Source organism: Heterodontus francisci, chromosome 38 (assembly GCF_036365525.1).
Source record: "Heterodontus francisci isolate sHetFra1 chromosome 38, sHetFra1.hap1, whole genome shotgun sequence".
NCBI classification, from domain to species: Eukaryota; Metazoa; Chordata; class Chondrichthyes; order Heterodontiformes; family Heterodontidae; genus Heterodontus; species Heterodontus francisci.
In genome coordinates, this window is record NC_090408.1 from 18,892,060 (window position 1) to 18,964,148 (window position 72,089).

Below are 72,089 nucleotides of genomic sequence, written 5' to 3' on the forward strand. Positions count from 1 at the left end.
GCCCAATGGAGGGCCACCCCTGAAGCCCCAACCACCCCAGTGCACAACACTCCCCCTGCCCCCCCAATCGAACTCCCTTGCCTCACTGGGGCCCGACCAATTGTCCCCGGTGAGGCCCCAAAAACTTAACTTCCTTCCTGTGGCTGGGTGTAGTCCCAGCAGTGGCTACCGCTCCCGGTGGTGCTGCTGGGACTAGGAGCTGTCGGCCCGCTGATTGGAGGTGGATGTCCCGCCCAAGACCAATTAAAGTTCTGGGGAGCATAAAATCCCAGTCTGGCTCCCTAGGCTGGGCGGAGGCGGGCTCGCCACCGACTTTTCAGCCGGTGGACAAGGCCCCCTGACCAATGAAAAATTCTGGCCTTAGTTGCCAAAACAAGCTCTGTGGCAGAAAGAGAACCACTGGCAGCCAGTCAACTGATGAATTTTGCACATCATGTGATGCAAGAGGGGAGCCAGTGAGTTCTGTAACATGCCTTTTTCTGGCCCCTGTTCACCCAGTTCATAGCACCAACTAGAATTTCTATATTATAAAGTTTGCTTATTTAACGAGGCAAGGAGTAATAAGTTATTAATTATCTTAATTTGTGGACATTTATAATCTCTTGCTTATTTGTTTCTAAAGATTCCTTTTTCAGACTATTAATTTGAATGACTTTTGTATTTTAATTGCATAATTTGAATGTAACATTATGTAATTATGTGTGATCTTTATATGAGTAATCATATATCTGAACATATAGTTTGATCTGAGAACAGAAAGTGCCTGAAATATTCAGCAGGCCTGGCAGCATCTGTGTAGAGAACATCTCATTTCAGAGTTTCAGCATCCGCAGTATTTTGCTCTTATGCTGTTTGATTTGTTGAGGATTATTTGATATGGTTGGTCTTCTGGAAGGTAAATGTTATTAAAGTATCACATTGATATTATGAAGGCATAACATCAGCATAAACAATACAACGGGGCCATGCTGATAACTGACAGTGGGTATTTGGAAGAGGCTTCCATTTAGTATTTGCACAGTTTAGACATTTCCATTGCCATCTGATACCACCAGCATTGGCATTTAATAATTGATTATAGTTAATGCTTCATTATACCAGACAGATCATTGTTTGAAGTGCCACAATTGGGTGATCAATTAAAAATCAATTGATGAAGCCGTTCTGTTACTTTTTTTTGCCAATTGCTCTTTAGTCTTCCTTTGTTTCTGAAAGAAGAATTTAGTGGTTGTTAACCAGTTCACCAGATTTGGAAGTACAATAAAAAATGATAGTGGAAATTGGGTTGGAGCCATCCTGGGTGCATTAATTAAAAGTGCAGGACAGTAAGTGTGAAGAGCTATTTTTGCATGCCTTAATTTGCTATTCACAGCAAGGTAAGGCAACCACCGGAACATCAAGTGTGATCATGCAAACTAAACTGCAGAGCACTAAATGAGGCATTTAATCTTCGGTAATGAGTAAAGTGTTAGGTACGCAGCAGTAACAGAAAACAAAACTTTAAAAATCTAAGATGTGAGCTGTGTTTCAGACAGCTTAATGCTTTCTGCAAACCACTACAGAGGTTAAATAGACAATTCTGGCATTAAAAAGTCATACTCCTTTACCAAATGTGCAATTGTCTAAACAATGCCTAAATAAAATAGGATTGAAATAGACTGCAGCAAGCATCTTGAAGAAAGAAAATAAATATTTGCATCTACATTTATATAGTGCCTTTCATGTCTTGAGGATGTTCCATGATTCTTCGCAGACAATGAAATACTTTTTTGAAGTGCAATCACTACTATTATGTAGGCAAATTTGTGGAATGCAAGATCTGTGGGCAGCACAGTGGTGCAATGGTTAGCACTACAGCCTCACAGCTCCAGCGTCCCGGATTTGATTCTGGGTACTGCCTGTGTGGAGTTTGCAAGTTCTCCCTGTGACCGCATGGGTTTCTGTTGGGTGCTCTGGTTTCCTCCCACAGCCAAAGACTTGCAGGTTGATAGGTAAATTGGCCATTGTAAATTGCCCCTAGTATAGGTGGTAGGAGAATTGTGGGGATGTGGTAGGGAATATGGGGTTAATATAGGATTAGTATAAATGGGTTGTTGTTGGTCAGCACAGACTTGGTGGGCCGAAGGGCCTGTTTCAGTGCTGTATCACTCTATGACCCCAACGATCACTGGCTTAATTCCAGTGGTGGTGGGAAGAGGCCCTTAAGTGGCTACTGATTGGCCACCTATGGGTCTCAGTTGGCCTTGGGGGGGTGGGGGGTGTTGGTGGGAAGGCTGTTCGACCTTTCCTGCCCCTGACTTAATTGGAGTGTGACAGGAAGGTGATGGGCCGTCCCTCCCAGCCTGTCTTCCAGGGGCCCATTAAATTCTGCCCTAAGTGTCAGCTTAGATCATGTGTTCACATCTATAGTGAAGCTTGAGCCCACAATCTTCTGACCTAGAGGTGCTACACTGAGCTATGTGGATGCCAGTGGGAAAATGGTCCTTACAAAAAGGATTACAGAAACATAGAAAACTTATGGAACTGAAGAATGCCATTTGGCCCATCATTTCTGGGTTGATCATGAAGCAAGGGGAAAGATGACAGTTTAACATTAGAACATTTTGTCAGCAGAAAGAGAAGGAACCATATCAATTTACCTGGCTTGTGAGGAGAAGAGGACATCCCCTGTTCATTAGCCTGGTAGATAACATTAATTGATATTATATCACAGCATTCATGATTTACCACAGGTATGCTATGCAAATATGATATGGATTCAGAAAATACAAAATGGAGCATAGGAAAACATAAAATTCTGCTTTATTTCTAACTTTTCTTCAGTTAACATAGATGTCAACATGTTACATTAATGCTTTTTTGTAAAAGAAACCCTCCTACGAAGATGTTGAGTCATAATCATTAATCACACTTCTGTATCTGCACCGCATTTTGCCCAGGTTCAGTGTCCTGTTAATTGCATTCTCTGTTCAAACTCAAACTCTCTGTGAACTTTTAAGTTGCAACTTAAATTTATGCTCCACGTGTGGTCTGAAATGCTTGTCTAGGCAATTTTAAAACCAGAAATGATGTTGGTGGTGTTGCATGATCTTGAGACCTGTTTGTCACCTTAATTTCTAAGTGTAAAAGTGACTCGTGTTTTCTTTGTGGATTGTGAAAGTGAGTAGTATAATCACATTAAAAACTTAGTATTATTATCTGTATAAAAATGTAAGTGATTGTGGAAAGTATAAAACGTGCATTGCAACTAAGTAATGGGTTTGCTGCATCAATTGATTATTTTTCATATCCCACTATGCACCTTAATAATCAGTGTAACCCTTTTTGCTGCTGACAACATGCTTCACTCAATGGCACAGAAAAACACAATATTTAAACATACGAATTATTTGAAACACAGAAGAAAGCCATTCAGCCCAATGTGCTCGTGCCAATACTAGCTCTTCAATTGGAGATGTCAACTCTAATTCTATTTCCTTTCTGTTTCTTTCATAGGAACATAGGAGCAATAGACATTTGTAATAAAGCATTATTGGATGAGCAGTCAGGCTTTGGATTGTTTAAGGGATCGGTTCTTTTCCCAGGAACAGAGGTAGTTGTGAACGGTAGATATTCTGCATGAGGGCTTGTTACTAGTGGAGTACCATAAGAATCAGTATTCGGGCTGTTGTTCTTTATTATCTATTTCAACAATATGAATGAAGGCATCAGGAGAATCATGCTCATGTTCATGGATGACATGAAAATACAACTGGGTGTAGAACCTTCAATGAAAACAAAGATTGTGGGTGGATCTAGATGTGATGGGAAAATTGGCCCATGTCTTTTAGTTTGCTTTTAATATGGGCAAAGGTAGCATGGCACACTGGGATAAAGACAATTCCAAGCATGTGCAGGGTTGCATGTTCAAGGCTGCTGAATGTCAGATGGATCTGGTGGTTATAATGTAGGACTATGGGGAAATAGCAGGGGAGTGGGACTACTAAGGAGCTCTTTCAAAGAATTGGCACAAGCACAATAGGTTGAATGACCTCCTTCTGTGTTGCATGATTCTATGATCTTATGAAAACAAGAAATATTATCCTTTCTTTGTATAATGGTTGGTCAGGCCACATCTCAAATATTGTGTCCAGCTTTGGTCCCCTCACATGGTAGGATGTACAGAGGTCCTGAAATGGGTTCAAAGGAGAGACATTAGATTGATACCTTGTTTAAGGACCTTTAGTTACCAGGATAGTCTAAGAGAACTGAAGCTTTTTATTTTGGAAAGGTGTAAATTTCAATGAGACATGACTGAGCATTTCAAAAGAAATTGACTTGGTCCAAGTGGATTGAGTATTTGAGCTTGATGGGTAAGGCAGGACCCGTGGACATAAGTGTAAGTTACAAAAACATAGAACTAGGAGGTGCTTCTTCTCACAGAGAGTCTTTGATATCTGGAATAAGTTTCCACTGTGTGCAGTCAGTTTGTATTCTTCACGAGAATTCAAAAGGGAACTGGCCAAGTTCCTGAGAATGACTAACATATCTACATGTAGGCGGTTATTGGGGATTCTATCATCCAGTCACCATGTTCTTCTGGAGTTGCTTCATCACCTTCAGAAGTCAGAGATGAATTTTGCAGTTCTTACCTAAATTGGCCTAAGTTTTTTTTAATAGTTTTTTTTCCTTTCCCAAGACATTGCATGGTTTTGTGTGTGTGAGTGTGTGTGTTTGTTTATGGCAGGCAGTGGTGGGAAGAATGAGTGTGATAATGGGCTGAATTTTGTTGTCCTGCCCCTGGGAGTGGCGATGGGCACTGATCCTCGTGGGACCCACTTGGCCGCGCCACCGCGATTACGCGACAGGTGGCCACTTAACATGTTGACGGCGGCCGCCCCCCCCCACAGTCAGGTGGAGGGGGTGGCACCTGATGCAGGTACAGGTGCTGGCACCATTTTTAAAAGGCTGCCAGCCTGCAAACAGTTCAACATAATGCAGAGTTTATCATTCCACCCCCCCCCCCAACCCATACACTAAATCATGCAGAGTTGACCCCTTCCCCACCTTGGTGGCGCCAGCTTCTCATGGACGGGAAAGTGAAGGCACGTGAGTGCTGCATGACGAGCTCAAGATTGGGAACTGAAGGTAAGATTGCAGCGAATTACATTTAAATTTATGCAGAGAGGTAGTTTAAATATTTAAACCCGGGTCCCGTCACAGAGCAATGGGGGTGCCGCCATGGATCTTCCCTTGGGGAAGATCGGGCCCAGCAATCCTGGCGTTGGGCTCCCTGGCGGCCGTTGCCACTCCGATTCTCCAGCACCCGCCCCCGACCCGCCATGAAACCCAATGCTGGGTTGAGAACAAAATCCATCCCAATATGTAACATTCACACCATATCAGAATGAAACAGACTCAATGGACAGCTGGTTTTTTTAATCTTCTTAATTGTTTGCTCATATCTCTATGTTTTAATAATGCTGTGTATAAGACAATCTCCTAAGAACAAAGAACAAAGAACAGTACAGCACAGGAACAGGCCATTCGGCCCTCCAAGCCTGCGCCGATCTTGATGCCTGCCGAAACTAACACCTTCTGCACTTCTGGGGCCCATATCCCTCTATTCCCTTCCTATTCAAATATTTGTCAAGATGTCTCTTAAACGTCGCTATCGTATCTGCTTCCTCCACCTCCCCTGGCAGCAAGTTCCAGGCACTCACCACCCTCTGTGTAAAAAAACTTGCCTCGCACATCCCCTCTCAACTTTGCCCCTCTCACCTTAAACCTATGTCCCTTGGTAACTGACTCTTCCACCCTGGGAAAAAGCTTCTGACTATCCACTCTGTCCATGCCGCTCATAACTTTGTTAACCTCTATCATGTCGCCCCTCCACCTCCGTCGTTCCAGTGAAAACAATCCGAGTTTTTCCAACCTCTCCTCATAGCTAATGCCCTCCAGACCAGGCAACATCCTGGTAAACCTCCTCTGTACCCTCTCCACAGCCTCCACGTCCTTCTGGTAGTGTGGCGACCAGAATTGCACGCAATATTCTAAGTGTGGCCTAACTAAGGTTCTGTACAGCTGCAACATGACTTGCCAATTTTTATACTCTATGCCCCGACCGATGAAGGCAAGCATGCCGAATGCCTTCTTGACTACCTTATCCACCTGCGTTGCCACTTTCAGTGACCTGTGGACCTGTACACCCAGATCTCTTTGCCTGTCAATACTCCTAAGGGTTCTGCCATTTACTATATACCTCCCACCTGCATTAGACCTTCCAAAATGCATTACCTCACATTTGTCCTAACTGTGCCCTTTTGTAAGTTTACCCTCATGGCCTTTATTGTTCTATGACAGTCTCCTTGTTCCCTATTTGCAAACCAGCAGGAACACTCTTTTGTGGTTTTCCCTCTAAAAACATGTTTGCAAACTTCTATTAGATCAATCTTTAATCTTCCAGTGAAAAAGCCCATTATTTGAAACTTTCTTTATAACTATAATCTTTCATTCCTCGTATCATTCTAGTGAACCTTTGCTTTATGTTATCCATGGCTCCAGAATCCTTCATATAATCGTATACCTATAGTTGTGTGGAATACTCTGTGGTCTAAGTAATATCTTGAACAAATTTAAATCACATTGTCTCTAATCGCCAGGTATTATCACAGACAACAGTAAGAATGTCCATCTCTGATCATATTCCTCATTGGCATGTGATCTTGTCTGGCTTTCTATGGTACATTACATTACTTCACGGCATATTATTGCCAAGGTATCCTAGACTGACTTTCTGAGGTAAAAGATGATTATGTATCTTCTGATCTTCTGGAGTATAATATAACAATTGCGAATACAAACCAATAAAACCAACCTGTGAAATAAAACACATTCAAAGAAAGAATGTCACAATAACCATCTATAATAACCTGAAAGCTGGAGTTGGTTTAACCTCAACAACTATTATAATGTTTAATATAGAGCCAACATTTCTGACCATCTAACATATCTGTTTTCTACAGCTTCTTTCTCTTTCCAAGGACTAAGCATTCTCTGGTGCAAGATAGATTATTAATTTAAACAGAACCCAATTCATCGGCGACCTCATAAGAGGTTTGAACAAACTCCAAGAGGGAGGGAGGACAGATTGGAAGATTCCAATCTGTGTCGGGGAAACAGTGCCCTGTTTCTTGTCAGTGTTTCAAATTACCTGCAGAAAAGTCAGGAACATGTGACTCTAGTCCTGAAAAGAAAACACAAGAGGACTGAACCTAACCTATCAAAGCAGTGAAGAAATCCGAACAGATGCCAATGCTAGATCAAAGAGACTCCACAAATAAACTGGAGGATAAGTGGGAGCGTTGGGAGTTTCTCTGTACTCCCTCAAGCTGCATTAGTTTGCTGAGTTCTTGGAATTTCCAAATCAGGAGGGCTCCACTCACCATTTTATTTCATTGTTTTAAACCTGTGTTTTTTTTCAACTCTGTGTTTGAAGACATTCTGCCATTTTAAAAGCAACAGCTTTAATAGCACCTACGAATATTTTACAGCAGCTTCCACATTTTGATCAGATTTTTGAGGATAATTTTAATTAATAGACAAATCCAGGCAGCACAGATTTAGCTTCAGATACGTTCATCCTCTGGGAGCTTCAGATAAAAATGATCTATTCATACAATATATAATTTCAAAATGTTATTAGTCTAATTAGGTATTAACACACATTTAGAGACAAGCAATACTTTTATTTACTTCAGTTTTTTTGTGGGACATTTAATATGTATTTAATTAGTGCCTGTGTTTTTGGATCCATTAAAAATATATCATAAAACTAAATCTTCCAGGGAAAATACGGCTGACATCAACTGTCAGATACAACAATACAAAGAGAAAGTGCAGAGATCCCTGTTGCTCTTTCAGATATTTGATTTTAACCAGTTTAACCTATTGCTAACTAGTTTATTTAACTAGCTGTAAGGATTCCATGCACTGACCAAGTAGTATGTCTGGACCCAGGTGAAAAAGTTAGCCAGTATAGACCACTGATCAACTCCCCCTGATCTACCGATCTTACCAATTAGGCATGGGTTGATTTTGTGCCGAATAGGCAATACCTAGCCCGGAAGGCATCAATGATGCACAAAGTAAGAGCACAAACCAGGTTGGTTTACTTTATAAGGTTCTCCAAACTTGTCAGTATCACTCTGAAACTAAGTTAATTTGCTGAATTGCACTGAGAATTTTTGGATGGAAATTCTATATATTGATAGCAGATAAGAGACAGGGAATGTGTGATTAAAGTTATAAGCCTGGAAATTGCTGTTATATTGGAGAGTTACTGTGACATCATTTCGAAAAGCTGCATTGCATCAAAGCAAAATAGCCTTTCTCAAACCATAATATAAAAGCAAAATACTGCAGATGCTGGAAATCTGAAATAAAAACAAGAAATGCTGGAAATACTCAGCAGGTCTGGCAGCATCTGTGGAGAGAGAAGCAGAGTTAATGTTTCAGGTCTGTGACCCTTCATCAGAACTTTCTCAAACCAAGCTGTCCTGTACAGTTCCTCAAATACCATCTCCCACATTTCACTGGACTCTTTTGTTATAAATAATTACTAATAAATAATTACTAGTGATTAATGAGTGCAATCGTCAAATCAAGTGTGGTGCACTTATTTTACCCATTGTGTATGAGTGCTGTGATGTGATTTCCCTGTTGTTTTTGATGTGTAACACTATGCCTAATGCTCATCCTAAGTGATTCTCTTAGTGGCTGCTGGGTTTCACTGACAGCCTATTGGAAAGCTGGCAGCCTTCATCGTCCCTGAGGTGTGATTGTGGTAGCCCTGCATTTGAATAAACTGTCTCCAGTTATCATGTGGATGCTCCGTCCTGTTAGCTTTCTGCCACATCTACCGATATGTAGAATGATAGAATCATGGCAGGGTTACAGCACAGTAGGAGCTCCTTCAGCCCATTGAGTCCAAGCCAGCAATCTGCAAGAGCAATTCAGTTGGTCCCACTCCCCTGCCCTTTCCCCATAACCCTGCACATTTTTTTCTGTTCAGATGCTTATCCAGTTCCCTTCTGAAAGCCACAATTGAATCTGCTTCCACCACACTCTCAGGCAGTGCATTCTGGGTCCTAACCATGCACTGCGTAAAGAAATATTTTCTCATGTCTCCATTGGTTCTTTTGCCAATCATCTTAAGTTTGTGTTCACTGGTTTTCAACCCTTCCACCAAAGGGAACAGTTTCTCTCTATCTACTCTGTCTATACCCATCATGATTCTGAACACCTCTATCAAATCTCCTTTCAACCTTCTCTTCTGTCAGGAGAACAACCCCAGCTTCTCCAATCTATCCACGTAACTGAAGTCCTTCATCCCTGAAACCATTCGTAAATCTTTTCTGTACCTTCTGTAAAGCCTTCACATCCTTCCTGAAGTGCAGTGCCCAGAATTGGACACAATACACCCATTGAGACCAAACTACAGTTTTATAAAGATTCATCATAATTTCCTTACTTTTGTACTCTATATCCTGATTTATAAAGCCCAGGATCCCATATGTCTTTTTAACCACTTTCTCAACCTGCTCTGCCACAATGATTTGTGCCAGGTCTCTCTGTTCCTGCACCTCCTTTAGAATTGTACCCTTTAGTTTATATTGCCTCTCCGTTTTCTTCCTACCAAGGTGTAACACTTCACATTTCTCTGCATTAACTTTCATCTGCCACATGTCTGCCCATTCCACCAGCCTGTCTATGTCCTCTTGAAGTCTATCACTATCCTCCTCACAGTTCGCAATATTTCCAAGTTTTGTGTCATCTGTAAATTTTGAAATTGTGCCCTATAGACCCAAGTCTTAGTCATGAATCTGTAACAAGAAAAGCAGTGGTCCTAGTATCAACCCCTGGGGAACACCACTGGATACCTTCCTCCAGTCCGAAAAGCAAATTTTTACCACAATCCTGTCACTCAGCCAACTTTGTATCCATGCTGCCACTGTCCCTATTATTCCATGGCTCTCAACTTTGCTGACAGGTCTATTATGTGACACTTTATCAACACCTTTTGGAAGTCCACATACTGCATTACCTCATCAACCCTCTCTGTTATCTCAACAAAAAAAACTCAATCAAGTTAGATAAACACAATTTCTGTTTCACAAATGCGTGCTGGCTTTCCTTTAATAATCCACTCTTGTCCAAGTGACTGTTAATTTCCCCCCGGATTGTTGTTTCAAAAAGTTTTCCCTCCACCGAGGCTAAACTGGCCTGTAGTTGCTGGATTTATCCTTGCAACCTTTTTTGAACACCTCTGGCACCACCCCTGTATCTAAGGAGGATTCTAAGATTATGGCCAGTGCCTCTGCATCCTTGGACACATCCCATCTGATCCTGGTGCCGGATCAACTTTAAGTATAGCTAGCCTTTCTAATACCTCCTTTTTATCAAATTTTATCCCATTCACTATCTCAATTGCCTCCTCCTTCACTATGACTTTGGCAGCATCTTTTTGTCGGTAAAGACAGTTGCAAAGTACTTATTTAGTACCTAGTAGCTCAGCCATGCCCTCTGCCTCCATACATAAAGATCCCCTTTTGGGTCGCTAATCAGCCCTACCCCTCCTCTTACTACCCTTTTACTATTTATATGCCTATTTTAATCAGAAATTGTTGATGAGTTGCATGTTGCCTTAAAAGGCAGTCACCCAATCTGTGTCACCTCCAGGTCTGCCCATGTTGCTGGGCACTCTCTTTACATGTTCACTGATCTATGTAAGGTCTGTGAATCCATGCCTCAGTGTTGGCTTTGTGGGATCTGCAAGAATCTAACCAAGACTGCATGTTCAAGGTGCCTCCACAGATGCATTTGTGAACCATGCCCACACTCTATGCCCTGTGTTACTGCGGGCTCCACTGTAGATGCCACAGGAGCTGTCATGCAGTCAATGGCAGATTGAAGTGTAAGTAAACTTTCATCCATGACTAGCTAGATCCAGGTAGAGGATTCCCAGTATTCTTCTCTCGCTATGTGGAGGTACACATTTTATGCAACAACTGAAAACAGTAAAGTCATGAGTTATACAACATCAACCGCAAAAACCCAAAATAAAGCCCAGCTAAACTCTATTAATAGCTCTGCAACTACCTGGAGATTTGTCTTGTTTCAAACCATAAAAGACCATAGCTCTGAATGACTGGTTTTGGAAGCATCTGAGGTGGGTGTAAAGTTTTGGCTCTTAAACTGAGGACAGGATTTTGGCCCCAATATGGGGTCAGGAATGGAGATAGGCAGGTGTGGAATTTCCTGATGCCAGCTGTCCTGCCAGTTCCTCGCCACAGTCCTGACTCCCGCCCATTTTCCTGGAGGCCAGATCAGGCGAGGAACATTTACCCGCCTGCAAGTGGCATGTGTTTGTTAAGTCAATTAAAAGGCCAAATGAGGCCATTGATCAGAGGCTGACTGGAATTTTCCAGTTGGCCTGCGGGCCCCTATGGCGTCAAGAGCATGGCACCTGCCTGGAGGCGGCAGGCCGGGGGATTGGGGGGGGGTGGGGACAGTGCTCCTGGATCACTTTGAGGCACCCCCCCCCCCCAACCCCCCATAATACTACCTGGTCACAGCTGCGGCCACAGATGACTATGTAGAGGAGTTTGGCAGCTGTGGTCATTTTTAATTTCAAATATGCTAAAAGTGCTGAGAGGACACCTCAAGATGGAGGCAGACTGCAGCTCCTTCAGTGCTGGAGGGCCTCCTATTGGCCCTCCAGTTTTGAGAGCCCGCACGCCGTCATTAATTGGATGGAGAGCATGCCCTCTGGCCACTAATTGGCAAATCCAGCAAAAATCCATGTCGAGTTAATGCTTCCAACACAGTACAGGTTCGGAACTCGCACTTGATCCCGACTAAGGAGTCCTGACCCAAAACTGAAAATCCTGCTGAGGGTCTCCATCCCATTGGATCTTACATTATAAATAGACATGGGACTGGTGTGGTGGTGTCACCTGCCAGAATGCCTTCTAGTCCTGCCTCTTGTGTCAAGATGCACGCGTACAATACTTTTCTGGAGTGAAAGTGGAATTTACCAGATTGCTTTTCAGGCAGGTCTCATGGCCTAGAACAGACAAAGAAAGCAGAGTTGGCCCTGTGAACTGTGCCATCCTATAAAGGAGTCAATTCAAAGTCTCTGCTCAAGTCCTCAGTCAAAGCTGCTGCCATTGTCTCAAAGTGGTTGTTCACTGGCACATGTTCTGGAGCCCTTTATGTCCATGAGTGAACCAGCTGTGCCAATTCTGATGTGGGCGACAATATGAAAATTGCCTAACCTGAAAAATCCAGTGGGGTTAGACATGTTTCTCTCGGGTGGATCCTAACTCCTGCTCCACCATTATTGTTGCGATGGAGCAGCATTGTGAGATCTTGGGATCTGTAATGTTTCTCGATGGGGCTTTGGGAGCTAGCTAGCCTGTGACTACTTTTAACATGTGATTACTACTTACTACGTTTGCTTACTATTGATTATGCATAACCATCTATATGCATATATATATATATATATATATATATATATATGGAATTTACATTGTTTGTCTCGGGTGTCAATGCTACTTCAAACATGTATGAGGCACTTTATCCAGGTGGATTTCTTAACAGGATGCAAAGTTCACCCAGGTGCTAAAAACAGTTAATATTGATTAAATTCTAAAAAAAGATCAATTTAATCATTTCAGCTTGTTGGCTCACCAGGAGGTAAATCACTTGTTGTCGACATTTCAGCCACGGTGATTGAAAATGGTGTTTATTGACACCTCCATTCTCATCGTCCACCTGACAGAGGGGCAAATATTGCAGCCTTTGACTAGTTCACCTGTTCCTTTTTTTGCTGTATTGCTGCACTAGCAGAGTCAGACAGAGGAACTCATGAATCTCTCTTTTTCTTCAAAGATGCAAGTTATCTAGAACCTTATAGAGAATGGAAAAGTGTTCTTGACTTTTATCATTTTGCAATATATTTTCTAAGGTAAGTGAATGATTGTGATGAAGCTATCGTTTTTTTAACTTTTGCTTCTGTTTAATTTTACTGCTTAATAAACCTCACTTCTAGTTTGTAGCCTAAGATATACACAGTCTGTTGGAGTGACAAGAGTAATGAGGTGGTAGCCAAAGACCCCTCTAAATTTTGTTTGTACTGGGCAGGCTAGAAACTCCTTGAAGCACTACTTTTTGTCCATGGATAATTTACATTTTAAAAGTCATTTCTTACATTATGCTGGAAATTTCTTCCGAGCAATTGACAACGTTGTGAGTGGCCAATTTGTTTCAATGTACGGTACATTCCAGATTGCTGTACTGCCATATATGCGTGCATCTTAAAGGGAAAATTGGTGGTAGCTGAGGTGTCAGTGGCAGCCTCTTGGAATTGAAGTGGTACCGTGCCTCTTTGTGCTTGGTCATGAGATAACCCTAAAACCAGCTGTGCCATGCCTGCGCTGCAGTGGGTGCCTGGTTCTTCCCACATACTGTTATAATTTATATAATTTAAGATGAGGGGTTGGAAGTAAGGATATAGTATCATACTCAGAAACCTTGCTACTGCAGAGCGTATGAACATAGGAACATAGGAAATAGGAGCAGGAATAGGCCATTCAGCCCATCAGGCCTGCTCTGCCATTCAAGCAGATCATCACTGATCATTTACCTCTGCGCCATTTTCCCCCCTATCCCTTGATGTCATCAGTATCCAGAAATCTTTCGATTTCTGTCTTGAACTTGCTCAATGATTGAGCTTCCACAGCCCTCTGGGGTAGAGAATTCCACAGATTCACCACCCTCTGAGTGAAGAAATTCCTCCTCATCTCAGTCTTAAATGGCCTACCCCTTATTCTGAGAATCTGTCCCCTATCTCAGCCAGAGGAATCATCCTATCTGTGCAGTGATCTATATGGAAAAACATGTCAACTTATATAATTAGCCCAAGCTGAAGAGCAGCTGACAACTCAGAAAGGCCTTTAATGTAAAGAGATGACATATGAGAACAAGTAATTACACTGAAAGTGCAGTGGGATATGGGCTCGTAACTTAAGTTATAGGTCTGCCCTGCATTTCTTCATTCATATTGGTGGAAGTAAACCATAAATACATGAAGGCCTGAGGGGATCCAATTTCTAAAGTCCTAAGATTTATTTTCTAGGAGATCCTGCCTACTCAGAAAAAAAAAATAGCTTTTTGATACATTATTTGGTGTATGCCAATATCTTGGAGTTGAACATGGAAATTATACTCTATTTTATCTAAACAAGAAAGGGTACTTCCTCAGTTTTGTTGAAAACTACTCTCTAATTGCCATTTGGGAATTAATTATTTCACTTTATATTTCAAATCTTCTTTATCCCAGCAGTAGCAGATAATATATTACTAGGAAAAAAAAGAATCAATTAAATTTCTTTTCTAAAAAAAAAAGCCCCACAGGAAAGAGGGAATTTAAACTTAGTGTTACCGACTATTGGATGATTCCTGTCACATTTGTAGGTAGCAAGTTAAAAGTTGTATACACTTCTTCTTCCAAATGCTGTCCCATTCCAAACATGAACTGGTGGTGCAAATTTAAGTGGCTTGGAGAGATGCTCCCATAAAGATAACTGAATTTTTACAGCAAAATGTTGCACTCGTATATGCTTAGACTTTGCAAATTATAGATTACTAAGCTAAACAAATAGGAAATAGTGACATCTGGGTTCGCAACAGACCAACCAATCATTTTCCAAAAAACAACCTGAAAAGTCATTCTAATCACACCCCTTCCTCAAGCTTATCACCCTCTCCAATCTTCTCCCAATTTACAGATTTACTTGACTCCTTCTGAACACTGTATTCTCACCCAATGCCGCAAAAGCACTTTCTCTCATTGTGCAGTCCCCCACTTCCAGTTTGTGGTGAGGCTTATCTCCCTCTCCATCCCCAATGCAAGTGGAAATGCTTCTCTGTCTCCCATCAATTCAAGTTGCTACTCTTTACCCCCCCATTCCCCAGTTCAAGTTGGCAACCTTTTCTCCATTCAACACACACAACCAATTAAAATGGCCTTCTTCTCCCTCCTCCCTACTTCAGGATGACACTCCATCCCCAACCCCCTGCTCATGTTGACCGCCTCCCTTCCCTCTCCCCTCTCATTCATGTTGGCGTGCTCCTTCCTCCTCCCTATTCATGTTGACAGTCTCCTTTTGTAAAAACACTTACCTTTTTGGGCTTCTTCTTGCTCGGTTGGCATGGCAGGAAAATCACAATGGCTTCTCCTGCCCAAGCCACTGGCTAAAATAGCAGTCGGGACCCAACGACGTCATCGGCACCCGATCTGCACATTTATAGAAGGACCTTGTGGCTCCTCACAGGCGTTCTTCCTGCCTGCGCAAAAAACAGGTTAAAATCCTTGCCTGCAGGAATGATATGGGATGTCAGTGGGTGAGTCGAAGGGGGGATTTTAACTGCCCTCCCATCCAGGTTATGCTGGACATGCAGGGTTAAAAGCACTCCCCTAACAGTTAGTTTTGGGTTGCGGGGTGTTGGGGGGGGAGGTGGGGATAGAGTGGGGGGTGGTAGAGTGGGTGGGGGGTTGATTTGTGCAGTACTTCATATTTTTACATATGTGTTATGACCATATTATTTTCACTGGTGCCAAATATTAATATGGGGGGACTATGACCATTAAAGGATGGAAATTGCAGTTGTCAATTCTTTCAAATAATATGAGCATAAGAAAAAATAAGGCTAGCAGATAACAATACAAGCTTTTTAAGCTTTGTCTCTTAATTTTTCACCTCAATTTCCATAGAATGTAGCCCAGCAAATTGCTGTTAGTTATATGCATTCTAAGTGCACAAGTAATATACAACTGATTGATTGTTATCCATTCGTTATTTACTTTATGGGCAAGAAAAAAGAAGGGCTTAATTGGCTGAACAACGTTTTAAAACTCCAATTAACAGAGCTGAATTGAGCCTCCAACTTTCTTCCTTGTTTTTTGATTATTTTGTTCGAAGACTACTACCGTGCAGTCAAGAGAATCAGAGACAGCAATTAAAAATAAAAGCATCTACACACCAGCAGTAATGGTTAACTGGAACATGAGAATTTATCAGGTTCTTAATGTCACAGGGTCACTTCATATGAAAACATTCTGCTTCATGTGCTCAAGTCCATAATACATATACATTCTCTCAATCTATTATTGTTAAAAAATGACAAAATTGCCCCTCTTAACTTTTAATTTAGTTTAATTTCTGTTATTACAGCTGCACGTTAATGCCATAACATTTTGATAATTTGGCCTAATAACTAACTTCACCTTTCAGATTATGTAATCATGCAGCATTCCATTAATGATGTTTCTGAAAAAAAATGCACGTAAACATGTACAAAAATGCATAATTAAGTTGAAAAATTACCGTGTGTGTTACAGCTAATGAACCATTCTAAAATTCCTCTCAGAACTGAACTCGTTTAATATGCATTAATATATAGTCCGGTATTCATGTTTTTTTGGTTTGTGAAGGAATTCTTAAGAATCAATTAAAAAGACAAACATGCAAATTTTCACATGCCTGTCTTCCAGCTCACATCACATAATGAAACCTGCACTGAGGTAATACTATGAGGAAGTTGGTAAGGTCCAGCAAGAGACATTGTAAAGAGCAACTGAACTGTTTCAGCCCACACAACAGTTTCAGGAAGCCTTGTTATGGTGCACATGTTTAAGGAGGAATGGGGCGAGAAGTACAGGACAGCAAGGACATCAGAGAAGTCCAGAGCAGAATGAGCAGTATGTTCAAATGATGCCTTCACAGTTTGTTTGGCCAGCACTGAGCATAGAAACATAGAAATATAATAGGCCATTCAACCTCTGGAGCCTGCTCCACCATTCAATTTGATCATGCTGATCTGTACCTCAACTCCATTTACCCATCTTAGTTCCGTACCTAATAAAAATCTAGTGATTTCAGTCTTGAAATATCCAATTGTCTCCAGCATCCTCTGGAGTAGAGAGTTCCAGATGTCTACTATCCTTGGATCAACCCTCAATCTTTTATACTCTAGGGATTACAAGCCAAGAGCATGGCCTACACTTGATCCTGGAGTATGTTAGTGGCACTCTGCATACTATGCAACATAGCCCTTGAAAAAGGCATACACCGCTTTGTGGAAGCAAAACGCTTTGGCACTGGAGGAGCTGCCAGCTTTTTTTGGGCACTGGGCAAAAGATTACTCTGACAGGCAAGCCCTTACTCCAGCCAAACTTGTATTGTAGGATGCCTTGGTTGAACAATAAACCTCATACTGCTGATAAGCAGCTTGATAAGATGCCTTGCACTCTCCTGATCTGTCTGACCGATGGGTCAATACCACTTTCAGACATCGCATATCTCATCTACAAATAATAAATCAGGTTTGTTTCGAAAAAAATTAGCAGAAGTAAAAGTCAAATAACAGCAGATAGATAAATTACAGTGGCTCAATTGACTTCTAAAATCTGTTTCAAGACAAGAAAAGTCTAGAAACTTCAATTATTCTCGTACCTTGAAAGACTTGCCAGTGAGGTAAAAGTTACATATAAAATCAGATATTCACTAAGTGTCTCCATGCACCCAGCACATCAACTGCCTGGTAACTAGATATGCACAAACTAAAAAACTGCGAAATCGAGTCCCAATTTTAGATCTACATTGCTTAAAAAGCCAAATGGGAACAAAGGAAGATCAAAAAGCATACCTTCCCAATGGAGAAAGCTGTCAAAAACAGTCAACATGACAGGATTTCCTGGCACAATGTTTTCACCTGTGAGGCAATGCAATTCTCGTTATAGACTGCCATTAGATTTCTCTTAATGGTGGGCTGGCAATCCCATACAGTTAGATCTGTCTCCTTGCAGCCAGCTCATAAATATTAAGTGATTCTGTCATGTGTGTATACTTGGCAACTAAAACTTGTTAGGCAGTACATAGAGACAGAGACGATTCCTCTGCCCTTTGAAGTGACATTAACACGTAAAGTATCTTTCAAATACACACAAACACAGCTGGCCAACTACCAAAACGCCATAAATATAAAATGTCTAGAGTCAAATTTTTATGATTAGAAACAAGACTGATTTCCAATCCCTCACAAGAAGTCTTGGCACAGGAGAAGGAGGCAGAGAATGATGGTGATGAGCTAGCTGAAGCTCAGCATTCAGTGCAAGAGAAGGCATGAGTAAAGCAGGCTCTAAATGTATCCTCGAAGCCTTTTATATTTCACTAGAATTTTTGTAATAAATAATCACTCATTGTGTGATTAACTTCCAAACCATACATTTTCACAGTAAATAATAACTGACAAGGATACTTCATAGAGAATAAACAGTGAGGTTGTAGCATTTGTTCAACCTAAGTGCAGCTGTCATGCGCTAGACAGTTGCACAATGTTCAGTACCATTCGCGACTCCTGAGATACTGAAGCAGTCCGTGTCCATATGCAGCAAGACCTGGAAAACGTTCAGGCTTGGGCTGATAAGTGGCAAGTTACATCCGTGCCACACAAGTGCCAGGCAATGACCATCTCCAACAAGAGAGAATCCCCCTTGCCATTTAATGGTATTACCATCGCTGAAACCCCCACTATCAACATCTTGGGGGTTACCATTGACCAGAAACTGAACTGGACCAGCCATATAAATACTGTGGCTACAAGAGCAGGTCAGAGGCTAGGAATTCGGTGGCGAGTGACTCACTGCCTGACTCCCCAAAGCCTGTCCACCATCTACAAGGCACAAGTCAGGAATGTGATGGAATACTCTCCACTTTCCTGGATGGGTGCAGCTCCAGCAACACTCAAGAAGCTGGACACCATCCAGGACAAAGCAGCCTGCTTGATTGGCACCCTATCCACCATCTTCAACATTCACTCCCTCCATAGTGGCAGCAGTGTGTACCATCCACAAGATGCACTGCAGCAATGCACCAAGACTCCTTCGACAGCATCTTCCAAACCCACGACCTCTACCACCTAGAAGAACAAGGGCAGCAGATGCATGGGAACACCACCACCTGCAAGTTCCCCTCCAAGCCACACACCATCCTTCACTGTTGCTGGGTCAGAATCCTGGAACTCATCCTAACAGCACTGTGTTTGTAACTACACCACATGGACTGCAGCGGTTCAAGAAGGCAGCTCACCACCACGTTCTCAAGGGCAATTAGAGATGGGCAATAAATGCTGGCCTAGCCAGTGATGCCCACAGCCTGTGAAAGAATTTTAAAAAACCTACTTGGTGTCTTATGTAAACAAGTGCATGGACATTCCACTGTATCACCCCAATGTGATGCAGTAATGGTTAGAAGTAGGTACAGAAATTTGCTGAGGGGTATGTTGCTTGTAGTTCAGCTGGAAGTTTACTCTGAGACTTGACAGATAACTCTGCCTGTCTGCTATTCTGCAGAGACTAGCTTTCATTTAGATACTTCTCTCATCACTTTGCATTGAGCTATAGCTGAGCACAGGGCTGGCAGATACTTAAAAGCTTATTTCTAATCTATACCCTCCTCCTGGTGTCCTTTGTTCTGCTTGTGCACAGACTGATCTAGTGCCAGTGAGAGTGGGGAGGGGTACAGGTGCAGTGGTTGGGCTGGGTAGTCTCAGAATTCCTCACTTGTGCTTTCCTGGAACTTTACACCTTCTTCCTATTATCCGCCCACTATATTCCAGAATGTGACCCCATGCTGACCTCCCTCATGATGGCATCCACCATGTGCTTCATTTTCTGGGCATTGGAGGATATCCTCTTTCCTCAACGTACAGTACTTCACCATACCCTCACAGAGTCCACTGTAAGCTACAGAGTTTGATCTGTAATGCCCACTGTACTCTCATTTCTCACAGAGGTTGCACATTCAAAGCTGGATTGGATACCAATGCACTATTTCTATCAGCTGAGTGGCTGTTTATTCAGTTGAGCAGTCTTTCTGTATTCGGCACTCGGTTTAGTGGTCTGTAACACACTGAAACTTCTAAAAACCACAGAGCAAAACTGTGCTCCTTACAAGTGCATTAATTTTTAACTCACTGCCAGGGCGGAATTTAGTGAGGTCATTTGGAGCGGGAATAGAGGCATGTAGGGTTGGAAAATAGCGACAGACATGTCCACCCAGAAACCTGACGCTGTGACATTGGTTATGGATTTAGTCTGCTCCCCGGCACAATGGGACTGCAGTTTAAATTGTTGAACAGGTGGTTTAAATACATTAGCACACAACTGATCATGATTCAATGGGGGTGGAGGGGGGGTGGGGTGCGCGCGAGGGTTGGAATTAAGTAACCGGCTGACATGGGAAGGCAGCCATAGGGAGCAGTGGATAGGGGAAGAGGGGGGTGTGGAGGCCATTGACGGGCTACAGTGCTGTGCACTCTGCACGGGTGGGTGAGGTCTCTGGTGAGAGGGTCTGGTGACCATTGTACTGGGTGCTGGTCTGCCTCTCTGCAAGGGCTGGCACGGAGGGTCATTCGCACATATCATGAGGGGAGGCAAGGACAGTGCTCTGGAGGGCTACTGATTAGCTGGCATGGGTCTCATATGCCCTGTCTTTGTCGACCCCATGGCATGATGCAGCTGTCCCTGCCCGTGAAGCTCCAACAGAAGAGCGGCAGCAGCCAGTCATGCCAAGAAGAACCCACCTGCGCCACAGAGTGTGCTGGACTCAACACAGCTCCCTCCAAATGTCCAAGCGGCAGGGTCAGTGACGACTGCGGCTGTCCAAGGTGACTGTCACTGACTTATGCACCATGCTGCAGGACGAGTTGTGACTTATGGGCTCTGGTGGTCACCCTATGCCAGTGGCCCTGAATATCACCGTGGCACTCAACCTTTGCATGTCTGACTCTTTCTAGGGATCCACTGGGGACATGTGTGGGGTCTCCCAGGCAGCAGCACACCGCTGCATCAAGAAGTTGACCAATGCCTTGTTCAAAAGGGCCAGCAACTGTGTGATACCAGACTGACCATAACAGTCAGGCAGAGAGCGCGATCAGCTACAGGGCCATTGCTGGATTCCCCCAGGTGCAAGTTGTGATAGACTGCATGCAGGCGGCCATCAAGGCTCCTACAGACCAGCCAGCTGCCTTCATCAACAGGAAGGGCTTCCATTCCATCAATGTTCAATTAGTTTGTGAACACCGAAAGCATTTCCTGCTTCCCAGGAAGCAGCCACGACGCCTACATACTTTGGCAGTCCCAGGTGCCACAGCTTTTCAGGCCCCCGATTGCCTTCGGGGATGGATTCTCGGGGAAAAGGGTTACCCATTGAAGACATGGCTGATGACATCTATAAGGAACAATCGCACTGCTTTGAAACAGTTGTGCAGAGGAGAGGCACAACACTTGCCACGGCTCCACCCAAGTGACCATCGAGCAGGCCATTACGCTGCTGAAGGTGAGATTCCGGTGCCCGGATCGATCCGGTGGAGCCCTGCAGTATGCCCCAGTAAGGGTCTTGCGTATCATGGTGGTCTGCTGTGCTCTGCACCATCTAGCACAGCAGTGGGGGGAGGCCTTGCATCAAGAGGACATGTTTGATCGCCAGTCCTCCACCGACGACGGGGACATGGAGGAGGCTAATGAGCAGGCAGCACTGGATCTTGCACTAATTGCACTAGAGGCCAGGCATACTGACAAGGGAGGCAGCCACCATGATGGGTCTCAAACTGAAATCAATAAAGATTCACCTCACTGTGTTCAGTCTGATGCTTCCTTTCTATCTTGATTCCGTGCCTAGTGCCCAGCTTCACCACATGCTCTGGCACATCTAAGATGCCTACTAAAGGCAGCCTTTGTATACAATGACAGCAAGGGTGAGGCGGCAGCTCACAATTCAGGCATGAAAGAATAAGCATTTCACAACAATTAACGTGAATTGTATTCATGACAAAGTTTATCAAACAAAATAAATAGCAAATGGAAAAGACCAATGGATTCCCAAGTGGGTCTTGGTGCTTTTCTTAATCAAAGTGATTCCTGACAACGCAGCCGGCCACTGACGTCATCAGGCTGCGTCAAGGTGCGCACATGCGCAGACGGTCTCCTGTTCCCTGCGCATGTGCTGCGTCCCGACTTGCCAGGACTGATTAGTGCATGCGCCGATGACGTCATTGCGTGACGTGTGTAAATTCGGGCAACGCGCCTGGTCGGTCTCTGCGCATGCGCTTTACGTGTACAACAATGCAACGCTAACCCATTCTTCAAGCTCCACTGCTCTCTCCAGCCGCTCCGCTTCCCCCCTCGCTGCTCTCTCCAGCCGCTCCGCTCCCCCCTTCGCTGCTCTCTCTTGCTGCCCCGCTTCTCTGGCCGCTCCGCTCCCCCGCCCTCCTGCTCTCTCCGGTCACTCCGCTCTTTCTGGCCGCTCTGCTCCCCACCCCCCAGTCCCCGGCCCACTCGCTTGCTCGCCCCCGGCCCGTTCCCCCGGCCTCCACGTCCCGGGATAGCTCCTCACCACCCCCCCCCGTCTCCGGCCCGCTGGCTCGCTCGCTCTCTCCCTCCCGCCATTGTGTGCTGCCAAGTGTTTAGGTTAGTTTAGTTTAGTTTAATTTAGAGATACAGCACTGAAACAGGCCCTTCGGCCCACCGAGTCTGTGCCGACCATCAACCACCCATTTATACTAATCCTACACTAATCCCATATTCCTACCACATCCCCACCTGACCTTATATTTCCCTACCACCTACCTAAACTAGGGACAATTTGGAATGGCCAATTTACCTACCAACCTGCAAGTCTTTTGGCTTGTGGGAGGAAACCGGAGCACCCGGAGAAAACCCACGTGGTCACAGGGAGAACTTGCAAACTCCACACAGGCAGTACCCAGAATTGAACCCGGGTCGCTGGAGCTGTGAGGCTGCGGTGCTAACCACTGCGCCACTGTGCCGCCCCTTTTTAAGTCCGGTTGCCTTCGTGCGATTATTTGAGCAGTGCCATCTTTAGACCTGGCAGCTGCCTGAAGTTTTAGTGGCACATGCTGCATTTGCGCATGTGCCACTTCAGCGCCACCTAGTGGTAGTGTTGTCAGCAAACGCAGCCTTTCTTAATATGTTTACGAGTGCTTCCATGTAGTGTGACCTCTGTGCTAGTAGCTGAGCTGGAGGCAGGCAGCTGACCAGGCTGCCCCTTGGCCTGGGATAACTTAGGTGGCCGTTCTCCGGCTGCCTGAGGCTTGGAGGGCCCTGTCTGGCTGAGGGTTTGCTGCGCAGGTGGAGGAGTCTACTCAGTCTTCGCAGCTACTCGGGTGGGCTGACTATCAAAGGGGCTGAGGAGCCGCTGTCCACACTCAGAGCAGCCTGAGGGGAGCCCCCAGATGTGGAGGCCAGCCTCTCCTCCTCCCTTTCGAGGCTGAAGTGAACCTCCCTGCTCACCAGAGAAGGATCAGGACCTGGAGAAGACTCCAGGTGCCTCGTCCTTCTCTTGCCTTGCCACTGCTGTGTTGAGCTCATGGCCAAGGTGATGGTGTGCAGCCTGCGCACATCTGTGGAATCTGTCTCTCCATGAGGGTTGCGAACCTCTCGATGGAGGAAGCCATGCGCTCACACACTTGGCATGGATGGACCCCTCCATCCTCTGTGCACGACTGCACGTTGCCTCTGGCAGCTCCGCCGGATGTTGCCTTACCTCTTTCTTCAACTCCAGCATGCCATGTGCTGTTGACACCAGAGATTCGTCAACAGCCTAGAGCTCAGCATGGGCCTGGCCACCCACAGTCCTCCGAATGTCAGTGGCCTCAGCTGTCACAGCCTCCGTCAGCTGCTCGGGCACGTGCCTGGTGCTTTCACCAGCTTGTGACCCTGATTCTAAGGCAGAGCACATATCCACCAATGTGAAAGTCTCTCCGCTGGTGGAAGGTGATGGAGAAACATGTGATGGTGCAGCTTCTGACTGCTCCACCTCCTGAGAGGTTGACAGCTGTCCCCCTTCAGCTGGAGCCTCCTGCAGACAATGACCTGTATGAGAGAACAAAAACAGCTGTGGGTTAGACTGTACTGATCTTGTCATGTCAACCATGCTTGATGTGGATCTCCATAAGTGTGGTGGAGGTCAAATGAAGACAACCTTCACTTTCTTGTGTGGTGACTCCTGTCTCACCATCTGCTATTGAGCGGCCACCCTGGGCCTCCACTAGCTCCAGTGCTTCCTCCTCAGCTGTAAAAAGAGGCCAGAGATCCGGTATTCCTCCATCAGTCTGTGAGATCTCCCTGGTGTTATGGGCCCTTTTGTCCCGCAAGTGGAAAGAGGGACATAGTAAGACTTTGCAAGAAGAGCAAAAGCACAGTTATGCTAGTGGAAGCCCCTTGTCCCCTTCTGGGGTTTCCTACATGTCTTCTTCCCACATCCGCTGTCAGGAAACGTAATGCGGGTGAGCTGTGAAAGACGGTGGCCTGTCACTGAGATGCAGCCATGCATCTGCTAGCATGTGGTGATGCCTAACCTTCTTGCCAATGCCTTTGTGGCCACTCCCTCCCCATGTCACACTACCTCCCACATAGCCACATGCAAGCCCCAAAGAGGTGAGAGATATGGAGCACTCACCTTGGCAGAACGAAGGAGGTCGTTCACTCTCTTCCTTCATTGGACGTAATTGCCTGGGGTAACCCCCACGGCTTCTGACCTCCTCTGCGATCTCCATACAGGCTTGCTTGGTCAGGCAGGAGGATCTCTTCTTGCCATCCCTTGGGAAGAGGACCTCCTGCTTTTTCCTTGCAGCTTGGAGGAGAATCTCCAGGGAAGCATCGCTAAACCATAGGGTCCCCAGGTGTGTTCCCTCAGACATAATGCCCAGTTATTCCTGCTCCGTCCCAAGGGTGGTATGTCCTTCTCCGAGACGGGGGAGATCTCGGAGTTCCAACAGTGGCTCCAGCAACAATCCGGAATTAGCACTGTAAATATGGCGGCAGCACTTGCGTTGGAGTCATCTGATATCGCAATCACTGCCTTGGAACCTGTCCCCGTCATGTGATTGAATAGGCCCTGCCCCTCCATTATGCAAAGTGGCCAGGTGATTACAGTCAGCCGGCCAAGCACATCACAGGTGGTGACAGCACCCACTTCTCCGTCTGATGCCAGGACCCATGACGGAAACACTAAATTCAGCCCCCAGCATGCGCAAAACAAGTTCTTCTGAAGTGTTTTATCCACTTTCAGTCAAAACGACTTCTCCAGAACTTTATCTATTCCTTTATTGGCATACAGGAAGTACGGGACTGGGATTGGGGGGTAGTTTGGGGGTGGGGGCTGTCAATATCCTCACCCAGGTAATAACATGACGGATTAGGTTGGTTGCCCGATTCTTCTTCCATTGATTTCAATTGCACTATTGCTAAACAACAATAAAGAACGTTTGGTATAGCTAAGTGTGTTTAAGATGATTCCTATTTCATTTGTGGAGGTGCTATACTTTTTATTATTTATTCTTGGGATGTGGGCATTGCTAGCATTTATTGCCCATCCATAAATGCCCTTGAGAAGGTGGTGGTGAGCTGCCTTCTTGAGTAACACGGAGTGGCTTGCTAAATAATTTCAGAGGGCAGTTAGGAGTCAACCACATTGCTGTGAGTTTGGAGTCACATGTAGGCCAGTTCAAGTAAAGATGGCAGATTTCCTTCCCCAAAGGGCATTAGTGACATTATGACAATCCAGTAGTTTCATTACTGATACCAGCTTTTTAATTCCAGATTTATTTAATTAACTGAATCTAAGTTCTACAGTTGCTGTGGTGGGATTTAAACTCATGTCTTCTGATCATTATGCCTGGCCTGTGGATTACTACCCAACTAACATAACCACTATGCTACCATATCCCTGGCTCTACCCATGATTTATGGACTTTTGCACTGCAACAAAGGTCTGTTGTATGTAATCCAAATCATGGACGTTTCAGTGTCAGAAATGGCTCAGTGGGTCACAAGATTGTGAGTTCAAGTCCAACTCCAGATACCTGAGCACAAAGTCTAGCCTGACACTGCAATGCAGTATTGGGGGAATGCTGTGCTATTATGCTGTCTTTCAGATGAGACATTAAACCAAGGATCCATCTCTCCTCTTGGGTAGACATAAGAGATCCCTTGAAGAAGTTCACCAGACTCTAAACATATCGAAGAAGAGTGGTGTCCAGGCCAATATGTCTCCCTCAACCACCATCACTACGTTAAACAGAGTATCTGCTCATTATCTCATGGTTGGTTGTGTGACCTTGCTGTGTGAAAACTGTCTGCCACTTTTCCTCCATTACAACAGTGACTACACTTCAAAAGTATTTTGTTGACCGTAAAATGCTTTGGGACATCATGAGGTCATGAAAGATTCAACATTAAATGCAAGTTTTTTCAAACAAACTTCTCCATGTGACACAAATATGTTTTTCTCCAGCTATAAATTCGACTGTGATTAAAGTTGACCAATTTTATTGAAACCTCAGACCAGTGAGTCTATGGGTAAACTTTCCTTTTGGAAGAAATACTAAATGTTTTACATTTCTGTGGTGTTCAGGCTAGACTAATATTTGATTGTACTAAAATGGAGTGGTCACCATTCTCAATCTCTCGGTACTGTGCAGTCAGTATCATTGCATGAACATGTACTATACTGTACCCTGGGTCAGACAAGACAAAAGATAACCACAACATATATGCTGAGGATCATGCAAGGGAGGTGCATACTGCTGCATATTTCTTATCCTGAAATTCTTTGGTTTCTGGCAGAATGTCTTATACATGACTCTTTAAATAGTTGAGCCGCCGAACACTTCAATGTTGTCCCCTTTATCCTCCCCTATATTTCACTTTATTCAATCTTGCAAAATACAGTGGATGTTTCCAAGTTTGTATAACATTTTTGAGGTAGTCTGTGAAAGGGAACTGACCACTTCCTCAATTTCAAGGTACTTTTCTTTCTTTAGTCTTGCTTTGTCAGATTATGAATTTATCTACCCCCTCCCCCACCCCCTCCACTAAAATGGTTCAGAGCTGGTACAAGCAATGCTTTCTGGCACAATGTACTTTGCCAGTGGAACCAACTATCTGGAACCAGCTAACATGAACATTGACCGTGTTGGCTGCTGAAATGTCATAAAAGCCCAACTGGTTCACTAATGTCCTCCAGGGAAGGAAACCTGTCACTCCTGCCCGGTCTGGTTTACAAGTGATTTCAGTCCTACATAATGTGGTTGACTCTTAATGTGTTCGGATCAACTGGTGAGGGGTAATAAATGCTGCCATGCCCACAAGCCAACTACAACTAAAAATATTAATTGCCTGGATGGAGTTTGAGGCATTAGCTAACTGTCCTGTTCTTTAAAAATAGCTTGGGCCGTTGTTATTATATTCATTTCTTTCATAGATTCCTTGCATCAGTCACCATTGCCTAATCAAAAAAGTGGCAGGCAATGAACTCCATACTTCTACAAATCCTGCTCTTGAGCTGCCCAGAAGGAAACAAGAGCAAATCAAAGTACTGCTAGAAGTCTGTGACAGAGATTACTGGATATTAGTAATCTCATTACACACTATCCTCCTACTACCCTTCTGTACTCTAATCATCTGAGGTTGCTCATGCACTGAAAAATAATAAAATATCATAAAAATTCAACTGCCCACCCCATCCCTACAGTGGATATTCAATTAATTCAATTTGAACCCAGTTGCCAGGTAACAGAATGTTCTGTCCCTTCAACAAAGGGCTGCTCATTCTGTTTTTCTTTAAACTTTCATTTGCACACCAATCTCAGCAATTTACAAGTCTTGCTCCAGCAACTGCTGGTATTGTTTGATCAGAAGTGACCCAAGGCTTCCTCTATGTTTGTAGATTGGCAAGAGCAATAGATTTATGCCATTTAAATCGTTTCTTATAATGTATCGGTTGGGGGCAAAGCAACGCAGTGCAGTGATGCAGGTAATTTCACATCAGCAGTGACCATGCCAATGAAACATGAAACCTTTGGAAAACTGGTTTAGGAAATGAAATATATACTATAATTTTATAATATAACCACTCGTTATAATCGTGTACTGTAGTGAGGCCTAGTAACTTTAGTTACCTATTAGCAACTGGTGAAACAAAGTACAGTGGTGTGAAAAATATATCAAATTATTTCTAAATTTGAGGTTATTAGATCAGAAGATATCATGCACGGAGTTCCTTTCACGTACTGTTTTCTGTTAGTTAATGAGCATTTGAAAAGGATAATTTATCCTGGAGAATGATAGTAAGCAAAGAATATTGGGGTTTCAAAAGAATACGAGTCTAGGCTTTCGTCTTTTGTATATTTGTAAATGAACCATAATTAAAGCTGGCATGTCTGAATTCTGGTTGTGTAAGCCACATTAAACAATAATTCTCGCAATTTGTGAAGCTATCTCCTCATGTTGACCTCAGCTACTTAAATGCTTCAGCAAAAGTAGAGCACATTGATGCTGCTGGAGGTTAAATCACAAAATAGTGCTTTGGTGTCCTAGCAACTGGATATTAAAGAAAGAGAGATTATTGCCGAAGGTTAAAAAAGTACTTGTATATTGTTTTGTACCTTCACACATTTCCCATTAAAATCTAATCAACTGTAGAGTCCAAAAGAATCTGTTTGCAGCCTTTATTCCATGTTAAAATAAATATTGCAACACCATACAGAAATTCACAAGTTAATGTAGATAAATGTAGATTATTTCACAGTCAAATATCTAAACCTCCTCAGCAGCACAAACCAATATGTTATTTTGAACAAAATAAACTGAAAAGCCATGTGTATTACTAATACGACCATACCAATCATCAAATCAGTGAGATAACTAATTCAATATTGCCATCATTTTCTGTAATACCTTAAAAATACAGGCAGTTTTATTGAAGTCCATCCGTTGTGTTCTTCTCTTGGGCACGTCCTAACTCAAGACTCACACATGGGTTCTTGAGCTGGTTACTAGGGTAGAGTAGCTGAGGTGGCTTTCTGTTGCCTTCCTTCCAGTTTTTAATCTTTGAAGTACCTCTCCGATATGGTTTGCAACCGAGGCTGAAAACCTCAACCTATTGTCATGCTAGACCCCCACCTGCCAAGAATGAGGCACATCAATTTTGTCATGAACATTGATTTTTAAATGTTGTTGGAGCGAGGAAATGCCTTGTTAAATAGATCAGCTGTGGCTGGAAAAAAACGTTTATGCACGAACAGACATAGAAGGTGAGGAAGCACATTCCAGGGCCTGCTAAGGAGGATACAATCCACAAGGGCCAGGACTGGTTCAACCAGCTGGTCACATGACTAACTTTTCTTTTGAACTGGACACAGAGAGTTTGAACTCAGAAAGACTGTTTGCTCATGGACTGAGAAGATCTCTCCTGCCTACACCCATCTCTTTCTCACAAGTCTCTGAATCCACTGAAGATGCATGAATCCCAAGAGAGTAAAGTCTCCTACAGCAAACAAGGTTTAAGAAGAATACTGGGCCCCAATGAAAAGCAAGAACTACCTACAATCAAGGACTCTACAGTGAGCTCGAGGAACCGTAACAAAACTCTTCAGATATTGCCTCAAACTTTTCCACTTTATTTTTCTTCTGCTCTTTACTGTCTCTATTTGCATGTGTGTATTTCGTATGCATACTTGTGTGTATCCATAGGCGTCAACCGAATTAGAGTTTAAGTTCAAGTTTAATAAATTTCAACATTTCTTCCTTAAACCTAAGGAAGCCTGTTCGTGCAGGTTTCTTTGCCTTATAATTGGAAAGCGGTGAACAAGGATTCACCAAGGGGGAGCTAAAAACATAGTGTGTTTAAAATTAAACTCTGTTACGGTAAGACCAGGTGAAGGCTGAGAGGGACCCCTAGACACCTTTCTCACCTGGTCGTAACACTATACATTATGGTGAGCACTCCCAGGGCTGTCTGGAGTGGGTTCAAACCCAACCCTTCTGACTCACAGGTGGGAATACTACCAATGAGCCAGTGCTCACACTGTCCGGACACCTATCCCCTGTTGGCTATCATGGTATTTGGAAACCATATTGTAGTCTCCACTCTCTGGGATTCCTGGAGTGAGGCTTGAACTCGCCACCTTCTGACTAGTGGAATGCTACCATTAAGCCAAAGACTTGCTCCTGTTATTGTAGTACGGTGCCACTTGTAGGGGCACCAAAGCTAGGGTCATTAGTAAGACAGTGACTCATAAATCCAAGAGGGAATTCAGGAGAGGTTTTTTACCCTGAGAGTGGCGAGAACGTGGAACTTGCTACGAAAAGGAGTCATTGAGGTGGACAGTATAGGTGCATTTCAAAAGAAGGTAGAGAAGAAAGGAATAGAAAGATATGCTGATAGGGTTAAATAAAGAGAAGTGGGAGGAGATACGTGCACAGCACAAAAATGGACCAGTTGGGCCGAATGGCCTGTTTCTATGCTGTGCATTCTATGTTCTTTGAAACTTGTTCATATTACCTATAGAGGAATAATCTGCATACAAGAGATGGAGGGCAGTGGATAATTGATAGTGGGCATGGTTGTCATCTAAATGTAATGTGTAAAGTTATCTTATTGCAAAGATCGGAGCTGTGTTATCCTGCTTTAGATTTTTTAAAAGATGCCATTTTGGGTCTTGCTATTTTGGCACAGGTAGGAAAGTCTGTGAGGAGAGGGCTGATTATGAGGGTTTAAGTGATGTAATGTGTGGTGCAAGGTTTCCTAGTGGAGCCCAAAGGAGAGGGTATGTGCTGTGCTCCATGCTAGCTGTCCCCACCACTCAGCCTGGTTCCTTCAGGCCAGAGCAGGAGGTGGTGTTAAAATTGATCCATTGATCCCAATAGGTACAGATACATTATTCAGTTTTTGGAAGATGAAAGAGAATTTAGGAAGTTTGAGATGACCTATGTAGAAGTTCCAAACATGTTTAAGCACCGTTATGGACCAGCTAAATATATTCCTTGAACAGTAGCTGTTTCTTCATCCTCTTGTAATGAAAAGATCTTCCCAGTGCTCAGTGGAATGAAAGGCCAATTACAAATACTAAAAAACTACAGCAAATAAAAATGCAGATGAATTTGTGATCTGAAGTACTACTTGATGAAATAAGTTTCAAAGGATAGCAGTGGGTTGTAGGATTCATCTTGAGAGACTTTTTCACAAAAAATGAATTGTGAGCTGATCAAGAAGGATGCAACTGCTAAGGAACAAAATACTTCCTATTCCTGGCACATTTGCCCATATACATACTTCAACCCCAACTCCAGAAAAATGTCCCTAATTTACCTGTGTTGTGTTGCTTTATTGCCCAAATCAGCCATTGCACAGCCTATTTAGGGCTAACATTTATGAGTCAAAATTGATTTTAAAAGGTGGTAATGACCGCAAAATGGGGTCAGTAGACGAACTGTCCAGTTAACACCGATGCTATTTTTTACAAGGTCCTACCACGGGGTGGACAAAGTGTCAGTCTACTTGTGGCAGTACAATTCTTTTAATATGCAAATCGGGGGGGTCCCACAACCTGCATAGGACCCCAATTGCCATTTTAGAAAGGGCTGGTCTGAATATGATTCACGAACCCTTTGACCAAATTTACTAGCAATACAGCCGATGACAACAAAAAGGTAAGTTCTATATTATTTTTGTGGGACCAGAAAGTGCTCTTGAGTTCTACAAAGATAATCTGGGCTGCTGCCACCCCAGGATCTCCTCACCCCCCCAGTGGTAATGACCATCCACACCTGGGACTTGCCCTGGGCTGACCGATCCTTTGTCCCCTTCACTGTCAGGTCAGATTACCTGAAGGTGCTGGGGATATGGTTCGGAAGGGCTGGGGCGTGCACCAAAACCTGGGAGGAGCGAGTAGCCAAGGTACAACAAAAGTTGAGCATGTGGGGGCAGCGATCTCTCTCCATTGTGGGTAAGAACCTGGTCATCAGGTGCGAGGCGCTCACATTGTTGCTGTACGTGGCGCAGGTCTGGCCCATACACCACTCCTGCGCTGTGGCGGTCACCCGAGCCATTTTCCGCTTCATCTGGGGATCTAAAATGGACCGGGTCCGGAGGGACACGATGTTCAAATCTCTGGACAAGGGCGGGAAAAATGTACCCAACGTGGCCCTCATCCTGATGACTACCTTTGTGTGTGGTTGCATCAAGCTGTGTGTAGACCTCCAGTACGCAAACTCCAAGTGTCACTACGTGCTGAGGTTCTATCTGTCCCCGGTGTTGCGAAGGATGGGCCTGGTCACATTGCCGTGGAACGCTCCATGCAGTTGGGCCGTGCCGTACTACCTATCCTTCGTGGAGCAGTTTCTGCGGGAAAACACCTTTGACCACCGGTCCATCAGGCAGTGGTCTGCACGGAATGTCCTCAAGGCCCTACGGGAAAAGGAGACGGTGGATCATGTCGGATGGTTCCCCGAGCAGACCGTCAAAGTCATTTGGCGGAATGCCTCATCACCAGAACTTTCAAACAAGCACCAAGACGTAGCTTGGCTGGTGGTGAGAAGTGCCCTCCCCGTCAGATCCTTCATGCACACCCGAAGTCTCGCCTCCTCCGCACAATGCCCCCGCGGTGGCTGTGGTGGGGAAGAGACGGTTGCCCACCTCCTCCTGGAATGTGTCTTTGCAAAGCAGGTGTGGAAAGAGATGCAATGGTTTTTGTCGAGGTTCATCCCAAGCAGCTCTGTAACACAGGAGTCTGTGCTCTACGGGCTGTTCCCAGGGACGCACACCGAGACAAACATCAACTGCTGCTGGAGGACTATCAATTCGGTGAAAGACGCCCTTTGGTCTGCCCGAAACTTGCTGGTCTTCCAGCGCAAAGAGTTGTCCACCACCAAATGTTGCAGACTGGCACATTCCAAGGTCCAGGCCTATGTGCTGAGGGACGCACTAAAGCTTGGGGCAGCCGCAGCAAAGGCTCAATGGGGAAAGACCACAGTGTAAGGTCCCCCCACCAAGCTGAACTGAGGGGCTGGATCCATGGGAAACCCCTCGAACTGTATCGGGAAAATTTTGTGTGCTGTAAATGTAAAAATGTATATGGCATGACAATGAAATGGAAGGGTTGTGAGGCAACTCATGATTGTATTGAAGGAAACTGATCTCCCTTGCAATGTTTGTATTTTTTGGTGCTGTTTGAAACTATTTGGCAATGTAATTTTTACAGATTTTTATGAATAAAGTATATTTTGGAAATAAAAAAAAAACCTGGGACTTAACTTGTTGCCATCCAGGTGAGCTATGGGCCGCCCGATGTTTCACCACCCCGAGTCCATGTATGATGGGTTGGGACAGCCACTTAGTGCCCTGGGCCTCAAAATTGCACTGGTCTTTTTGCTACCTGGATGCATGTCTGGTAAGACAAAATTCAAATCTATCCATCTGAATCAGATGACAAATTTAGTGGCAATTAGTGTTGTTTTATGGGTAAGTTTTCTGTTGTGGCCCATTCTCACTCGGAACTGGATTTTGACAAAGCCCTGAAAGGGTGTGAATGTTGACATATAACATTAATTATGCTGTTTCATGCCCTGACCTTCCCGTCACAAACTTACTCCAAACTTTTCTGGAGAGGTAATTGGAGTACACTACAGTGAGCATTATGGCGAATCAGGGACCTCAGAATTGGCGCCGCCAATGGCCTTACCCCAAGAGCATCAACGAACTAATGAAGCAGATAAATACCAGCATGACCTGAGCCAGAGGCCTGAACTTGACCTCATGCAGAAAATTGCAGAGTTTTGACACTCAGCTGCTGTATTCAGTGTTCAGGAACATTCCAAGTTAGCTTTTATTTCTAACCATTTATTTAGAAGATGACAGTAATTAAACTTACCTGCAAAGTCTCAGATTAAACAATCCTGGGGTGAAACCGGATATCGTTATACCCATATCTCAGGTTCAGAACAGCAGCACAAAGGTTCAATTTTTTTGCTGCCAAGTTCGACCCTGCCCAGCGCCAACCTGAGGAGTGCTGGCGGCATCACAGCCAGCCCAAACTGGCCAAGTGGACACTGGCAAGCTGCCCCGGGGGCTTGAAGCCCAATATTTGCCAAGACCTGGGCCTGTTGGCCGGTGGTGCACCGCTGCAAACATGCCGACCATTTTGGGGCCAAAAATAGGCCTAGATGAGCTTCTACTCCACTCTCACTTTCATCAATGACGCTACAGTGCCCTACATCAAACACACAGTGACAAAGGAGAATTAAATATATCAACAAAGAGCCGAGATTTTACTTTTCTTTAATCAATTATTTTGAACGGATAAAATACGTTCACCTGCACCATTAATTTTCAGTCAAATAGCAGCTGTGAGAATGCTCATGCGTGGGACTGGAGTCATGATAAACGTTTCAGGGTTTTGGTGAAGTTATTGGTGTAAAAGATTGTGGGGTAAAGTCTCACTCTAACACTTGAGCACAAAAGTCAAGGCCAACATTCCAGTGCCTGAGGGAGTGCTGCACTGTCAGAGATACTGGACTAAATGTTATTAGCGCGCCGTACTTCACGGCAGCACGCTTTGAACTCGATGGCCTTCCGACACGGAAGAGCCACCACTGAGCGCGAGGGCTCATTTAAATGGACAGGGCGGAGTGACCACCCCTGATGACAGTTTTAAAGGGCTTCAAGCCCTTCATTGCCATTTAAATGTTTCAAGGGAAAGGGATGTGCAAAAATTTAATAAAATTTTATTGGCATTTCCAATCCCCATCCCACCCCCCCCAAATGAGTAATCGGATGACTTTTTGTCCTATTCCCCTCCCAAAAAAGTGAGTTTTCACTCACGACTTTTCCTCCCCAAACATTATTCCCTTTTACCCTAAACCCCTTCTCACCATCCCCGCAACCAATCGGAGTGGTTTTCATCACTTCCCCCACCCCTCCCACCCTGAAATTTTCAATCCTTCCCCCCTCCCCACCAGTGTCTCACCTCAGAACTCTGCATGGAGTTCTGAAGGTGTGCGAGTTGCGGCCACACCAAGGCCTCGCTGCCACCGGCAACATGCGGCAGGGACTTCTCGGTGTCGGGGGTCGCGGCGGGCCGCTCCCGCAAGTATTTTATGGGCTCCCCGCCATGACCCCCGTCGTCGAGGGGCTGGTAAAATTCAGCCAGCTGTCTTTCAGATGAGACGTTACACCAAAGCCTAGTCTGCCCTCTTTGGTGGATGTAAAATATCCCATGGCACCATTACAAAGAAGAGCTGGGGCGTTATCCCTTGTGTCTTGGCCAATATCTATCCCTCAATCAACATCACAAAAACAGATTATCTGGTGTGCAAACTGGCTGTGAAGTTTCCTAAATTACAACTGTGACTACACTTCAAAAGTACTTCATTGGCTGTAAAATGCTGTGGAATGTCCAGTGTTGTGAAAGGCACTATATAAATGCAAGTCTTTCTTCTTTCTTTCTAAAGGTCCAAGCAAAATGCAGGGAAATCTTGCTACAACTGTATAGGGCATTGGTGATATAATACCTAGTGTACTGTGTACAATTTTGGTCTCCTTATTTAAAGAGGGATATACTTGCATTGGAGGCAGTTCAGAGAAGGTTCACTTGGTTGATTCCTGGGATGAAGGGGTTGTCTTATCAGGAAAGGTTGAGCAGGTTAGGCCTGTACTCACTGGTGTTTAGAAGAATGAGAGGTGATCTTGTTGAAACTAATAAGATTCTGAAAGGACTTGACAGGGTAGATGCTGAGAGGATGTTCCCCCTCAATGGGGGAATCTAGAACTAGGGGGCACAGTTTCAGAATAAGGGGTCTCCCATTTAAGATGGAAATGGAGAGGAATTTCTTCTCTCAGAGGGTCTTTAATCTTTGGAATTCTCTTCCCTAGAGAGCAGTGGAGGCTGGGTCATTGAATATATTCAAGACAGAGTTAAACAGATTTTTGATCTGCAAGGGAGTCAAGGGTTTTGGGGCCAGGCAGGAAAGTGGAGTTGAGGCCACGATCTGATCAGTAATCACCTTATTGAATGGCGGAACAGGCTCGAGGGGCCAAATGGCCTACTCCTGCTCCTATTTCTTATGTTCTTAAATTCTCCGTAGAGTGAGTAATGATGCAACTCACTTAGGCCATAATTTCCTGAAAATTTTGTTCTGGAAAATGAAGCCAACCCTACAATTGTTCCATTCTAATGGAAATTCTCCTAAAAAGGGGAAAAAAATGCAAATGCTGGAAAGTCTGAAATAAAAACTAAAATCCTGACCAAGAGAAGTAAGTTAGCAAGTCCAGATATGATCAAGCTATCAACACTGCAGATTAAGGAATTTATTTCGTAATAATGTAGTTCTATTTGATAGAAAGATCATGTTAAATAATCTATGATATAAGGTTAAATTTAAGAGCCCAGTTTTTGGTCACAAATTTTCGATGTTGCTCACAGCTCCAAAATGCACAGTAGGACTGGGAAGAAGCTCACTTTGCAATATAAAATAGTTCAGTTCTCTGAAATGGAAAGGACATAAAAGTAAAGTTAAAATAATACATAACAGAGGATAGTGAAAATGAGGGAAAATAAAATTATGCAAGTAGAATTAAAGTATTTTTCTAGTGCAGTGTTTGTATTACAGCAGTGCCACTCCTGCCATTTGATTGGCAATATTACTTAGAATCAGAGTACAGAAGGAGGCCATTCAGCCCATCTTGCCTGTGCTGGCTCTGACAGAGCTACCAATTAGTCCCACTCCCCTGTTCTTTCCCCATAGCCTTACAAATTTGTGTTTTATTTCAATGTCACAGTATGTGAACTGAGGACTGAATACATCATCATAAAACCAAATATCGTCCTTTGATTGCTTTTTAGAATTGTATGCAATAACCTTAAATTGCTTAGCTATCTAAACTGTCTTTAGCAGCTTGAAAGTAGTTCTTAAACCACCCAGTAATCAAGAAAAGTAGAAAGAGTTAAATCTGCAAGAACAGAAACAACCACTTTGAGCTCAGTGATGTTTCTCACAATTATGGTCTTGCATATTTTCAATTAACAAGCTAAAACTATGAAGTATTTGGAGAGATATTCTAGCACATGGCTGTATTATTTAGTGCTGTTTTCTCTGAGGTAGGTTGTGGAAAGAACAATAATGCTCTATTCTAGATCTGTTTTTTATTTAATGCATAACTGGACATGACACACCTGCACATTTTGCATTCTTCCCTACCTCCTATATTTGTCACAATTTTTTGCCTTTACCGAAGTTGCATTTGCTCCTTTTGCCAGTCGTCAGACTTGCTGACTATCTGGTAGGAGCGCCCTCTATTGGTTAGTGGCATCTCTGTTTTCTAATGACAACAATCTTCAAAATTGTGCGTTGACCTATGACTGAATTTTTGATTATTGTGGTTTTGAGTCTTACTTTCAAGATTACATAAAATCAGATTAAATCTGTAAAGGATTTATCTAATTTTCTTCTGTTGACAATGACTTTAATAGTCTTTATTTAATATCCAAGTTTAAATGTGACTTCATACTCTCAAAAATCTTGATTCCTCTGAAAGATCAGGTCCCAGGTGAAACATAAAATTATTGTATGATGTGCTCCTGATTTTTTTGTTGATATTCCTTAGTGCTATAGGCTCGGTCTTCACAGCACAGTATTTGTCTGCCCAATATCCCAACCTATCAATATTTGACTGCAGTGATTCAGTGAATCTGCCTAGCAGGCTTCTATCAAAGCGTCTAACAGAGTTTAACTTTAAGAGTGTTAGGACACAGAGACTCAAAACATTTCTGAGCCATCAGATTAATAGCATCAGAAGTCAACTGATTTACCCTTGCTCTAAATTAGATAGGTCATTGTTGTAAGTTAATGTCCTAATAGCCTTTTGCTCACTACAGTTTTCACAAGCTTTGACTGTAGGGATGTTGGTTGTCTCAACCAAAAGACAGCACCTCCAATGGTGGGTGCGCTGTGCTGGATTGTTGTTTATTTATCAGAGTCTAACTTTGGCTCCTTCTTGTGGAGAGGTACGAGGCGCTGCTTTCCATTTAGATGGGAGAAAATAGTTAACAGGTTTGGTCCTCGCACACCCACCATTAGAGGTGCTGTCTTTTGGTTGAGACAACCAACATCCCTACAGATTACCAGGGGACCAGTTCATGCAGCAGACAAATCAGACAGAAAAAATGGATTTGAGATCACAAAATGTACACATAACCGAATTCTAGCTTCTTATCATGATTTCTTTTATTGCCAGCCTGTGCTAATAGAGATGTTAATAAAGGTTAGCCTCTACAATAAGAAAGAAGAAAGAACTTGCACCTCCAATAACCTCGGGACATCCCAAAGTGTTTTACTGTCAATGAAACACTTTTGAGGTATAGTCACTATTGTAATGTAGGAAATGTGGCAGCCAATATGTGTGTATCCAGGTCTCACAAACAGCAATACAACAAATGACCAGATAATTTATGTCTTAGTGATGTTGGTCGAAGGATGAATATTGGCCTAGCCTCTTTTTCAAAATAGTGCCATGGAATCTTTTATGCCCTTCTGAGAGAGCAGACAGAGCCTCGGTTTAATATCTGAACTGAAAGATGGCACCTCTGACTTTGCAGCACTCCCTCAGCATCGCAGTGGAATGTTGCTTGGTTAATAATCCAGTCCATGGCATGCCCTCACTGCCATAATGGACAACAACCATGCTTAAAAATAAACCGATTATAAAGGTTGTTAATGCGACTCCAGTCAGCTATCTTCAGACCCATGAGGAACTATGTATGCTCAGAGTGCTTGATCTGACTTATACACTCATTTACTGAACTCTTTTGCAAGACAGAGATAAATTTACAAATGTAAAGATGCTGCAATGGTGATGAAGAATTAGCCACTAATTGACAAGTCTCTGATTTGAAGACACATTTGAAGGGAGAACTAAAAGTGAATGCAAGAAATGCGTTTCTATGTCCCTGCATCATTAGGTGAGCAGTTCTTCTTAACAGGTTGAACCTAACATAAAACATTTGCTCCTTGCTTGTTGGCAGGCTCAGTTTTTCAAGAAGTTTTGTCTTGTGGCCTTGAGATCTCTTTTGCCATTAGTGAAAGTGATGTCTGAAGCACCTTGTAGCTAGAATTAGTGAAGATTCACTTTATATATTTTACAACAGAGCCCAAACTGCCTTCTTTTCATCTTCCCTGTCATGCAACTCTGACTACAGAGTTCAATGGTGATCATGCTTGTTTGTTTCCTTTCAGCCCTTCAAAGTGACAACTAAAAGCTGAACAGCAGCCCCTTGAGTAGTACTCCCACACAAAACTTTTGCTGCTTTTTGAAGTCGCCTCACCTCTTTTGATGCCAAACCTCTATTATTACAGATGTTTTTTGAACCATTTCAGTTCCATTATCGAGCCTGGAAACAGAAAGGAGAAAAGGCTTTTATGTTAGACTCAACCTGTTTGGAAGAATTGCTCACCAAATGATATGGGGACATGGTAAAACATTCCTTTCATCCACTTTTAGCTCTTTCTTTAATGTGCGTCAACATCAGGGATTTGTTTATCTGTCGCAACACAACTAGCTTCCATCGCCATTGTAATGACTTTAAATTGATAAAGAAAGTCAACTAAAATTGTACTCATCTCTCTTCTATAAGAGTGCACAATATATTGTGAGACTGCAGTTAAACAACAAACTTGATGGATATATACTCAAGATAGTTGATGTGCAGTGTACACTTCCCAAAACACTCATGTAAGAAAAATGGCACACCAGCCTGCTTACCTCAGCAAGTTTAGTTTCTGTATTGTATTCAAGAAATTTTGGTAAACTTGCCACAGCTCTCCATGCCAGAGACTTTTTATCATGGTTTCTTTCTGGTGATGCTTAATGCTGAGTAAGTATTGCTGCCTTTTTTAACGTGCGTATAACGGACGGATGTCTCACCAGCTGGAAGCTGGGTAAGAGACACGGAAGTGGTGAAAGATAGCCACAGGGGCTCATTTTAACCTAACTCTCTGGGCAGGAAATCCACAGGATCGGGTAGGTCCTGTTTTTTACGCCCCGCCCACTATTACCAATATTACTTCCAATTGACTTCAATGGGACAGGGTGTAAAACCAGTGTTGTACCCGAGCCCTTCAGTTTCCTGATGTATGGGTTAAGTTAAAGTTGCCTCAACACAAGTGTAAAACAATGATCAAGGGCACAAGGAGCAGAATCTTCCCGGTCCAACGGAGGTGGGCTTAAAGGAGGAACCAGGAGGAAATTTAGATATGAGGCCATCAGGCCAGCAGTCTGATGCATCTCTGCCTCTGGCGATCCTGCCGGATACAGGTCATCAAAGGCAATGGCTACCTGCCCATCAGTGGCGGGAATCCAATATGAATAATTAAGTGCCTAATTGTGGGCAGATTGGAAACACCGCTGGGATCTTCCCAGCAGCAGACGCACCCCCCGCCCCCCACCACCCCTATTAAGGCCAAAGCCCTGTAGGTCCCTGGAGGTAGCTTGCCAGTGGCAGGCTGGGAAGCTCGCAAGGCCTCTATTGGATCCCCTGCTCCACCGGAGTTACTGTCATCAGCGAGTCACAGTTGCAGCTGCTGGCCATCCTGCGGAGAAGCTTCCACTCCAGGGATGGCTTGGTAACTGTGGTCACATTTTAATTTAAAAAAAAACCTCTTCAGAGGACGCCTCATAATGGAGGCGCCCTCATGGTCTCCATCCTACAGTGGCAGCACCCACCTCTGCTGGTGGAGTTGCCATCCTTCCAAGGCTGCCAGCTCCCTGATAGGGCCTGCCTCAGGCACCCGCCTGCCATCCTTAATTAGATGGTGGATGCAGAGGGAGGCAATTAGGAAGTCGCCTCCCAGAAGATTGCACAGGCGGGCGCATTCCTGGCCAGTGCAGGGTTGGGGCCCAGAAATGGTCCCGTCCAATGATTATTTTTAAAAGGCATAGGATTCCTCCCAAGGAGACAGTATTTCTGTGAGTTTACTAATGATTTCTTGCTTTGCAGCCAGGAGGTGTATACACCTGAGATACATACCGGCGCTTGACACTGCAAAACTGAAATGCCATATATAAAAATGAAGAGAGGTTTCTGATCTTGATATATCTTCATATTTGTTCACATTTCTTGTTTTTTGGCATTATCAGATACAAGAGAAATCTTTTCTTAACACATTTTCTTGTGTAAGTTAGTTAACAGTAACTTCCATATACAGGCCACGTCTGCTATTAAAGTTAAATCAGTGTCCTTATTTTGTGTAGCCCAGGTTTAATCATTTTTTTTATTCTTTCATGGGATGTGGGCATTGCTGGCTAGGCCAGGAGTTACTGTCATCCCTAATTGCCCTTGCGAAGGTGGTGGTGAGCTGCCTTCTTGAACTGCTGCTGTCCATTTGGTATATCACAGTGCTAGGAAAGGTGTTCCAGGTTTTCGACCCAGCAACAGTGAAGGAACGGTGATATAGTTCCAATTCAGGATGGTGTGTGGCTTGGAAGTGAACTTGCAGGTGGTGGTGTTCCCATGCATCTACTGTCCTTGTCCTTATAGGTGGTAGAGGTCGCCGGTTTGGAAGGTGCTGTCGAAGGAGCCTTTGTGAGTTGCTGCAGTGCACTTTTTAGATGGTACACACTGCTGCCACTGTGATTTGGTGGTGGAGGGAGTGAATGTTGAAGATAGTGGATGGGCTGCCAATCAAGTGGGTTGCTTTGTCCTGGATGGTCTTGAGCTTCTTGAGTGTTTTTGATTGCACTCATCCAGGCAAGTGGAGAGTCTTCCATCACACTCCTGACTTGTGCCTTGTAGATTGTAGACAGGCTTTGGGGAGTCAGGAGGTGAGTTACTCACCACAGAATTCCCAGCCTCTGATCTGCTGTTGTAGCCTAAGTACTTATATGGCTGGTCCAGTTCAGTTTCTGGTCAATGATAACCCCCAGGATGTTGATAGTGGGGGATGCAGCAATGGTAATGCCATTGAATGTCAAGGGGAGATGGTTAGATTCTTTCTTGTTGGAGATGGTCATTGTCTGGCACTTGTGTGACATGAATGTAACTTGCCACTTATCAGCCCAAGCCTAGATGTTGTCCAGATATTGCTGTATATGGACATATGGACTACTTCAGTATCTGAGGAGTGTGAATGGTGCTGAACATTGTGCAATCATCAGTGAACATCCCCACTTCTGACCTTATGATGGAGGGATGGTCATTGATGAAGCAGCTGAAGAGGGTTGGACACTACCCTGAGGAATTCCTGCAATGATGTCCTAGGACTGAGGTGATTGACTTCCAACAATCACAACCATTTCCCTTTGCACTAGGTATAACTCCAACCAGTGGAGAGTTTTCCCCCGATTCCCATAGACTCCAGTTTTGCTATGGCTCCTTGATGCCTTAATCCAAAACACAGTAAATTACTTCCTGGAGAGCAGGTAGAATGGCCTCCAGATCTTCTGTGGATGGATGTAAACATACAATGCCAGGAAAATAATTGCAGTAATGTTAATGAGAAATTAAGCAGAAAAATCCCAAAAATGCAGAGGCTAGGAAGGGTGAACCTGCATCACATCGTGGGATGGGAACCCTGAATTCACGTTGCAACTGAGATCCAGAAGGAATCCACTCTTGCTTATCAAGAATCTATCTACTTCTGCCTTAAAAATATTCAAAGACTCTGCTTCCACTGCCTTTTGAGGAAGAGAATTCCAAAGACTCACAACCCTCCGAGAGAAAAAATTTCTCCTCATCTCTGTCTTAAATGGGGTACCACTCATTTTTAAACGGTGACCCCTAGTTCTAGATTTTCTCACAAGGGGAAACATCCTTTCCACATCCACCCTGTCATGATCCCTCAGGATCTTATATGTTTCAATCAAGTTGCCTCTTACTCTTCTAAATTCCAGCAGATACAAGCCTAGCCTGTCCAATCTTTCCTCGTAAGAGAGCCCACCCATTCCAGGTATTAATCGAGACAAACTTTGATATTGTAGGCCAAGTTCAAACTATATTTCTATCTGCTGTAAGGTTAACTATGTCACAGATTACAGCAGTGAAAAGCGTTCTTGCAGATAACGAAACACTTGCAGTTATATTGCACCTTTCACAACCTCAAAACATCCCCCATCTCTGCACAGCCACTAAAGTGCTTTTGAAGTGCAGTCACTGTTGTAATGTTGGAAATGTGGTAGCCAATGTGTGCTCAGCAAGCTCCTGGAGACATCAATGAGATAATGACCACATAATCTGTTTTTTTGGCTGAGGGATAAATATTAGCAGTACCCTGGGGAAAATTCACCTGGTCCTTTTGAAATAGTAGTGGATAGGGGAGATCTGGAACTCTCACCCTAAAGGGCTGTTGAGACTTGGAAGGGGGTTGGGGGGTGGTGTTGGTATGGGGGAGTCAGTTGAAAATTTCAAAACTGAGATTGATGGTTTTTTGGTAGGTAAGGATGTTAAGAGTTACAGAACCAAGGCTGGTAGATGGAGTTAAGATACAGATAACCCATGGTCTAGTTGAATGGTGGAACAGGTTCAAGGGGCTGGATGATCTACTCCTGCTCCTACGTTCCTGTATTCCTCTGTCCCTAAAGTACCATGCCATCTTTTATGTGCACCTGACTGGACAGATGGGGCTCAGTTTAACATCTCACCTGAAAGACAGCAACTCTGACAGTGCAGTACACCCTCAGTACTGCACTGAAGTGTCAGAAAGGATTTTATGCTCAAGTCTCTGGAGTGACACTTGAATCCAGAACCTTCTGATGCAAATAGTACTGAGTTACTGACAAACTTAAAGCTTTGTAGGGGGAGCTTTTCCTTGCAGCTGCTTCTACTGAAGTTATAATCACATTCTGATAGAGCATTTCTCCTGGAAACAGCAATTGATGGAAACAGTCCTGCTATATTTATGATCCTGCGAACATATAGAGACCAGAGGACATAGTCCCCCTGTATTAGTTTAATTGATGCAAATAGTAATTATTCATCAGCACTGAAAGCAGTGTGCATCAATTTAGCAGAACAGTTATTGACTAAGGTTGTTACTTGTTACTAATTCCTCAATAATTGAGCAAAGTTACATTAATATGTTGTGAGGTGTCCAATTTCACACTGACAACATTTTTGGGGACATTGTTTATTCTATTGATTCATTCCATTCATAAAATGGTACAATGTCAGAGGGCAGTGCATTCCCGAACTATTTATGCTGAGAGAATGTTTGGGAAATGTTGAGTAATTCTGAAAATAAGTCAATAAGCAAATCGACAGAAAATTTCTCAATACAAAATGGCTGCATGTGTTGTTATGGAATTAACAGATCATCAGGCCAAATCACTGTACTGAATAGACTTTGTTTAATGCTAATATGTGTTTCCAGGATTCTCCCTGCAGATGTCAGCAAATTCCAAAACCAGTGAGCAGATCTAGTCACAAAAAAAAATTATTTAACAAAACAAAATGCAGTTTCAGCTGTGGCTCAGCTGATACCACTTTCATCTCTGAGTCAGAATGTTGCCGGTGATAAGCCCTACTCCAGAGACTTGAGTACAAAATCTAAGTTGACTGACACTCAGGACAGTACTGAGGGAGCGCTGCATTGTCAGAAGTTCTGTCTTTCGAATGAGACATTAAACCCAGGCCCTGTCTGCCCTCCTAAGTGGACATGAAATAGCTCATGGCACTATTTGAAGAGAGTGGGGAGTTCTCCCTGGGTGCCCTGGCTAATATATATCCCTCAACCAACATCCCTAAAAACAGATTATCTGCTCGTTATGACATTGCTGCTTGTGGGACCTTGCTGCGTGCAAATTGTCATGTTTCCGACACTTTGAAAAATTACTTATTTATTTAGAAATACAGCACTGAAACAGGCCCTTCGGCCCCCCGAGTCTGTGCCGACCAACAACCACCCATTTATACTAACCCTACAGTAATCACATATTCCCTATCACCTCCCTACACTAGGGGCAATTTACAACAGCCAATTTACCTATCACCTGCAAGTCTTTGGCTGTGGGAGGAAACCGGAGCACCCGGCAAAAACCCACACAGACACAGGGAGAACTTGCAAACTCTGCACAGGCAGTACCCAGAATCGAACCCGGGTCGCTGGAGCTGTGAGGCTGCAGTGCTAACCACTGCGCCGCAGGCTATAAGAGCGCTTTGGAACATCCTAAGGTTGTGAAAGGTGCTATATAAATGCAAATCTTTTTTTCTTTAGTGAAGTGTTACCACCTTTCTTATTTTGTAAATTAGATTCAAGCTAGTTGGTAAAGGAACAAATGTTGGCTTGATGTGAATCATTCCCCTATATCACGACGATGAAAGGAAGGGCTAATGACAGAAATGAATAGACCAGATCTTCAGTTCACATGATTGCGATACAGGGGAGAAATTTCCACACAACCCAAATGAATAAACTATTGCAGCAGCAGAAGATAAAAATCAAGTGCCAATAGTTTGTAATGAGATAGCAGAATATGCCAACTGAAGTAAAAACTTTCAACTCAAAGAGTGACAGCTGTATGGGTGACCGAACCAACCAAATGGCAATCAAGCCCAGAATTGGATGAAGGATGGTGCATGAGAAAAACATGACATTAACTCACCATGCAATTGTCTCTTCCAATCCTGAAAAAGCACCTGGTCTCTGCTTACAATTTCTGTGGAGTGAGATGGCTGAGATAAGGTACATAGCAGCAGGGGTGACCCCAGGTTGGTGCTCCAGCATACTATGCCAGTGTAGCTCTGAGTGAAAGGACATAGGTTTCTTCAATTAAATAGCTATGTGTTATTCAAGCGGCGTGATAAAAGACTGTGCAATATTTGACTACAATGCATTCATGTGTGAGATGTGTGGTGCTTACATATTTTTAACTGAACACTGGATGGTCCCTGATGGGACTAAACACTTTGTAGCAATTACACTTGTCTAATATTGCTTCTTTGCTTCTGTTATTCTTTGACACAGATGTTCCAGAGGGTCTGGAAATAAATAAGAAGTTAGTTATTACCACACCAATTTGATTGTTTATTCAGACATAACAATATGCTAATATCACACAGCATAATTTCACCCCAAAGATCTTGTTACTGTAGGCAACAGATCGAATATTCGATCTGTGTTAGCTGTAAAATACCATAGGATTTCTGAAATTGTAGAATCATAGAATCTCATAGCACTGAAGGAGGCCATTCTGTCCATTGTGCCTGTGTCAGCAATCTGAAAGAGCTATCCCTTAGTCCCATTCTCGTGCCCTTTTCCCAAACCCATTTAAATTTGTATTTATCGACCATTTATCCATCTCCCTTTTAAGATCAGAGTTTGGTTCTGGTAGCGTATTTCATGTCCTGATAACCGTATGTGTAAAACAAAATCTCCTCACCTTTCCTTCAGTCCTTTGGTGATGATCGTAAATGTGTGCTCGAAAGTTACCGACTCACTGACCACTGCTAATAGCTTTTTCCAATTTCCTTTCTGAACTTTGATATGAAATAGTTTAATCAGTACTGGGGGAAAACCCCACAAGGTCTGAAGTATTTTCTCTGTTCCACATATCCAGAATCTGGAATAAATATGCCCATTTTGTGCAAAGCAGCCATTACTCATTACCCATTAACATTTCAATATTGATTTAATAGCGGTGGTTCAATGCTGTCAGCATGACAGGTCAACATTGTACTAGGAATCTGAGCACAGGCAATGCACAGCCAAATAGCTTGGTTTCCTGAGCTCTGACCTGTGCAGGATATAAACCCATATGTAGCAGGCTGCATCACTAAGGACTATTTGCAATAAATATCCTGCATGGCTACTGGATAAATACAATTATCCCTGTTTGGGATTTTCAGTGGCACACTGGAGAAATGTTGAGTCCATCTCACTGAGCACCGTATGTTTGATGTAAAAATAAGTCCTTCCTGCTCAGGAAAGCAGGTTAAGAGTAGTTTTGTTCTTTTGAAATAAAAGAATATCTTGCGATTCTAAGAAAAATACAGGATAATGAACAGCTGGGAAAACATGCTTCCCTCAGTATAACATAGCTTCCTCTTACTTGGGAAAAATACACACAATTCTCATGTAAGACCCCTTCTCTTTCTTGTATATAGAAAATGCAAGATTAAGAAGTCCTCTGGTCACTGTAGGTGAATGTTACTCTGCATGCTTAGGGCAGTAAAATCATAAAGCTGTCCTATAAACAAATTGATGATTTGCACTGAATGCAGTAACATCATAAATGTGCTCAAGAAGATTTTCTCTTTGCAATCTCTAACAAGCTCATAAATACTACACATTTGTGAGAAATACACAACAGAGTGTATTATCTTCACAATCTTCACTAACTCTTTGCCAACGGCAGTACGCAAAGAAACCAGAGGACACTCAAATGGAAAAGTCAATGGTCAGAATGATGGTGTGTGAAAAATTGAGGAAACATTATTTTACTAACTTGCCATTTCTTGTAATAGCGCTAAATATACCTAATATTTAATAAAACTTATAGTGCTCATCAAATTGAGGGATGCTAATGCAGCAGAATAGAACTCTTCCTATTATGTGCACCTAGTGTCAGGTCAAACAATTTCAGGTCAAGTGTAGCACAGCCAGATGCAGAAGAAAGTTCCCTCTACATTACCTAAATGTCAGAAGAGAACCTCCTTACTGCCACAATCTGACATTGTTTCCATATAAGAACATATGAAGAGGTATTAGAGGCAGGAACCCTCACAACATTTAAGAAATATTTAGATGAGCACTTGAAACGCCATAGCATACAAGGCTACGGGCCAAGTGCTGGAAATAGGATTAGAATAGTTAGGTGCTGGATGGTCGGCACAGATACAATGGGCCGAAGGGCCTGTTTCTGTGCTGTATAACTCTATGACTCTCTGACTCTAGTAGCAGGTTTAGACCATACGGCCTGACAAGGCTGCTCCGCCATTCAATGCGATCATGGCTGATCTTCGGCTTCAATTCCACTTTCCCACCACCTCCCCATATCTCTCGATTTGCTGAGAGACAAAAAATCTGTCTATTTCAGCCTTAAATATATTCAACGATGGAGCATTCGCAACCCTCTGGGGGAGAGAATTCCAAAGATGCACAACCTTTTGAATGGGGAAATTTCTCCTCATTTCAGTCCTTTTGCTGAGACTGTGTCCCCATGTTCCAGATTCCCCAGCCAGGGGAAACAGCCTCTCTGTGTCAATGAAGAGTGCAGGAGGGCATCCCAGGAGCATGACCAGGCATGCCTAAAAATAAGGTGTCAACCTGGTGAAGCTGCAACACAGGACTACTTGCCTGCCAAACAACAGAAGCAGCATGCAATAGACAGAGCTAAGCGACCCCACAACCAATGGATCAGGTCTAAGCTCTGCAGTCCTGCCACGTCCATGGTGGTGGACAATTGAACAACTAACAGAAGGAGGAGGTTCCACAAGTATCCACATCCTCAGTGATGTGGGAGCCCAGCACATCAGTGCAAAAGATAAGGCTGACGCATTTGCATCCATCTTCAGCCAGAAGTGCCGGGTGGGTGATCCATCCTGGCCTCCTCCTGAGGTCCCCAGCATCACAGATGCCAGTCTTCAGCCAATCCGATTCACTCCATGTGATATCAAGAAACAGCTGAAGGCACTGGATACTGCAAAGGCTATGGGTCCTGACAACATTCCAGCAATAGTACTGAAGACTTGTGCTTCAGAACTAGCCGTGCCCCTAGCTAAGCTGTTCCAGTACAGCTACAACATTAACATCTACCCGGCAATGTAGAACATTGCCCAGTTATATCCTGTGCACAAAAAGCAGGACAAATCCAACCCCACCAATTACCATCCTATCAGTCTCCTCTTGATAATCAGTAAAGTGATGGAAGGGGTCATCGAAAGTGCTATTAAGCGGCATTTGCTCAGTAATAACCTGCTCAGTGACGCTCAGTTTGGATTCCGCCTGGGCCACTCAGCTCCTGACCTCATTACAGCCTTGGTCCAAACATGGACAAAAGAGCTGAACTCCAGAGGTGATGTGAGAGTGACTGCCCTTGACATCAAGGCAGCATTTGACCGAGTATGGCATCAAGGAGCCCTAGCAAAATTGGAGTCAATGGGAATTGGGGGAAAACTCTCCACTGGTTAGAGTCATACCTAGCACAAAGGAATGTGGTTGTGGTTGTTGGAGGTCAATCATCTCAGTCCCAGGACATCACTGCAGGAGCTCCTCAAGGTAGTGTCCTAGATCCAAGCATCTTCAGCTGCTTTATCAATGACCTTCCCTCCATCATAAGGTTGGAAGTGGGGATGATTGTACAATGTTCAGCACCATTCGTGACTCCTCAGATATTGAAGCAGCCTATGTCCAGATGCAGAAAGACCTGGATAACATCCAGGCTTGGGCTGATATGTGGCAAGTAACATTTGCGCCACACAAGTGCCAGGCAGTGCCCATCTCCAACAAGAGAGAATCCAACCATCGCCCCTTAACATTCAATGGCATTACCATTGCTAAATCCCCCACTATCAACATTCTGGAGGTTATCATTGACCAGAAACTGCACTGGACCAGCCACATAAATGCTGTTGCTACAAGAGCAGGTCAGAGGCTGGGAATTCTGCAGTGACTAACTCACCTCCTGTCTCCCCAAAGCCTGTCCACCATCTACAAGGCACTGGTCAGGAGTGTGATGGAATACTCTACACTTGCCTGGATGGGTGCAGCTCCAACAACACTCAAGAAGCTTGACACCATTCAAGACAAAGCAACCTCCTCGATTGATACCCCATCCACCACCTTCAACATTCATTTGTTATGAAAGTGCTTCCATCTTTTAATTTTTTTGAGGACTCGTGTTTTAGAATTGTGAAAATGGACTCATTTGGAGGACTGAAGTGGTTCCATAAATGCTGGACTTTGTTTTTTTTTAAAAAGGTCACTGGAATGACTTTCTTTAAAAACACTTACTGGAAGTCACATGTCTTCAGCAAAGTAAACAGCAGGTGCCGTCCGACTATGCGAGTTGTTTACGGAGAAGTGACATGTCAAGATTTATGGTGGTCAAGAGTTGGTTTCGGTTTGGATATTGTTTTTGAGTCAGTTGGGATTATAGCCTGCTCATCCTATCTCCACCTCTCTGAGAAACCCTGTGAATCCAGTGTGATAGCTGAAACCCTGATGTCGCATGTCTGCTGGAAAGCCTACCAGACTAATCCTTGACGTTGCCTGAAGAGAACTGCTCCAAAAAGATCCCAGTGACAGCCATCTACGTGCATTTGGTATGCCAGAAAAGGGACAACTAATATCATTCCATATCTTCTTTTCCCTCAAGAATTAACAAGTATTTGTCCAAAATATTTTTTTTTGCCTTTTTTTGTAAAAATCTCTGCAGAGAAAACCTTTATATTTTTCTTTAACTGGTGTGCGTGTGTTTTGCACTAAGTTAGAAGGGAACTTTTAGATTTCAATCTGTGCGTTGATGCTTTGCAGCTTTACTGAATACACCTTGTTTTATAATAAGTTGATAATTTACTTGTTTATTACAGAAGCCAGGTTGGTGGATTTTATTCTGAAATAAAAATAGAATATATAATTTGCCATATCAGTAACTAGGTAAACATTTAAATATATGTTGTGACCTATGGAGAAGTGGAACTAGAGCAAGACAGTGCACGCCTCCCGCCACGGTCGTAACACGCTCCCTTCACCAGCAAAGCACAGTGGCACAGTGTGTACCATCTACAAGATGCACTGCAGCAACTCACCAAGGATCCTTCGAAGAACCTTCCAAACCCACGACCTCTACCACCTGGAAGGACAAGGGCAGCAGATGCATGGGAACACCACCACATGCAAGTTCCCCTCCAAGCCACACACCATCCTGAATTGGAACTATATTGCCGTTCCTTCACTGTCGCTGGGTCACTGTTGGTGGACCTACACCCCAAGGACTGCAGTGGTTCAAGAAAGCACTCACCACCACCTTCTCAAAGGCAATTAGGGATGGGCAATAAATGCTGGCCTAGCCAGTGATGCCCACATCCCACGAGCGAAGAAAATAAAACTCTGTCAAGCCCCTTCAGAATCTTGTATGTTTCAATGAGATCACCTCTCATTCTTTTAAACTCCAGAGAATACAGGCCCAATTTACTCAGCCTCTCATCACAGGATAACCCCCTCATCCCAGGGACCAATTTAGTGAAACTTCACTGCACTGCCTCCAATGCAAGTATATCCTTCCATAAATGTGGAGACGAAAACTGCGACAGTACTCCAAATATGTTCTCACCAAAGCCCTGTGCAATTGTAGCAAGACTTCTTTATTGTACTCCAATCCCCTTGCAATAAAGGCCAACGTGCCTTTGCCTTCCTAATTACTTGCTGCACCTGTATGCTAATTTTCTGTGTTCCTTGTACAAGTACACCCAAGTCCCTCTGAACATTAACATTTAAAAGTTTCATGCCTTTCAGAAAATATCCTGTTTTCTATTCTTACTACGAAAGTGAATAACCTTACACTTCCCCATATTATACTCCATTGGCCACATCGTTGCCCACTCAATTAACCTGTCTTTATCTCTTTGCAGCCTCATTGTCCTCCTCACTGCTTGCATTCCCACCTAGGTTTGTATCATCAGCAAATTTGCAAACGTTACTATCTGTCTCTTCATCTAAGTCACGAATATATATTGTAAATAGCTGAGGCCCCAGCAACAATCCTTGTGGCATTTCACTAGTTACAGTCTACCTGGCCTTGCCAGTGATGCTCACATCCCAGGAAAGAATAAAAAAAATGGAAAATGCCCTGTTTATCTCTACTGTTTTCTCCCTGTCCATTAACCAATCCTCTATCCATGCTAATATATTACCCCCAACGTCATGGGCCCTTAGCTTGCATATTAACCTTTTGTGTTGCACCTTCTTGAAAGCCTTTTGGAAATTCAAGTATACTACATCTACTGATTCCCCTTTATCTACCCTCTAAGTCACATCTTCAAAAAACTTAATGAATTTGTCAAACACGATTTTCCTTCGTAAAACCATGTTGACTTTGTCTGATCATACAATGATTTTCGAAGTACAGTGTTAAGACTTCCTTAATAATAGATTCAAGCACTTTCCTGATGACTGATGTCGGGCTAACTGGCCTGTAGTTCCCTGTTTCCTCTCTTCCTCCTATCTTGAATAGTGGTGTTACATTTGCTAACTTACGAACCGCTGGGACCATTCTAGGATCTAGGGAATTTTAGAAAATCTTATCAGGTGCATCCACTGTCTCTGCAGCTATCTCTTTTCGAATCCTAGGATGCAGGCCATCAGGATCTAGGGATTTGTTGGCTTTTAATCCCTTAAGTTTCTCCAATACTTTTTCTCTCTTGATATCAATTACACCTTAATTTCCTCACTCTTATTAGCCCTTCGGTTATCCTCTAATTCTGGTATGTTACTTGTGTCTTCTACTGTGAAGACAGACACAAAATATTTGTTCAATGTCTTTGCCATTTCCTCATTTCCCATGATAGTTTCTCCTGTCTCTGTCTCCAAGGGATTTCAGCTACTCTCCTTTTTATATACTTGTAAAAGCTCTTACAATCTGTTTTTATATTCCTGGCTAGTTTACTCTCATTCTATTTTTTCCCTTTTTACCAACTTCTTTGTGGCCCCTTGCTGGTCTCTAAAACACTCCTAATCCTTAGGCATACTGCTATTCTTTACAACACTATGAGCCTCTGCTTTTAATCTAATACTACCGTTAACTTCCTTAGTAAGCCATGGTTGGATCTTTCTTGCTGAAATTTTGTTTTTTAATGGAATGTACTTCTGTTGGACATTTTGAGTTGTTTCTTTAACTGTTTCCCATCGTTTAATTACCCCCATACCGTTTAGGCTTTTTACCCAACCAACCTCAGCGAGCTCTTCCCTCAGACCTCAGTAATTGACTTTGTTTAAGATTTGTATTTGGGACTGGGGTATGTCACTTTCAAACTTAATATGGATTTTAGTTGTATTATGATCATTTTTTCCCAGCAGATTTTTTACTATAAAATTACTAATTAATCCTGCCTCATTGCACAATACTAGATCTAGCTTTATCCCCATTTGGTTTGACAACATATTATTCCAGGAAACTGTCACAAAAGAATTCTGCAAACTTTGCCAATTTGATTGGTCCAGTCTGTGTGAACATAATAGTCCCCTACAATTATTACATTGCCTTTGTTACAAGCTCCAATAATTTCTTGCTTAATGCTCTGTCCAATGGTGTAACTACTGTTAGGACTCCTGTAAACTACTCCCATCAGAATTTTCTGACCCTTGCTATTCCTAATCTCCACCCATACTGATTCTACTTCCTGATATGATCAGCCAAGATCCTTTCCCACTCCTGTACTTTTTTAACCCTTTACGATCAGGGCTACGCTTCCCCTTTTTCCATTCTGTCTGTCTTTTTGAAATGTTGTGTACCCTCGAATATTTATTACCCAACCTTAGTCACCTTGTAAAAATATCTCTGTAATGGGGATTAAATCTAAACCGTTATCTTTATTTATGGCACTTCTTATCTGAGGAAGGATGTTCTTGCTATGGAGGGAGTGCAGCAAAGGTTCACCAGGCTGATTCCTGGGATGGCAGGACTGACGTATGAAGAGAGATTGGGTCAATTAGGCTTGTATTCGCTAGTGTTTAGAAGAATGAGAGGGGATCTCATAAAACCTACAAAATTCTAACAGGACTGAACAGACTAGATGCAGGAAGGATGTTCCCGATGGCGGGGGAGTCCAGGACCAGGGGTCACAGTCTAAGAATAAGGGGTAAGCCATTTAGGACTGAGATGAGGAGAGATTTCTTCACCCAGAGAGTGGTGAACTGTGGAATTCTCTACCACGGAAAGCAGTTGAGGCCAAATCATTAAATATATTCAAGAAAGAGTTAGATATCATTCTTAGGGCTAAAGGGATCAAGGGATACGGGGACAAAGTGGGAACAGGGTACTGAATTTGGATGATCAGCCATGATTGTATTGAATGCCAGTGCAGGCTTGAAGGGCGAATGGCCTACTCCTGCCCCTATTTTCTATGTTTCTATGTTTCTTATTGTGGATACTTCACACATTCGGATAAAAAGCATTTAATTTTTTTTTTTACTACTATTCTTTGCATGGACCTTATTCGCTGATGCACTATTACTGCTAAACTCTCTGTCCCTTCCCGCCCCACTCTGCTTGTCTTTACCCATATTGCTACACTGTTCTATTGTCCTGATTTTTCTCTTTGGATTTCTAAATCTACCTTCACCTGAACCTTCCCCCCCAGTTAGTTTATAACCTGTGGCTTCAGAGTTTCTTTCCACTCTCAGGATGTGGGCATCACTGCAAAAGCCTTTGTTTATTGTTCACCCACTAGTTGCCCTGGATTTAACTGAGTTGCTTGCGAGGCTATTTCAGAAGTCAGCTAACAATCAACCACATTGGGTTTGCAGTCACATATAGTCAAGCTGTGAAAGGATGGCAGATTTCCTTCCCTAAAGGACATTAGTGAGCCAGCTGGGATTTTATGACAATCCAACTGCTTGATAGTCACTTCCACTCAGACCATATTTTACTGATATATTTTCAGATTTTATTCAAACAGCTATGGTATGATAATGAACTCATGTTCTGTCGATTATTAGCCCAGTAACATAATCACTAGGCTTCCATACCCACTGAACAAGATTGACAATTAGGGAGAGTATTGTGCCATGCCGATAGAAACTGGATTGAATCTGTCCAAACTCATTTCACCATCCCATTGCTTTGACAGAAAGGCCAGATTTCTGATATTACTCTTTAATATGAATCTACATAGCAAAAGACAAAAGGGAAAATTCAATAACAAAACAGTAAGATCAGAAGAGTGAATATCAGGAGAATATTTCATTAAAATAGATAACTGGGTTTGTGTTGTAAGCTCAGTGCTCTGTTAACTGTATAAATGTATTTTATTATTTCACAAATACCATTTGATTGTGTCGTGGCCTTGTATAACAGTCTAAGCCATCTTTTCTTCTCCACACAATCAATTCTCTGAAGGTTGTGTACAGAATTCAAGTATTGTACTGGCTTAGTATTTATATTAGAAGTAAATTTTCAGGATAAATGTTAGTACAGCAAAGTTAAATTAATTCTAAAAGAAAAAGCATTCAATATCTCTGAGTGACTTCCATGGCCTTTATTACTCAGAGGGTCAGGAGCAGCTAAACAATGGGAACACTATCACCCCCAAGTTCCCCTCCAAGTTACACAATATCCTGACTTGGACACAGTGTCCCTTCAATGCTGCTGGATCAAAATCTTGGAATTCGCCACATAGCATGATTATGGGAGCACCATCACCACAAGGACTGCAGCATTCCAGGGAGATGGCCTATCAGGAGAGCTGGAGATGAACAGTATATCTGTAAGGACTATTGCCTCTGGTGAATTACAATTCCACTCCATGGCTTGAGTGTGTAATGTAGGCTGACATTCCTGTTCTGAAGCTGTGCTATGTTGCTGGAGGTGCTGATCTTCAGGTGAAAAATTAAACCAAGGTAGGTCTGTCTGCCTGACCTGATGGATGTTAAACTTCAAAGTGCACTTTTCAAAGAGAAACAGGACGTTCTCCTGATTTTCTTGTCAATTTCCGTCCCTCCAGGGTAAAAGGTGAAATGCTCAGAACAATTGGTCATCAACTGCATTGCTAGCAAGATCTCAAAATAGCAATGGTTGCCCATGTTTACCTATATATCAACAGCCATGCCACTCCAAAGCGTGCTTTGAGATGTCTTGATAAGAAGCTATAGGGCTGATTTCACCCACCAGCAGAGACTGGGCAGCTGGCGAGTTATTTAGAAATCAGGACCTTGTCTCTGCCAATGAGTTGTGGGCACCAGAAGGATGCACCACTGCAGCTGGCTAGGTCTTAGAGGGTGGGCACTTGACCAGCTCAAATGAAAAGTAACCTTGTGTGGGGGATAGGGGCTAATGCTCCTGAAAGGGTGGTGTGGGGGAAAGACCTTGAATGTCCCAGCAGTGGCCAAGAATGTTTTTTTTCGCTGGGCCCAAGGAGGAGCACTCCTGCTGCTTCTGGTGCTACCAGTAAAAGAAAGTTAAGATATATTTTGTGGGGAATTTTGCAAGAGGCCTCCAGGGGTCCTATAAGGAGACTCAGAACCTGGCACAAAGGGGTGGAGTGTGAGTGGCACACACTATGCTTGAAATTGCAACCAGGGTCCTGTGTCTATCATAGGACCCTAATTTGCATCTTTAATGAGGCTCCTGCTTCATTCAGGCAGGTCCTTGGGCTGTTGTGGTAAAGGCTCTTGGCAGTGGGCAGGATCAGAGTGGCTAAGTACAGCCCTCAGAGTTTAGGGTTGTTACTACCCCATTCTGAGTTAAAGTTGGCCCTCATATAATACAAGTATTCCTTTAGTAAGAAATGTCATCTGTATCACTGCACATAATACAATTCTGTCTTGGTATTGGTGTAATAGATAGAAAATCACAACCACCCCTTCTTCTCGGCTTATAGCCAGCATTTAATCTTGAGATATATGCATGATTCTTGTGAGAAGAATTTCATATAAAGCTGTGATAGGAATGAATCACCCCAGTAATTAAATGGCTGCGGTCATCTTCTTTAATCAAATTACCAGAACAGTGGTTGGGATTTTAAAGAAAACTCATTTTTTCATAATAGCTTGACATGCCTAGATAGGCCTTCAGAATTAATTTGGTCCCTTAAATGAAGAATTTCCTTTATATAGTCTATTAAAACTTAAGATCTGTATTTTGCTTAATGGTAAGTGGAACACATTTGTAGCTTGTCAGTGGTTTACTGATGCCCATATGTTCTTTATTAAACTGTCTCCACTCTTTGCCCCTTTTGCCATTCTTCACAAGCCAGAAAGAATCAATTATAGACCACAGAGGCAGCCATTTACCCCCCAGCCTTTAGATTGCTATTTCCTGTCTGATATTAGCACAGCAAGCACAAGATGATAGGTTTTAAGACCAGATGTGGTTCTTGACCATAAATTGCCTGGGAGTGAAGGCCAAGATGCCCTGAAAACACAACAAATGCAACATTTTATGTGCAGGAACATTTAAAAAAGGATTCTTAAAACCCAAGCAGTCATGTGCTAAAATCCATCTCACCTGTGTTTATATAATATGATAATTGGTGAATAGGCCTAATTCACACTTTAAATGTGAACCATATGGCTTGGGGGTCTCCAGAGAATGCTGGAAGGTTCATGGTCAGGGTTTCCCTACTGTAACTGGCTCTCTGGGGTCACATTTACTTTGCAGTGCCAAAGAAAACAGTTATGATTGCAAAGTGATATATCCAACCACATGCTGATTCTAAATCCTAAAATCTTTCATCCGCCCAACACCAGCAACAAGCCTCTGAAAGCCTACGGCTGTTTGCAATGGGTTAATAGCCACATATCAACCTTCATTCATTTCTTTAGATTTACTAGACAAGCATGAGGAAAATTACCGCAAATGTTTTCAATCAAGTGCCACTCAGAATTACTGTCTAGGAGTTAAAAACAGAGGAACAAATCGACAATATTCTGGTTGACAAATTTAGACTATAAACTGAAATCGAAGGGAGTTAAACATGGTCTCAGCCTTATATGTCAGGTTTTATGATTTAATTCTTCTTGAGAATGTTGAACAATTTAAGCTGTGTTCAAAGCTAAAATCTGCAAATATCTCCCCTGGCTCATACAGAATTAAAAGAGTAATTTGGGGATAAATACTGAGGCCAATGCAGGGAGGGGTTTCATTTATCCAATGATGGGAAAATTTCTTTCAGAGTACTTGGCGCAAACATTTTGCCTCCCTCCAATTTTATCATTTTCTCTCCTGAAGGTGCTGACTATGGCAGGGAGTGAAGATAAATTCTCTGAGGTGTTAGCAAGCTATTCAACATGCTGAGTCCAACCGTGTTTTTACAAATTTGGAAATAAACATATATTGCTGAGCTAAATTAAGTAGGCTAATTTACCACAAAAAAAAACACTACGTACATGTTTTAGAAAATAAACTTTGCAATGATGATAAATTTAGGCTATTTGCCTCTTATTCACTGCATCTGGGTTGTGCTTTCCATGCTGAGAACTTGCAAGTCGTTATGATCAGAAGAAGTAAAGATAAAGAAGCTTTGAAATATACATTAGCCATTAAGAATATAGAATATATGCATGACATACATTTCCTCACAATCCTTTCTTTGCAAATCACTTTTGTAAATTTCTATGAATTTCATGCTATAATGTTCAGATGATATAATCCACTTTTTGCAATTTGTCACATCTGCTCTAGATCAGTAATTACACAGGACAATTCATTATTATTTATTATAAAAGTCAAATTATATCAAATTTTGGACAGGGCAATATTCATTTTTTTTGCAAGTTAAAGCAGGTTTTAATAGTTTAGTAACTACGCTTCACTATTATAGTTTCTTCTGAAGTTAATTTCTTCATTCCAGGTTAATATTTTTCCTCTAATTTCACCCCCTCTAGTTACCAATATTCATTCCCTCCTAAATTTGGAGATTGGGATGATCTAGCCTTTGGAGGCTGTCAATACTGCCAGCAAAGTAATGTTCTTCCCAAGATCACCTGTTTGAAGCTGGCAAGGTCAATGCATAGGGAAAGATTGGAGTGCACGTCAATCAAAATCAGATTTAAACTTGTACAACCTAATAAAAGACCATTATTCATTCAGGTCACTTCATTCATTTATTAAACTGAGTTCAGGTGGATGTTAAAGATCTCACAGCAGTATTTGAAGAACAAAGAGTTCTCCCTGTGTCCTAACAAACATCTCTTCCTCAACCAATGCCACCTGAGAACAGATTAACTGGCCAATCATCTTCCTTTCTGTTTGTGAGGCCATGTTCTATGCAATTGATTGCTGTTTTAGCCTACATGACAACTGTAACGATTATGAAGTGCTTTGAGTCATCCTGAGAATGTGACAATGTTCTATATTAATGCAAGTTCTTTCATCCATTTCTATATTCACATTCCTTTTATCTACATTCTTCCTTTCATTACCTAATTTCCTTTTCTCATTTCCTACTGCTTAAAGCAGTCGTTCCATTTTTTTTTGTCTTCACAGGGTCACAAAGTGTGTTTGAATGATGAAAGCCCTTCCACCCATTTAATCTCATCCTTCAATAATACCAACTCTACCATCTACCCATTGCACCGTCTAGCTCTTAACTCAGTCCAATTTCCCAGTTTCATGTACACTTCTTGGCATCCATTTCACCAATTAATCACCTTACGTGTAAAGTAGTGTTTCCTGATGCCTGTCCTGAATCTATCCTTTAAAATCCTGACCTTGTACACTCTATCCCACTGCCATGGTACATTTGAATGTACCATAATGGGTTTTCTATCTGTGAAGTTATTACATACCTCTAAAAACTGAAGATGGCCCTTACAGAAACTGGCACATGAAGCGGTTGCTAGTGTATCTGAGACCCAATCTATTTCCTGCCCTTTGTGCTGCAGGAAATGCAACTCCAAGCAAATGAATTTTTGGGCCAGCTTTGGCAATATATCTCTGTTATATATAACTTTCGTGCATCACCCTTGCACTCATCCATTGAATCTCATCTGCCGTATTTTTTCCTACCTGCAAGTTTTATCAAGATCCTTTATAATTCCTTAGCTGCCTTATCAGACTTGATTGTCATTCCTTTCTCAGCTTAATATCATCTGAGAATTTGACAACATTTTACTTCCTTTCTGAATCCATGTATTTTATTCTGTTTCCTTTGCTTGTCAGTCTCTTGGTTTTCCTCCTGGCCAGGATTAATCCTTGGACAGTCTAGTCATTATATCCTCCCAGCCCAACAATGCTGCCCAACCAGCCTCCAATGCTTTTCTTTTCTCAGCTAATTCCTCCACCTCCAGATATTAACATGGGCACCAATTTTGTTATGTGAGTGTAGCAGGCAATGTCAACTTGCGATGTAACTTCCTGAAGAAAGTCAAAGAGTTTGGCAAAGGCAGATCTCCTTCTTCTGATACCATGTTGACTGCTGTTGACTACATTATTCTCATGCAGTTAGTCCTCTAGTTTGATCCTTTGTTCTTTTATTGAGGAGCTAGTCTATTATTTTGCCAGTTATTGATGCAAGACTAATAGGTCTGTAGTTGCCTTGGATAATTGTGTTGCTTTTTTAAAAACAGATCCCACATGTCAGAAGGAAGGGACATATTTAATAGAGCAAACTAGAAACAGAGTTGAGTATCAAAGAATCAAGTATTAAGGATGGTTAGGCAGAAATTGTAATAAATGCCTAATGATGTGTAAAGTTTTTGCAGAGCTTGTCAACTCATTATCTAATTGGTAGCAGCTGGAAAAAGTAGGGAAATGCTTTTGCAACTTTATGCATATTTTCTAAGCTTGCAGGTTAGGCTAGTGATGAGAAACATTTGAATTGGGAAGTGTTCTCCTGTGCTACCCATCTGCTAACTATACCACTAGAGGGAGGTGACTCAATCAACTGAGGACCTCTTACATGTATCAGAGGTCAACCAATAATCTTGAATGTTAAAACCCAAATGATCACTGCAGAGGTCACCCTGGTGTTTCTTTTTTTTCATCTGGATGTTGCCATATGTATCCTTTGCTTGTCAGTCTCTTGGTTTTCCTCCTGGCCAGGATTAACCTCATTTGTTTTTGGATTATGTAATGTAACCTGAGATTACCAAATACTTTCCTGAAAACTTCACTCATTTTCTGCAGTTAAGATGTACACGCGTCAGTCATAAGAAATAACATTTTCAGTGTGACAAAGTCAAGACACTCACTCAGAATATAGTGGAGAGATCTACAGAATCTGTAACTTTTCTTTGCAGTGCTCTAGCAACCCTTCTGCATCTGTTTTATCCACCTGTATGGGCTAATGATGGAGTCCTTTTTACCCCTGCTTCAGAATACTAGTTCGGCGTCAGCTGGTGTATTGCATCCAGTTCTGGGCGCTGCACTTTAGAAAAGACGTAAGGGCATTGGAGAGAGTACAGAAAAGATTCACGAGAATGGTTCCAGGAATGAGGAATTTCAGTTATGAAGATAGATTGGAGAAGTTAGGACTATTTTCCTTGAAGAGAAGGCTGAGAGGTGATTTGATAGAGGTATTCAAAAATCAAGAGGGGTTGAGAGAGAGAGGAGAGAAACTGTTCCCACCCTTGAAAGGATCGAGAACGAGAGGGCACAGATTTAAAGTATTTGGTAAGAGAAGCAAAAGTGACATGAGGAATAACTTTTTCACGCAGCGAGTGGTTAAGGTCTGGAATGCGCTGCCTGAGAACGTGGTGGAGGGAGGTTCAATTGAAGCATTCAAAAGGGAATTATACAGTTATATGAAAAGGAAGAATGTGCAGGGTTACAGGGAGAAAGCAGGGGAATGGAACTGAGGGAATTGCTCTTTCAGAGAGCCAGTGCAGACACGATGGGCCAAATGGCCTCCTCCTGAACTAACGATTCTGTGATTTTGTGATTCTGTGAGAATACATTCCCTCTGTGGCACAACCTGTTCCCTGAGCAGCTGACTTGTACTTCCAATTTAGTTAATAACTGAGATTTTGCGATTAGCAGCGCAGTAATGGCACTCACCGCTGACCTCGAAGAAAGCTGCCCACAAAGATCTAGCAATCTCTATGGTGCAGACCAATGACAGTTTGAATTTGGCGCCAAGTCAAGGGGATTTCCAGGCATCCAGCAACAGTGATGTCATCAAGCTGTGTAAACCACCAAGCATATTGAAGTATTCTCATAGACAGCAAACGAGGAAATTAAAAAGCCCTGAATCCCTTCACTTGCAATTGCTAAATTTTACAGAGAGCGAAATAAATGATTTGAACATGCACATGGGATTTAGGTAAAAGCTAAAATATCCTAAGCTTTCATTTTTTTTTAAATATGTGGAATTTCTGAGCATAATGGAAAAGTTTGACATTCCACAAATAGAAAATTACTCTTCCAGGGCCAGTGAGGCTGTCTAGCAGTAATTATGAAGTTAATACACCATTAAAAATCTAGTTAAGCATAATTTAACAAGGTGTAACGTTTTCAAAGTTTGCACAGTGAGACTAAGGCTAGAATTTTATGCTCGCCCCAGGAAAGGGCTGGGAGGCAGTGGGGGGCATAAAATCGGGGAAGATGGTGGTGGGTGCAGTGCCCATCACCTACCCGCCTCTGCTGGTATTTTATCGACAGTGAGGAGGGAGCAACGACCTGCCCGCCCTTGGATCAATTGAGGCCCTTAAGTGGCTAATTAATTTACCAGTGGCTGTGGGTGAGGGCAGGTGCCACACTATCCCTGGCGGCCTGACTGCAGGCACAGGGGTGGAGATCCCTCCTGTTGGGACACTGTGCACCACAGAGGACCCATCCAGCAGCAAGCCCGTCCCCACCTGAAGAAACTCCTCCCCTGAACCGACCTCTCAATGGGCCCGCCCCTTGCCAGGGCCTGCCTGACTGGCCCAGGCAAGCTCACCCCATTTAGCTGCACTCCAAGTCTCCAGGGTTGCTTCAAGTCCCAGGCCTAGTGCAGTCCCAGCAGTGGCCACTGCTCCTGATGGTGCTGCTGGGACTGAAGAGCTGCCGGCCCTCTGATTGGCTGGCAGCTCTTAGAGGCAGGACATCCTGCCTTGGGCGTTGGGGAGGATGTGGAAGCCACGACTGCAGGCAACTAATTGCCTGGCCACGTTAAAATCTAGTCGTGGCTTCCAGGGCCGGTGGAGGCGGACTCTTCCCGACTTTCCAGCCAGTGGGCAGGGCCACTGCCTCTGCGTTAAATCATGGCCTAAAAGTGTAAGAGTGTAAATTCTAGTCAGTTCAATGATTTCTAATTGGATGCAGTCTGGGGAGACATTCACAGCGCACCCTCTGGAGAAGTGCAGAATCACTGACAGCAATATCTGGATTTTTGTGTTGAACTGTGCATGTGTGGATTCCAGAAGTTGTTGTCAGTTTCAGAGGTGCAATGGCAGCAAACACGGATAGTTCCGTTACTACCGGAGTATCTGGGCTATTAATGAATAGCACTGATGGAATCATGCCCATATCTTCACCTCCACTGCCTGTTTTCATTTGTTTCCATTCGAAGGAAGAGGGGGAATCTTTCCCCACACTTCTGCTACTTCAACTCACAGAATCAGTGCACTGATGTTTCTATTGCGCGTTTGAATTGGGTGCCACACTCCATTAAATCTTCTAGTTGTGATTATCCATTCTCCTTTTCTTTCCCAGCCTTTTTGACACCCTAAATATAAAAAAGCTATTAGTTTTCTCACTGAGATCCTCTGTCATGCTGAAAATATGGAGTTGGTTGTAAAGGCTTTTTTAGGTGAGTTAACATTTTCCAACAACATTGAAACCAGCAAATTTAGGCCAGACTTAGGTGGGTGGATCCAATGAATTGCTAACCACTCCATACAGATACATTGGGCAGGGTTTTCCTGCTGGCTTCTGAACCCCATTGTCAGGCTCAAATGGGGGTCAGAAGCCTGCACTGTGTGGGAAACAGTCACTCACCCATGATTTTCTGAGAATTGGCCAATTAGTGGCCAGAGGGCAGGCTCACCATCTAGTTGAGGTCAGAGGGCCAATAAGGGGCCCTCCAGCTTGGAAACTGCAGCAGGATGCCATTTCAGGAAAGTGAGGGAGAAGGCACCCCAAAATTTGAACTGAAAGAAGGCCTTTGCAGCTGGGCCACCATTGTTGGGGAGGGGCGTTGCGGGGGAGTCCCTCCACAGGGCAGCCTGCAGTTGCTGCTGCACCCATGCAGGCAGTGAAGGCCTGTAAGCTTGCTTGCATTGCTGGGTCCCTCATCTGCTACTGGGAGGCCACCTCCAGGCAGCAAAAGTGGCCCCTGCCGCCTGCGGGGACCTGGAGGTTGAATGGTAAGTTCCAGTTGGCCTGACAATAGGCCTCAATGCGCCTTTAAATAGCTTATAAGTGGTGGGTAGCCCTGCCAGCCTATGAACCTTCCCTAATCCAACCTCTGGGAAAATAGCCCAGGGGTGGGATGGAGGCAGGGAACCAGCACGCAGGATAGTGGCACAAAATTCTCACCCTAAATATCTTAAGAGTTCCATTGGAAAACAACAGAGAAAGATGATGCATGCGAGATCTTCGCAAAAGTTACCCTTCCACCATTAATCTTTTTTCAGTTCTCCTGCCTCAGCCTTCTCTTGATTAATTCTGCATTCTGCTGCCTTCTTACTTATTCTTTCCTAGAATATAGATTGTAGGGGAGCAATGACTTGCCAGAGACAGCTCTACTCTTTGATGTTTAAAGCTACCTTCAAATCAGTGAAATATGGTGTAAATGTTTTCTCAACCTTTAAATGGAAGTTTTTCATTTACAGACAGACTTGCATTTATAATAGTGCCTTTCACTACCACTGGACATCCCAAAGTGCTTTACAGCCAATGAAGTACTTTTGAAGAGTAGTCACTGTTGTAATGTAGGAAACACAGCAGCCAATTTGCACACAGCAAGCTCCCACAAACAGCAATGTGATAATGACCAAATAATCTGTTTTTGTGATGTTGATTGAGGGACAAATATTGGTCAGGACACTGGGGATACCTCCCCTGCTCTTCTTTGAGATAGTGTTGTGGGATCTTTTACATCCACCTGCAAGGGCAAATGAGACCTTGGTTTAAAGTCTCATCTGAAAGAGGGTACCTCCAACAGTGCTGCACTCCTTCAGCATGCAGTGGAGTGTTAACCTAGATTTTTGTGCTCATGTCCTGGAGTGGAATCAGAACACACAACCTTGTGATGCAGAGGCGGGAGTACCATCAACTGGGCCACGACTGACAAGTAGATCTGACTTATAAAACATCTGCATTAATGCCTTACACTAAAGAATAATTTCCTATTGTTAAGCTAGCTGGTCTCTGATTGGTGGTTTAGTTTCCTGTTGCTATATATCATGCCTACGATGATTATAAATCCCAGGTGACTAAGTGGGTGAAGATTGAACACATTGTTCAACAAATACATATTCAAAAGAAGGCTTCTATGAATATAGTACAATGTTCCATCTCTCAAACATTCCCAAGACATTTCACTTGTATTACTTTGAAGTGCAAAGATGGCAACCATTTTGTGCACAGCAAGATTCCACAAGCATGAAAAGGATGAGTGATTGGTTAATTTGCTTCTTTTTGTAACTGGTGTTTATCGTGGAAAGAGCATTGACCAGGAAGATCTTCCATTCTTCTTTGAAATAGAGCCACGAGAGGGTTAAAATGGACCAGGCTGCAAATATCTGAGGAATCATTCCAGTCCTTCTCTCACTTGATATCTATATTGTTGGATCTTCATTTTTGCATGAGATTTTTGAAGTTGGTTCTTTTCCGTGGGATTATAAAAATTATGAAAGGATGGAACTGGAGTGATAAAAGCAGACTGTTACAGTGATTGAGGAATGTAGATCGAGCAAATATAGTTATAAAATCAAATGGAGGATAATTAGAACAGAGCTTTCTTTACACTGTGAGTGATATACACTAACAGAGTTAGTGACTGAAGAAGGGTCCATATCAGTATTTAAGAGTGCATGAGATAGATGGTTGAAGGAAATTGAGTTAAAGGGAGATGAGAACAGAATGAGCAGATGGGATTAGAACTACTGTTTGTATGATTGGGCCAAATGGCCTGTTTCCATGTTGTAATTTCTATGTCATGTAATTCTCTGTGTAATGAAAATATCTTTTTCACACTTGATTTTGCAGGCACACATTCCCAGGCTAGCCCATTATTAGTGCAAGTAGCATTACTTTTTATCAGGTTGCTTTGATCTTGCTGCTAACCCATCTAACTCTGCTATCAATTCCCACAGACTTCTTGCTCCTTTCTACACTCTGGCAATGCTGCCACCTCATGTGCTCAATACTTCTTAATGGTAGGTTAATTGTATTGTTAAAGATACACAGGTGAAGGGCGTTGTTTAATTAAGGACTTAGAGGGGATATAAAAAGAGCCTGCTGGGACACATGCTTTACACAGGAAGCAGAAATTTGTAATGCTGTAGTCTATAAATACACCAACTATCTCTGTGGATCTCTGTCTAGTTTCATTCTTCACCATTTGGCTTGGGTCTGTATAACAGTACTGACCATGAGGCTTCTGTTGCTGCAGCACTGTCTTGTATTGTGCCAATAACCAGCCAAACAGAGCTGCGAGCCAAATTTTAATCTTTAGCACTTGGGTTTAGAGATTATCCTGAGTGAAACATCTGCAGGTACATCTGTAAGGCAGTGTAACTGATTTTTAGCTCATTTAAAAGAATGGGCAGAAAATTGTGTGGCCTGCATTATGGGCATATGATCCTCCAAATCTAAGTTTCTTAATTGTCCTCCATCCATGCAATGCTTTAAGCATAAGAAAAAAATCTGCTTTGGATCTTTAATGAGAAGAGTTTTTGTTGCTCAGCAAGATTGGCAAGCAGGAATACTAAAATTGTGCTTTAGGAAAAGGAGGGGGAAAATGGTTAGGGATATAGTTTCTGAGCTCTAAGTAACAATCTGTCTTACAAGGAGGATTTTAAAGTTAGTGAGCTTGCCTTTAATCCTCCCCATGGCCTTGCTCCTTTGAAGTATGTTCAAACCCCGCACACCACTTCTACACTCTTCGGTCATCTAATTCCTGCCACTTGTGCTTTCCCTCTCCCCTCTTTTTGCCATTGGCAGTTATTCCTTCAGGTTTCTTAGTTCCAATCTATGAAATGCCTTCCCCCCAACCCCTATTTCTTTCCATCTCCATCCCTCCTTAAAGCTCGCCTCTAAACTTTTGGTTAATGCTTCCTAATTTCTCTTTGTTTGGCTCAGACGATTTCTTACACCTCTGTGAAGTGCCGTGGGGCATTTTTCTGAGTTAAAATTGCAATATAACTGCAGACCTTTTGTTCTATATGCTATTGTTACACCTTTTTTATATTTTCACTCCGTATACTCCTGTAATCTCTTCCTTCATCCTTATTCTCAGTTTCCATTAGACTTCTTTAAGTGGTGAATTGGCTTTCTCATCTAATTCTCTCTGCTGCCTACTAACCCTTTATAGGAGCATGACATTTTGTGGGTTTTGAGTTTTTGCCGTGGGAATTTTTGTAACAGTTTCAAGCCTGGGGTTTTTCCTTCCTCCATTTTGTCAAGCAGTCATGCCTCAGTTAATTAGTCCAAGGCATTCTTTGATTTTTTTTTTCTCTTTTCCTTAACCGAAAGGGAAACTTTGCTTTTGTTTTTTATTTAGTCTTGTGAAAGATTTTATAAGTTCCCAATGGTATTGGCACTTAAACAGACAGCTTCCTTGTTAGGTATTGTCTGTTTGTTGTTTTTCCCATTACGAATAGAGGTGAGTTTTATCACGCCTCTATCTGCTGCTCATATTTCACATACTTCGGATAGTTCACTCTTGTCTGGTTTAGAGTTTCTGACATTTATTCATGGTACATGAGTCCAGTTTGCATGTCTCCTCAGGGTTTTTTAATATTATTAGAAGTGGTGATGTGACAGAATACAGGAAATTCAATATTGATTTGATATTGCTAAGCCAGTAGGGAGCTTTTCAAGACTAGGTAGTTGCCAGGCCAGCCCAAAGCACTGGTTTTCATTGGAGTAAATGAGAAGTTCTGAGAAGCTCACCATCTCCATTACTTACATCACTGGAATTATTATACCATTATTGATAGATTCCAAAAATGATTTGGATTAGGATGGAAATTTTTTTTTTTATACTGTGCAGTCAGTATTTATAGATTGGTATGATCTGTTTAAAAGGTTAAATTAATACTTTCAATCACTGACTCACAATTCTGGGCCTTTCCTTCCAAATATCAGCATAGTTTCTGATCCAAGCCCTAGCCTCTCTCGCATTTTGTTACTTTTGGTCCTTCACAGTACAGAATTTGCTGCTATTCTATAACCATCCTGTTGTCCTGCTTGCAGAGATCAGTAACGGCAGAGGATGTTTCTGATCCTGCTGTGATTTATGTCTCCCTTGCATTTGTCAAGAACTTTGAGCTGCAACTCATCAGCAGACCGTACTGGCCTTTTGCATGTCCCGGCATAGAAATTCAATGGCACTACATTGGTTTTACAAGCGTAGAATGGGTCCAATATGATGGGCACTGATTCCATGCTGGAAATAAGTCATCCGCCATATTGGTTAGGGTTGCTGATTAGGTGTCCAGGGAGTGTGCCTGAAACTGGTGTTAGGATCATTGCATATACAAAACATTTTATTTCAGAGCCTTTTGCCAAATTGCTTTATAAATGATCGCAGCATGCATTGAGCAGTGTACATGCTAGGATCAGTTTTTTCTGGTGCTCAGCAGGCAAACTAGTGGTCCTTAAAGGAGCTGCTGGAGGCTGCAACCCCAAAAGTAAGTTTAATGCTTTTTATTTACCTTATTGGGAGATGCTTTAAAACTGTTGGCTGCTGCCTCTGGGACCTTAAATGTATTCAATGATTTAGCGTCCACAACCCTCTGCAGTAGAGAATTACAAAGATTCATAACTCTTTGAGTGAAGAAATTTCTCCTCATCTCAGTCCTAAATGATCAATCCCTTATTCTGAGATTGTGCTCCTACATTCTAGATTCCCAGCCAGGGGAAACGAGCTCCCAGTGTTTACCCTGCCGCGCCCCTTCAGAATCTTGTATGTGAGGCGTGCACTATATCGAAATCGTACCCTGATTGGGGTGCGGTCCAATTTCTAGGTTAACTTGAGGTGGTCACTTCAGCTCCTGGCAACTCTCCTAATCGGGCAAAACATTAGCAGTGACTAGAGAAACCTGGGCTCAGCCTGTTCCCCTGATAGATCATAATTTAACACTGTGGTGCTCGGGTTCGTAGTAAAAAGACACATCAACCATGGGATCCTTAGGTATCTGTTCATTGCCTTATAATGATCATTATGATGGGCGTGTTTGGGGATGCAAAATTAACTGTGGGGCACACAGGAACTGCTCCCATATTATTGCAAAAGGGAAGTCTATTGCACCAACCCAAGCTGTCACTGAAATGCTGAACTAATGATATTTAGACTGGGGAGTTAGCACAAATTGAGGTCCAATTTGCCTTTGATGGCAATAAAAGGTGGGAGAGATGTAAAATGGGCTGCTGACTTGACTATCACTTGTTTTACACTAACGCACAAAGTCAAGATCTACCCCAATGTGTTGGTGGTATGTTTAAAGCCCCAAGCAAGTACAGGAGATTTTTGGTGACAGCAAGAAGCAGGTGAATGGAATGGAAACTGCACTGCACAGCATCATATTTCCACTGGCCAATAGGTTTCGAAGAGTTGTAGCCACTCCTGACAAATATGGTGTGCCTTAAGCGAATAAAAGAATGAAGCTGCCGCTAAATAAAATAAAAATAAATAAATGGCACTTGACAAAGTTATGAGTAACTGTGACTTTTTATAGAATTATACAAGTACGGCGTAGTGGTTAGCACTGCAGCCTCACAGCTCCAGGGACCCGGGTTCGATTCTGGGTACTGCCTGTGCGGAGTTTGTAAGTTCTCCCTGTGACCGTGTGGGTTTTTGCCGGGTGCTCCGGTTTTCTCCCACTGCCAAAGCCTTGCAGGTGATAGGTAAATTGGCCATTGTAAATTGCCCCTAGTGTAGGTAGGTGGTAGGGAATATGAGATTACTGTAGGGTTAGTATAAATGGGTGGTTCTTGGTTGGCACAGACTCGGTGGGCTGAAGGGCCTGTTTCAGTGCTGTATCTTTTAATAAATAAATAAAACTAGATCTAGAACTAGGTCTCTGGTTGTGTGTATTAATCTCTTGGTTTCAAATATGTTAATCTCTCAGTTGGAAGCTGACAAGTGGAAATTTGGAAAATGAACTCCAAGTATTTCAACAGAAGTCTTTAAGATTCCATCATTATGCCATGTTCAAGAATTAACCTTTAAGTCCAAAAGGGGTATAAATTCTCCAGTTGTAGTGACAGAATTATATTATCATACAGCACAGAGGAGGCCATGCAACCCATCCTGCTTGTGCTGGCTGTCTGAAGGGGTAACCAATTAGTTTTATTGCCCTACCCTCACCCCATAGCCCTGCAAATTTCATATCTCAGACATCATGAATACGTTTGTAATGATTTCCTCTGTTTGATACATCTAAAGTAGGATTGAGGAAAAATACTAGTATGCTTACTTATTCAACATTACATCTCCCTACATCAAATATCGATTTTTAATCCCTTGTAGTAAATGGGTTAAAAATGTTGGTATCTGTAAAATTTTACTTTAATCTGGTTAAGGAACCAGACATAAAAATGTACTGCCAAAATTGAATGATGATTCTGAAATCTATCTGTTTCTTGTTAATCCTTGTTGTAAATCTGACAAGTAGATGTTTTTTTAAGTAAACTTATTCACAATGCTCTTGGTTGACATATTATCTTTAATATTATATAATTAGGCTCAATCCATTCCCTGCTTTTGGCAACAGTAGATGACCCCACCTATGACTGAACTGTAGCTACCAGGAAGTACTGTGCTATTGTAGTTTGTTGAATTGGTAACTGGAGCCAAGGTTCTTTCCTGAGCTACATTCCCCAGATAATGCTGATGCCTCTAATTTCTTGTCACACTGGTTTCTTTTGAAATATAGCAGCCATGGCTATCTGCCAACTCCTGGTTTCAGCTGTCGCGTTTCAGGCACTTTTTTATGATTGCGGAATAACTCACTATTGAATACATAACTTGCATTGTTGTACACTGATGGATAATTGCAAAGCGGAGGCTTAAAAATAAGGTCTTTCTGGGTTGGTCACCAGCGGATTCCGATTTAACATGATTGCCAAAAGAACTAGAGGCAATATGAGGGAACACTTTTTTTAAACAGCAATTTGTTGTGACCTGAAATGCACTGTCTGAAAGGGTGGTGCAAGCATATTCAATAGTAACTTTCCAAAGAGAATTGAATAAATACCTGAAGGGAATAAATGTACATGGCTATGGGAAAGAGCCAGGGAGTGGAACTAATTGGATAGTGCTATCTGGCACAGAAACGGTGGGTCGAATGGCCTCTTTCTGTGCTGTATCATTCTAGGATTCCGTTATTGTGCTTTAAGTACCTTTAAGTACATTTTCAATGAAGAGAGGAAAAGGACTCTTAATTGGATTTTGAATTATTGACCCTGATTTTAATTTCGCTGGGCATTGGGAGCAGCAGGATGGGGGAGGGGCAGGAGGGTGCTGTTAGAGGGAGAGGTAAGCTATTATGTGGGAAACAAATCTGGAAGTATGTTCAGCACATCTGTGAGTGGCATTTTACCACAGCCAACCCATTATTATTTTACTTCTGGGTTTGGCATCAGTTCACAGTAGCTGGCATGATCAGGACCCACGTGGCCTGACCACACCTCCAATATTTAAAGGGCCAATCCAATGATGGAATTTAGAGGAATTTGGAGTTGGATACAAGAGAAGACAAGGAGAGAAAATGGATTCAGGATGCTCAAAGGTCACGCCCCCATTTCAGAAACACCTCCTTTGATGTAGTGCTGGAGGGAGGGAGGGGCCAGAGAGAGATACTCTTCCCCAGCAATGAGACGAAGAAACCTGCTTCCATAAAAAATACATGGCTGGATGTGGCCCAGGAGGTCTGCAGCAGTAGCACTGTGCCATACTCCTGGATTCAGTGCAGGAAGTACTTTAATGCCCCAGTTCAGGAAAGGAGATTACAGTTGCACATTCATCCAAAACCTGCTGTGCACATCACCACAGCCCCTCACACTTCCTTGTCAAGTCTACTCCTTTACATCACTCCTCATACCTCTCACCTTGCAAGTACACCCATCCTTCTATTGCTATGCATTCCTCACATTCCCATTTATCCATCCATCGCTGCTACTCACTGTCATTCTTATGTGATTTTGTGGCTCTCCCTGATAGCCAGCCTCACCAATTGTACTGCATCCATCAGATGAACAAATGCCATTACAGTCACTCCCTGGCAGGAGAAGGTGGCACAGAACACTAAGGAGAGGGAGAGAACAGGAGGTGGGCCTCCACCACTTTCCCAGCCAACAACTGCAGAGGAGGAAACATTGGAGATC

General features: G+C 42.9%; 1 long non-coding RNA gene across 1 annotated transcript; it reads right to left on the reverse strand.

Moving 5' to 3' along the window:
* Nucleotides 1-2,805: 2,805 nt before the first annotated feature.
* Nucleotides 2,806-17,861, reverse strand: LOC137352324 (uncharacterized). The gene is made up of 3 exons (XR_010969676.1): nt 17,755-17,861; nt 15,229-15,393; nt 2,806-4,169 (listed from the first exon to the last, which is right to left on the reverse strand). It is a non-coding gene; the product is annotated as an uncharacterized lncRNA (long non-coding RNA).
* Between the last annotated feature and the right edge of the window lie 54,228 nt (nt 17,862-72,089).